At 51.5% G+C, this 70,781-nt stretch overlaps 1 protein-coding gene and 1 long non-coding RNA gene across 3 annotated transcripts; one reads left to right on the forward strand and one right to left on the reverse strand.

The window, feature by feature from the left end:
• Positions 1-8,829: 8,829 nt before the first annotated feature.
• Positions 8,830-17,299, reverse strand: LOC117308157 (uncharacterized). 2 transcript variants are annotated; one of them, XR_004522106.2, is made up of 3 exons: positions 16,452-17,299; positions 14,476-14,665; positions 8,830-14,366 (listed from the first exon to the last, which is right to left on the reverse strand). It is a non-coding gene; the product is annotated as an uncharacterized lncRNA (long non-coding RNA). The 2 variants fall into 2 exon arrangements; XR_012326258.1 differs by lacking the exon at positions 16,452-17,299 and having other exon boundaries at positions 14,476-15,765.
• Positions 9,918-57,222, forward strand: ANGPT4 (angiopoietin 4). Its single transcript, XM_004317680.4, has 9 exons — positions 9,918-10,399; positions 29,745-29,900; positions 31,354-31,475; positions 34,221-34,453; positions 38,107-38,222; positions 41,064-41,165; positions 42,608-42,774; positions 47,831-47,961; positions 48,929-57,222. The coding sequence occupies exons 1-9, from the start codon at positions 10,091-10,093 to the stop codon at positions 49,087-49,089; spliced, it is 1,497 nt and encodes a 498-aa protein (XP_004317728.1). The 5' UTR covers positions 9,918-10,090; the 3' UTR covers positions 49,090-57,222.
• The last annotated feature ends 13,559 nt before the right edge of the window (positions 57,223-70,781 follow it).

Below are 70,781 nucleotides of genomic sequence, written 5' to 3' on the forward strand. Positions count from 1 at the left end.
CAACATATATTTTGAGGGACACAGGTCAGCCTAAAATAGTTGTTATGCTGTCATAACAAACAGCACAATACAACAAAGGTTTTTCCTGTCTTTCTCCTCCTTCTTGTCCCCAATGGGGATCATCAGGTAAGCTCATGGAAACCTCACTGGGACCACGAATTTTGACCATTTGATGTTGCTGCTGTCTTAACACAAGGCTTCAGTTTCTCTGCAATAAGGAAAGGAAGCAGAGAATCCCACAGTGGTTCTTAAAAGTGTCCAGTCACATTCTGTGGTCAAAGCAAGTCACGTGGCCATGCGTAACTTCAAGAAGGAGTGTCCTGGAAGGAGAAGAGACCTGGAAATCTAGCACTAGGGATGTTTACTTAAGTGATCATCAAATACTTAAATTATCACGTTTGCCTTTACGTTTAGATAGCCATACCCTCCAGAAAACCTGCAAGGATGAGGAAGTTTTGGGTAAAGAGGGGCAGCAGGGAGAACAAAGGGGACCTAAGAAAAGTCACAAGTCTAAGACCACCAGGACACGAAAGAGGACCTGTCAGGTACCAAGTCCTCACTGGGTGATCCTGACATGCACCATCTCATTCAATCCTCACAGCGACTTTGAGGGATAGATATTAGCCCCCATTTTACTGAAGAGGAATTGAGACTCAGCAACCTGCTTAACATACACAGCCTTAATGAGCTGAGCAAAGGGGAAACCTGACTGGATCTGCATCAGCTTTTAGTATCTTACAAATCATTCCCAAATTCAGTGGCTTAACACAACAAATATTTACTAGCCCCACCTCTCTGTGAGTCAACTGGACAATTCTTCTGGTCTGAGATGTGTGGTCTAGGATGTCTTCAGCTGGCCTGGTGGTCAAGGATGGCCTCACTCATCTGGAGGTTGGTTCAATGTCAGCTGAGGTGATAGGATAACTTGACCACATGTCCATCATCATCCAGCAGGCTAGCTGGGGCTCACTCACACTGTGGTCCCAGGATTCCAGGTGAGTGAGAGAGCAAGCCCCAGGGCATAGTCTCTTTCAAGCTTTGGAGCCTCACACTTGAAGGGGTCCCATTGGCCAAAGCAAGTCCCATGACCAAAGCCAGCTTCGAGGAGTGGTAACATAGACTCCACCTTTTAAAGGGAGGAGCTGGGAAGTCACATTGCAAAGAAGCGTGCTTACGGGGACCGGAATCTGTGGCCAGTTTTGCAATCTACCCCAAAACAAAGCCCAGTGTCCAACAACGGAGAATGAATTAAGAAAACCTTGGCTACACCAGTGGAGGCTCACGCCACCATTAAACATGTGCTTATAGAAGAACCTTCTGCTGTAGAGAGTACTTCATAATACATAGAGTGTTAAGTAGGAAACACAGGCTATAAAATTACGTGTACATAATTTCACGTTGATTTCACAGGCATCAGATTGCCACAAAAGTAAAGCCTGACGATGCCAAGGGATGGCAGGAGTGCTGAGCAGCAGAGACTCTCCTGCCTGCTGGTGGGTGGTACCTCAGTGCAGCCTCTTGGAAGCACAGACTGGAAATCTACTCAGGCTGGCAATGCACATACCCCACATCCCAGGAGGAGCACCCCTCCATTAATACCCTAGAGAAACGCATACTCATGGTACAGGGCTAGTGTATAAGAAAGCCACAGAACTCGTTAGGAACTACAGAAGAATTGAGTCAGCCCAAATGTCCATCCACAGAGGCTGAATAAATAAAGAGTAGTGTGATTATTGATGCAATGCTGCACAGCAGTGAAAAGAAGATGACCCCAGTCACGGGATCTATCTGTGAAATTTGTAGAGATCTGGAAAACATGGTGTGTGCGCAGGACATTGCTTACAGCTTAATAGCATATGTTTGAGTTTTGGAAACACAGAAATAGTATCATTATGTATGGTTACATACATATGGACCTGTGGGCAGGGAGAAGAGAAAATGAGACTGGGGAGGAGGATGTAAGGGATGCCAACTTAACCTGTAACAATATTTCATTTCTTTAAAAAAATCTGGGAAAATTTGCAAAATGTGGACAGGTGCCCATTACGAGTGATGGGTATATGGGGTTGTATTATATTACCCTGTGCATTTTTTATACTTTGTTTTTCAAAAAGTAACACCAATGTAAGTAAAACAAATTTTTAAATGGCTTAGAAATGTTCCTTTGAGGTTCTGGAAGATATTTTGTTTTGGGGGATTGCTAGAAAACCACCCCAAAATATACGTGTCTGTATGTAGAGAGAAATGATTGGGGGAAAAATACTCCAAAATGTTAGCTGTGGTTTTGCCTTTGGCTGGTGAGAGCAGAGGCAACATGTATTTTTTTTCCTTCTTGCTAAGTATGTATTTTCTGACTTTTCTATGAGGGACATACTGTGCTCGTTTAATAAAAACAAACAAAATACAGAGGGGCCTGTTGGTTCTCTGGGTCACAGGCTCCCCTGGGCCTCCGGGGGGTGCCAGGTTCCAAAATAGATCTGCCCTTCGACCTGGCAGCCTCACTCTTCACGTCCTGCAGCGAGTGCCAGGCGTGGGCTCAGAGGCAGTGGGGCTCCCCAGGCCTGAGAAAGGATGGATACGGATAGTGGCCCAGGCTGAGTGGCACAGCTAAGAGGTGCGTGTCCTCCACCCTGGTCCCCTCAAACTCTGGGGTAGCAGAGTCAGGCCTGCCATTGTTCAAAGGGGAAGCTGAGGCCAGAGGGGATACCCCAGGGAGAGGCAAGTGTCGCTAAGAGCAGAGAGAGCTCTGTCCAAGGCCCGTCTGGCTGGGACTGGACTGGGTGCTGATACGCTGGGTGGCTTTGGACAAATCCCAGATTTGTCCAATTTTTCTGGCGGCCCCGATGGAAATAATCCCACTTCCTGCTGCACCTTTAGCCATTAGAAGGGCTGAAGGACATTTTCACGCAAAGAGATGCTGGATCTTTCCCATAATGGCAGGGATAATAATAACAGCTACCAACTATTAAGCACTTTTGCGCTTAACACTTAAATGGCGTTTTCTCATCCTGCCCTTCTGTGGCAGATTATATTTTCCAAAAATGGCCACATCTCCCGCCCCACGTGCTCTTCCAAAGCTTTGCCACTCTCCATTAAGAGGTAGTCTATTCCCTTGCTTCTTGAACTTGGATGGGACTTTGAGAGCTGGCCTTGCATGATTCATGAGGCTAGGTCGTAAAGGTCATATGCCTTCTGCCTGATTCTCTTGAGATGCTCCCCCTGGACAGCCAGCCACCACGTCGTGAGGACCACCCCGCCCCCCGACATGCGGAGGCCGTACGTAGTCTTTAGGGCTGACAGCCCCAGCTGAGGTCTCAGCTACACGAATGGATGAGCTGTCAGGTGATTCCAGGCTCTAGCCTTCAAGCTGACCCAGCTGATGTCGAATGGAGTCATGTCAAGCTGTCCCTGCTAAATCTGGCCCAAACTGCACGTGTATGAGTAAAATAGGTGTTGCCATTGCTTTTAACCACTAAGTGTTGGGTGTTTTATTACACAACCCTGGGAACCGGAAGCCACGCCCCCCCCAAATCACCTTGCTAATGAGGGACGGCTCGCTCATTATATAGATGAAGAAACCAAGTCTCACCTACTAAAATGGAATCAAGATTCAGTACCATGAGTGGGGAGCTCTTAATTGATAGGTGTGGGTCACAGGAGTGACCTCAATACCTAGCCTGGGCCCTCCCGATCCATCAGCTGTGCTGTGGCTCTAGGTTTGGGGTGGCGGAAAGCAGAGGCAGGGAACAGTTGACAGACTTGTCTTGAGTGGAAGGTCTCACGGGGGGCACCATGATTCCTGCTCCAAAGCTCTCCCCCTTGGCTTCCTGGGGACACTGACAGACCATCCCCCTGGTGGTCAGCAACCCCAGAGCTTCCTGCCAAGACTCGCCCCGTTGCAATCAGCAGCCCTAGCAGATGCCAGGCCAAGTTCTCAGGGATGTGGAGAGTAGAGAACAAGAGGCTTGGGTCACGTCAGGCTGCCCACTTGCAACCCTCAATTATCACCCTGGGTGTTGAAATGTAGGAAGCTGAAAAGGGAGGCGGGCGGGGAAGTGCTGGATTGTGGAGATGAAGCCAGGAGTAGCAGACTCAGACTTGTGACTAAATCCTCTTCTTTGGATCCAAAATCAGTAAGTGACTCTCCAAGAATGATCCTGTTTTCCCCACCTTTGTTCCCCGGAGCAGAAAGAGCCATACTTCCAGGAGAATCGACCCCAGTGTGTGACTTGGGGCAAGTCGCCTCATGAGCTAAATACGAGGTGAGAACCCGTGGTATCCCTGGTTATGCCAAGGCTCCCCTGGCTGGGGGTGGGGGGCAGGAAGCCAGCTCACGTGGTGAGTGACTAAGATGGGGAAGCAGTGGGCAGGTGGTCTGTGCCCATCAACATCCATCTCCCTTCTGGTCTCTCTACCCGGGGTTTCCTTGAGAGCCACCCTACCCTTCCCTCAATCCCTTTGGGTCCCATGAGGTTGACCCATGAGACACATGGCCCAGCCTGACCTACCAGAGTACCTCAACCCTCTGGCTACAGTACTTGGTTCAGGAAGGCCCATGTGGCCCAAGCCAGAACTTTCCCAAGAGTTGTCAGGAAAGGGGTACTCCATTTCTCGGGGGGTGTCTAAGTTGATAGATTAGAGCTACCCTCATCAATGGTAGAGGTGATGGTGGTGAGAACTGTCTGGCGATAAACTAACAGAGGAAAACAAGAGCTTAGAGCTAGAGAAAAAGGGGAAAAAAAGAATTCCTAATATCAACTGAGCACCTGGATCCAGGCTATGCCTGACGCCAGGTACCCCTACACTTTTCAGTTACATCGGCCAATAAGTTCTCTTTTTGCACAAGACATTTGAGCAAAAGCTAAAGTCTCTAGAAGGATATGAATATCTTCTCCATGTTCTGGCTCCACGGCAACAGCAGGCCAGCAAAGGGAAAATAAACTAGGGGTAGAGGGGTTGTTTTAAGTATTTGGAGGCAAGATACTTGAAATACCCCAAACAGAAACTTCCTGCTTCCCTTGCCCTGGAAAGGGTGATTTCCTTAGTCTCCACCTTGGGGCTGCAGCTCCAGTCCCCACACCAAAGTGGAGACTATTCATTCAACACTCTTGAGAACTTACTATGAAGTTGACCTTAGGAGAGGCAGCAGACAGAGAAATGGAAAGTGCGACTGATACCCTGAAAGAGTTTTCAAACCAGAGGGGGATAAAGGCATACAAACAAGGCTTTATAATACAGGGTGAGAGCTTTGATGGGGAAGCACAGGCAGGGGGCCCCGGGGTCCCAGAGGAAGAGGGCCTATTTCCACCAAAGGAGGGAGGCTGACGGGGAAGGCTTCCCAGAGAAGGTGATGCCTGAGATAAGACCCAGAAGACAGGTAGAAGGAAGCCAGTGAATAAATGCGAGGAGGATTGTCCAAGCAGAGTGACTACAAAAACCAAGGAACTGAGGCTGAAGATGGCAGACAGAGTGTTGGAAATTAAAACCAATTCTTCATCACAAGGTAGCAAGTCCTAGGATAAGAGCGGTGAGGCTGGAGGCCAGATCCTGCAGAGATTTATAAACCATGTAAAGAATTTGGAGTTTAAAACTGAAGGGTCTTAAGCAAAGGAGTCAAGAGCTGGATTTGTGTCTTAGAAAAATCGCTGACTGCAGCATCAAACGTGGATTAACAGGAGTTCAGTTCTGAGGCTGTTTGGCAAGGGATGAAGACACTGGGCTAAGAGAGTGACAGTGGGGGGAATGATGACATCATCGCACTGCCATTTATTGAGCCAGACTGTATGTGCCAGACTCTGTGTTAAGCCTTTACAGGGATAAGCTTTTTAATCCTTTTAACAGCCCTACCAGGTAATTGCCAGTATCAACCCCATTTGACAGAAGAGAAAACTGAGGTACAAACAGGTTAAGCAAATTGGCCTAGACCATACATTTGGGAGATGGGAAAGCCAGAATTCCAACCCAGACAGGCTGGCCCCAGTATGCCCAGAACAGTGAAGAGGGGCAGAAGGGAGAAATATTTAAAGGATCATGTTGGCAGAACAGGTCTGATTGGATGGCAGGTGGGGTTAGGGGGGTGGTGGGGCCTTGTGTCTCCCTGGCAGGACCGGCTACATAATTTGAGGGGCCCAGTGCAGAATGAAAGGGCTGGACCCTTTGTTCAGAACTTATTAAGAATCTAAAGATGGTGACAGCAGGGCATTAAACCAAGTGTGGGACCCTTCTAAGCGTGGGGCCCTGTATGACTACAGAGGTCACACACCCATGAAGCTGGCCGGCCCTGCTTCCAGGTTTCTGGTCCAGGTGCCTGGTCAAGGTGGGGCAATTCCCAGGGATGGAATAATCCAGAAGAAGTTCATTTGGAGTGGAGTAGGGGAGGAGAAAATGAGGAGTTCCGTTTGAGACCTACGAGGTCACGTCCAGAAGGCGAATGGGATATACAGTATGGGTCTGGTGCTCAGAAGGGAATTCGGGGCCAGGAGTCCACAGCACAGAGCACGCTGGTTACCAAAGACCCTTCAGGTCCAAAGTTCAGTGTTGCCTCTAGGCTCCCTGAGCTCGCTAACCGACCCCAGATGGCATCTTTCCCGTTTCCTCTCTGGGTCTAGGCACCAGCTCCCCCTGCCTGCTGCCCCCTGGGCACTTGCTGCTTCTCGTGGGACTGGCTGGTTCCCATTTCCCAGAATGCCAAGAGGCCACTTTGTAAAACCTCCGTCTCCTGGCTAGACCTATGCCCAGACTACCTCCGACACTGGTCCTGAGGCCCTGTGTTCAAAGATTCTCAGCGGCCTGACAGTTTGTAAACTTTCCCTAGAGCTCTCCTCTGAGAGATCTCAGGAGACCTGGTGGAGCCTGTTTACGCCCTCCGCCCTCCGACTGAGGAGGAGGTAGCTTCGGCCCCAAATGGTGATCTGCCCGAGGCCTCCCAGCGTTGTGCCAGCTGGGACTTGCCCTGGTGCCACAGCCCCATGGCAGCTCCACGGCATCCCACCTCCTGCCCCTCATCAGTCCGACAGAGAGAACCTGGCTCAAGCATTCATTCACTCACTCATTCATTCATTCATCTGACAGATATTTATTTACTGAAAACATACTGTATATCAAATGCTGGGAACAGAGGGAGATAACTAATTACACAAGTAATTAACCTCTGAGCACCTTGAGGAGGGTTAAGATAAAGGGGTAGGGCTCCAAGAGGGGCGGGTCTGGTTTGAACAGGGCTGAGGGGGCCGTGTAATCATGTGTCAGTTCTCCGGCCTGTAGCATTTCCCAAAGGCGGCTACACTAACGCACTTCCCATCCTGCAAGCTCCTCTTGTGACGATGACACTCCTCCATCAAGGGATGGTGTCTACATTCCTGCCTTGAACCTGGGCAGACCCCATCCAATAGCAGAAGGCAGAGCTTCCTCTGAATGCCTTGCGCGGCTAGGTCATAAAAGGCGATGTAACTTCCACCTGGCTCTCTGAGGACATGTGCCTTTGTAGCCACCATCTGATTTCAACTTCATGAGAGAATGGAACAGACTGTCCAGCTGAGCTGCTCCTGAATTCCTGACTCACAGAAACCCTGAGAGATACTACATGGTTATTTTTGTTTTAAACCACTAAGTGTTGGGGTCATTTTCTGGCAGCCACAGTAACTGGAACACTGATGAAAGGTGGGGGTGAGGGCATGTGGACAGCAGTGTTCTGGACAGAGAAAGCAGCATATGCAAAGGTCCTGAGGTGAGAAGGAGGTGCTACAATGAAGGTGCAGAGGTTGGCAGGGCCATCTCCCAGGCTTTCCAGAGCTGTTCTTTTGATTCTACCTGCATTTCTGCTGTGAACAGACAATCCTATTTGCTCTTCTGTGCAGAGAGGCGTTCTGTGTTAGTGCAATTATGGGGCCCATGTCTATTTAATTAAGCCCTAGGGGGTGGTAGAAATTAACATTCATTCTTTCTTTCAATCAATAGGATTAAATGCATTGCCTGTGCCAGGAGCTTCCCTTGTCATATTGGTGCCCACGAGGAGGTGTTAATGCTCCCTCCAGTGCACAGATGAAGAGGCTGAGGCCGAGGGGCAGGCGTCCTCACACACTGCCTTGACAGGTACGTGGGAGGAAGTGGGATGGGCTCTGGGGCCAGCATGGCTGTTGAGCCTGCCCACCTTTGCCACTTCCGGGTCAAGCCCCTCCAGGCTATGTGACTTTGGACAATTCACTTTCCTTCTCTGGGTTTCAGTTTTCTCCTCTGTAAAATGGGGACGATAATAATGCTGGCCTTACTGAGATTATCTCGAGGCTCAACCTACACAGTCTTAACGCTAGCTGCCCTTACTCTGGGCTCATCTGCGCCCAGCACTGTGATAAACTCGTGACTTAACATTAACATTCTTCTTTCTTGCAAGGGCAGAGGTGGTGTGACTCCCTTTACAGTGGAGACAATGGAGGCAGAGGTGGGCAAGCAGGGCTCCGTGAATGCTGGTGGCTGATGACCAGCTGCCTTTCCTTTTCCTGCCAAAGCCTCACACACCTGGTTTCATGTTCTCAGTCCCCCGGATGAGCCCCTACTTTGCTGCTGTCCCAAGCAGCCTGCCCACTTCAAAACGCCGTCAGGATTTGGGAAGACAAAGGGAAAAAAACAATACCAAACAGCCGGATAAGCCCCCACTCTGGGAAAACAAGCAGAGAAAGCCAGAAGGCAGCCCACACAGGAAGGGCCCAACCAACTCCTGGGCACCTTCTGTCCAGCAACCAGGTCCCCCAAGGACAAATCCTTGCTCCTGTGGTGTTTACATTCCAGCAGGGTGGGGGAGGGGAGGTACATAATAACTGTGACACTGATGACAACAACAACCAAAAACATTTATTTAGCGCTCACCTTGTGCCAGCATTGCTGTAACTCAATTTTCACACCCTGTGAAGTGCATGGTATTATTTCTCTCTGTTCACCAAGAGGAAATGGAAGCACAGAGAGGTCAAGCGACTTGCCTGAAGTCACACAGCAGATAGGTGGTGGAGCCAGGATTTGAATCAGTAAACAAGTTAACAAGTAAATCAAAAATTCCTCAGTCCCCACGGGCAGAACTCATATACATTCCTCATGCAAGAGATGGGGTTTACCCAGCTTACACACCAGGGTATGGAAGCCGAGAGAGGTGAAGTTGCCCACCCAAGGTCTCAGGGCCAGTAGTTGGGGCAAGAGGATTTAGAGCCAGCTGCCGCTAACTCGGGCACTGCTGCACCCCAAGCTCTTCTCCCCAAAATCTACTGCCCCAAGACAGGACAATCTCTCATTACTGTCACAGCAACGGAGCCAGGGCCACCTGAAGGCCCAATGTCCCTCCAGGCCCTGAGGGAGAAAGGAGGATGGGAGCCGCTCCGGCTGGGGCACCCACTTCCCTGGCTTTGCAAGGATGTTCTCTGTCTCTAGAAACAGATTGAACTGGCTGCCTCCTCCCCAGCCTCACCCATCTGCCCCCCTCCCCTTTGCTCCCTGTAAGGTCACTTCACTGTGTTCGGAGGCTAACTGGGAATCAAAGGGGGGAAGGTGGAGCAGGGAGAGAAGGGGAAGGCGTTGGGGGCTGAAATTTGAGATCCCAGCCTCCCTGTGGGGGGAGGTTGGAGAGAGAGACACAGAGAGACAGAGACAGGAAGAGAGAATTCAGTTGCCTTTGGTTTTCCAAAGCGGGCAGCTTGGGGGTTTGTGTGTGCGTTGTTTTCTTTCCTCCGCTCAGGCAGGGAGGCCAGGCCTCCCCTGGATAATCCAAGGACTCAGGGGCGAGGCAGGCAAGCCAGTGCAGGGACACGGCAGTGTGCGGACAAGAGTGAGGAGGCAGGAAGGGAAAGGGGGAAGAAGAGAGGTGAGGGGGTGTCTGGGGCGGGAGCCTGAGGCGGTGGGAGGAAGCAGAGCAGCTGTGGTATTTGGAGCAAGTATAAATAGCCGCCTGGACGGAGCTTGGCCAAACAGGGCTTTGCAGCTGCAGCGGCTGTGCAGGCGGGACTGGCCACTGTTGGCCACGGTGGGTGCAAACTGGGCAGGGAGACAGGCGGTGGACAGGCACGGCCCCTGGGCTCTGACCTGACACCCCTCGCCATCACATCTCTGGATGCCTTCTCGGCCAGCCATGCTGCTGAGTGGCCTCCTCCTCATTGTGGCCACCACGACTGTGGCCCAGCGGAGGGGGCAGGAGGCCGGCGGGCGCCGCCGGGCACACCGAGTCCAGCATGGCCAGTGCAGCTACACCTTCGTGCTGCCCGAGCCTGAGCCCTGCCCGCCGGAGCCCGAGGCCTTCGGGGGCTCCAACAGCCTCCAGAGGGACTCCCCGGCAGCCGCACTGAACCTAGGGGACTGGCCGACCCAGCGGGTACGACAGCTGGAAAAAATGCTAGAGAACAACACACAGTGGCTGCAGAAGGTAAGGGTTGGGCCTGCAGGAGGGTGGTGCGCAGCGAGCAGCAGGTGAAACATCTACCCCAGAGGCCTGCCCTGGACACAGATGGCCAGGCTGATAGGTCCTTTGTCTCCGAATTGTACGGGTTGGGATGATGAGGCCCAGAAAGAGAGGAGCCTGAGGCCACACAGCAAGACTGGGCGGAGTCAGAGCTGGGAAACCTGACTCCCTAACTGCCGTTCATTCATTCATCCGATTAAGGGCCAGGTCCATCCTAGGCGCTGGGGATACAACAGTAAACAGAACCGTACATCCCTGTCTGGACTAGTGGAAGAAAGAGGCAATAAAGAGATGAACGATAAATATCTATTCTGTCAGATGGTGAAGCAAAATGAAAAAGGGAAAAAGGCGAGGAATGACCAGAGGTGACTATTTGAGGTCAGATAATCTGAGAGGACTTCTCGGAGGAGGTGACGTTTGAGCCCAGAGAACAAGCAAAGTGATGAGGCAACCCAGGAAGGTATCTGGTGGGAGGGCATTCCTGGCAAAGGGATCAGTAAGTACAAAGGCTGTGTGGTGGGAATGTAGCTGGGTTACCTGGGGAACAGCAGGGTGGCCAGTGTGGCTGGAGCAGAAAGGAGGAGGACAGAGGGGTGAGGGACAAAATCTGAGAGCTGAGGGGAGGGCAGACCATGTTGGGCCTTGGAGTCCACTGGGAAGGATTTTGACTCTTTCTCTGAGCATCACGGGAGCCATTGCAGGGTTTTGAGCAGGTGAGAAACACCTGATTTAGTTTTAACAGAATAGACTGTAGGAGAAGATTCAATGCTGGGAGCCCAAAGAAGAGACCACTGCAGCCACCAGGCAAGAAGTGATGGAGGTGTGGAGCAGAACAGAGCTGGGGGAGGGGGTGTGGCCGTCAGGTTCTAGTATATTCTGAAGAGGGTGCGAATGGGCTCTGCTGATGAATTGAATATGGCGTGGCAGAGATCAAGGAGTTGAGAACTCCACTGCCATTTTGGCCCAAGGCCAGGGCCACTCTAGGGTCTCCTGTCCTCATACTTTCAGCAGACACTCTGAGCACCTGCCATGTGCCAGGCCCTAGGCAAGACACTGAAGTACAGAGGTGAACGAGGCAGGTTTGGCCCTGGGTGGGGTGGGGGCAGAAAAGGCATCCTGTGGTGTCCAAGATGGGGAGCAGTCCCTCCTTACCCATGGTTTCCAAATTTTTCAGATCATTTGCCCGATCAGCAAACAACGCTTCGCTCCCCCAGTACACGCATATTTATTTAGAATTTATGCACGTGCACCCATATTAATATAATATGTACAGGGTATGAGACAAATGAAAATGGAACTTTAAGAAGATAAGATATGGGGCTTCCCTGGTAGCGCAGTGGTTGAGAGTCCACCTGCCGATGCAGGGGACGCGGGTTCGTGCCCCGGTCCGGGAGGATCCCACATGCCGCAGAGCGGCTGGGCCCGTGGGCCATGGCCGCTGAGCCTGCGCGTCCGGAGCCTGTGCTCCGCAACGGGAGAGGCCACAACAGTGAGAGGCCCGCGTACCGCAAAAAAAAAAAAAAAAAAGAGAAGAAGATAAGATATGACATCATGTAAACTGAAGTTCTGGTGGTTTCCTCCTGTCTTCCAAAGGATTGCCTTCTGCATACCCTGGGTTGGTCCATCCCCCAGGTGGAGAGGTTGCTCTATATGTATCTAGTCAAGCTGATTTGTGCACACACTCGAATACACACTTAACCTCTTGTTTCATTCCTGCCCTGGCCATCTATCTCCCTCGCCCCCCACTCACCATCTTCCCATAGTCCCTGCCTTTTTGCCCTCCACCCCTCCTGCCCTGCAGCACTTCCAGCTGCCACCATCCCACCCCTGGACTCCCCTTCAAGGGAGCTCTTGGCCTCATACACCAGAGCCCAACCCAGGGGGCTCCATGCTGCCTTGAAATCTGTGTGTGTCTCTTCAGGCAGCTGTTTCCAGTCCCATAAGGGTCGTGCCAAACCTCACCTCCTCCTCAGGCCTCCATCTTCACCCTCTGTCCATCATCTCACCAGACCATGGACCTCCTACTTCAAAGAGAAATGGGGCCTGCCCCACACTTGCAGATTCACCCATGCACCCACCAGTCCCCAGGGCCTTTCTCTGGCTCAGAGGGAAGTGTTCCTCCATGAGCCAAGGCAACTCTTCCCTACCTGCGGGTTCCATCCCTTGCAGCCCCTTAACCTCCTCAAACCAACCATGCCCTCCTGTGTCTCTAACAACACCTCCCTCTCTGCTGTTCCTTCCCCTCAGTCTTTAATTGCATCCAAGTATCTCCTATGTTAAAAAAGAAAGAGAAAGCAGAGAATGAGGAGGAAGGAGAACAAACCCCTTCTCCAACCCCCACACCCTCTGACGTCTGGCCTGTCTCTCAGAAATCCACAAGCTCTGCCTCCACTTCCTCCTCCACTCTCTCCTTTCCCTAAGCAGCCTCCCACTTCCCACTTCCCACTTCCCACTTCCAATGGCCACAGCTCAGTCTTCATCTTACTTGACTTCTTGGCAAATTTAATATTGCTGACCAATATCATCCTTCTAGAAACAGTCTCCATCAACCAGTCCTCAGCTGCTACTCCGACTACTTTCCCTACCTGCACCCAGGACCAGCCACCTCCATCTCCTACCTGTATGGTCGTCATGGCCGCTGCCCTGGGCTCCATTTCCACCCTGACCCCCATAGTTCATTCTGCACTCAGCAGACAGAGGGGTCCCGTTAAAACCTAAGCTAGATCCTCTCCTCAAAACCCTCCTGGGACTCCCATTCTCTTTAGTTATTCTCTTATTGAACAAAAATCCTTACAGCCTGGAACACCCCTCACCCAGACACTTCTGTGGCTCACTCCTGACCCACCTCAGGTCTAGTGCTTAAATGTCACCTCCTCAGAAAGGCCCTGCCTGTCCACCCCATTTAAAATAGCCACAATCCTTCTGCCACTCTCTATCCCTTTACTCAGCTTTGGTTTTCTCCCTTAACACCTACCACCACCTGTTCTTAAAAGCATTCCTTTTGGTCTGTGAGCCCCAAGAAGGGAGGAGCCATGTCTGTTTTGTTCACTACTGGGTTCCCAGGGCCTAGAACAGTGCCTGGCACATAGTAGGTGCTCAATTCATGTCTGTTGAATGGATGAATGCGTGGACGCACAAGCATCCTCCAATCTCTCCGGCCACTCCTGCTCCTTTCCCCACCCTGAGATGTTGGTGTTTCCTAGGACACAGTCTCCATTCTTTGTTTCCTCTCACACTTCGTGGCACAACCCACAGGGCTGCCCCTGTCACTTCCAGCAGCACCGTCTCCAACCTGCCCCCCAGTGACACCAAACCAACATCTGATGGGCTCCTGATCTCCTCTCCGAGGGCTCACAGTATCTCAACTCCAAAGCTGCCTGAAACTCAGCTCTTCCCTCCCCTGCCCACCTGTCCTGTTGAAGACATTACCACCCAGCCAGTAGGTCATCTATGGCCCTGGGGAGTCCTTCACCCCCAACTCACCCCCAGGCAGCAGGTCCCAACCATCCTGTTGCCTCAGTTTCTCAGGCCATCCTCCTGTCTTCCTGGCCACTGCCCTGGCTCAGGCCTTGTCACCTCTCCTGTGAACACTTCTCTCACCTCCCACCTGCTTTTTCTCCCCCAGGTCTCACCTTCTCATCCATCTTTGACTCCCCTGGGTGTCTAGTGCTTGGATAACATTGGCTGAGCCAAATGATGGATTTAAACCAATGGTTTTCAGGTTAGGAGGTCCCTCGCCTCTTTATCTGGCAGTGGAGTGTCCTCTCCAGGTATCTGTCCACGTAGCCTGATAATCCCAGGCAGGGGTCCCCATGGAGCACCATGGGGCTAAAGAGTACAGACGTGGGAATCAGGTGGACCTGAGTTCCCATCCCGGCCCCAGCACTTACTTGCCACGTGGCGGTTGATAAGCAAGGCTCAGTTTTCCCTTCTGCAAAGTGGAGAGAAGAGCAGTATGTTAAGGGGTGGCTGGGAGGACCAGTGAGACCACTCACAGCCTGCTGCCCGGCTACAACATATGAAGACGTGGGGTAGCTCACCTGGGCAGGGATACAGCAGCGCAGTAGGCTTTTACTCCACTCAACATCATCTCTGTTTGGAGCTCTGCACCACTGGGTGGGGGAAGCTCAATCCTTGTCAAGTCAGTCCAAGGGTGGCAGGTAACCTTGGGGCAGGGAGTGTCACTTGTCCATGCTGGTATTCTCGGGGGTCCCCAATCCTGCCTGGTCTCTGTTGGGGTCCAAGCAGAGGTTTGTTGTGCCATCTCCTGGGTACCCTTGGGTTGAGTGCCCCCTTCATGCCCTTTGGTCTTTGGGTTACTGCCAGGTCACCCTGTGCCGGTGGAGCCTGCCACAAGGTCAGACCCATTGGCAGTCGCTTTCCTCTGGATCCTGCCACCTCCTGGGCAGCAGCATAGCCTGGAATGTGAGAGCCCCAGATCTGGAGCCCAGCTTCTGGGATTCGAGACCCATTCTGCCCCTTTCTGACTGTGTGACTTGAGGCAAGTTGCTTCACCTCTCTGAGCCTGTTTCTTCACCTATAAAATGTGGTGACAACACTATCTACCTTTATGAATATTTGATGAGATGATGCGTATGAAGTCCTTTGCCCGGCACCAGGCGCACAGTAAATTCTCAATCAGTGTTGGCTGTTTCTATTAGGAGTTCTCCCTGGAGAGAAACACAAATCCTGCAATTCTCGAGTTCTTCCTCTCCCAGATGAGACATGTGGCCCCCGGCTCAGAGACACAAGGCCCCTGAACAGTCATCTCTCTCCCTCTGGTCACGGGTGCTTGCTACCTTCTGTGACCATGACCTGCCTCTGGCTCTTCTCTTGTGTATTCTCTTGGTCTGGGCTTATCTCACAGTATTTGAAATTTGAGGGCCTCTTTTTGGCTCCTGCTGTAATCTCCCAGAAGAGAAAAAAAATGAGTTTCAAAATATTCTCATCACCATCGCCATCAGGGATGACCAGGGATGACTGGGGAGGACTGGCCTCCCAGACTGAGCTCTCAGCAAGATTCGTTCAGCTGGGACGGCACAGGGAAGAGCCTCCCTGTTGCAAGCTCGCCATAGCCAATACCTGCTCAGCCCATGCCCCCAACCCCTCTCCCTGTTCCCAGTATACAGGCGAGCAAACTGAGGCCAGAGAGGGGAAGGAGCTTGCCAGAATGGCACAGCAGCGAGACCCAAAGTCCAGCTTCCTTCTCCAGCTCTGCAGGGTGTCAACGAGGTGGGGGAAGCCCGACCTGAGACAATGGGGTGCTCCCTTCTGCCTCAGAATTCCCCAATCCCCAATACCTACTCTCTTCTTTCAGCACTCTGCTGTGGTGTCCTCCTGCCTATGCTCAAGGTGCATGGGGGTGCCCCACCCCCGCTCCCTCTCCCCCATCCTCACTCCCCTCCAGGCACCCCTCCCCTCCCCTTCCTTCTCTTAGTCTCCTCTTCCTCTTCCCTCCTCCTGGAACCGCTGCCCAATGACTCACGTCTGGAGCCGGCTATCAGCTCAGCGGGATGCACGTTGGCTCTGCTCCACCACTTCATCTGGGTGAAGAGCTGCAGCAGGAATGCTGGGGGGACGGGGTGGGTGGGACAGAGCCAGCTGGAGAGCAGGCTTCCCTCGCTGGGCCGTGCGCATACCAGTGGTTAGCGCCTGGCTCCTGGGTCCACCTCAGATTAGCTCTGGGAGCCTCAGCCGCAAGATGGAGAGTGAAAGGTCCTACTCCTGACATTTGATGTAGGGTCGAGAGAGGCAGCGTCCAGAAAGCATCTACCCATAGCAGGTGCTCGATAAAGCCCCACTCTTGTCCTGTCATGGCCTCAGCGCCCCAGGCCTCCCAGCCAGGAAGTCCCTCTCCCGTGCCCCCCAAGGAGATCCTTTCCTTCACATGAGGAGCGTGAGGAAACGCAAGTCCCCAGGCTCCCGTCCTACCCCCAGCACCTGAGGGTAGCAAAGCTTCTGCTGAGAGCGGGGCAGACTCTGAACCCGGAAACCGTGGAGCCCTCCACTTTCTTACCTGTACCGAGAACCGCTGGCCCTCTCTGCCGATCTCTCTGTGTCTCTCTGCCGATCTCTCTGTGTGTCTCTGCCTCTCTCTGTCTCTGTGTCTGTCTGCCTCTTGTCCTAGGGCTCTCACGGTGGCCTGACTCGCTTTCTCTAACTCCGTGGGTGCCTCTGTCACTCTTATTCTCTCTCCTGTCTGGCTGGCGTCTACCTGAGTCTCTCCCAGTCTCTTGCTCTGGTCTCCCCTCACCCCTAGGCCATCCATCCCTCCTGCCTCTACCTCCCCGGTGTCCACATGCTCTGTCCACACTGGAGGACCCAGGACACACCGGCCCGATGGCTAGCACCCCACCCCTCAGCCAGGCTCAGCTGGGGCCTCTTTCTCTTCTCCTTCTGCACCCAAAGCCAAGCAGGGAAGGGTCAGAGGCTGGGCAGGAGCCCCCCAGCCTCTGCTGTTCGCTCCAGGTCCCTGACGTCAAACCTCAGAATAACTCGGTCCCTCGGCCCAGCGGTCGCGAGGCCTTGCCTGGCTGAACGAGGATCGAAAGTGCATCCAGCGGGAGCTCAGCGTGGGGTCCTGGCCCAGCCCAAGATCCTCCCAAACTGGCCGGGGCTCCCGGCTGCCCTGGCCTCCCCAGGCTGCCCGTAAATTCTTGGCATTTTCAGCCTTCGGTTATCCAAACAAGAAATGAATCTTGGTTGCCGAACAAAATGTCTTGAGGTTTGATTTCCTAACCTCACCGCTGGCTCCTCTAAAGTGTTGGGGGCTGGGAAGGGGGTGGGGAGAACAGCATCTACTTCTTGGAAGAATGGGGTTATTGTTCCAAGGAGGGAACCTAGAAATGGATTGCACAGATGCCCTGGGCGTAGGGATGAGCAGGGAGCAGAGGCAGTGTAGCCCCTCATGCAGGATTCCCCAGAGGAGCAGGCCATCCCATACGGGCAGCTCCTGGCTCTCTCCTCCCGGGCCCCAGAGCTTGGCCTGGCTGGGATACACACAGACCCCTTCCCCTTCACTCCTTGGGCAGGAAATGTGAGAAAACAGGCCCCAGGTCTGCCCCTCAGCCTGAAGCTCTGCCCACACTCTGGCCTCTGAGCATTTGCTTAACCCCAGAGTCAGCTCTGAAATGTCTGGAATGGAGCCTGAGTCAGGGGTCATGTCCCAGGGGGGCCACCGACCAGCTGTGGGCCCTGGGGAAGCCACCTGCATCAAGTAGTTCCTCTGCAAAGTGGAATTTAAAATCCTGCCTCCCAGCGAGAGGGTAAGATAAGGAAATAGAACAGGAGTTATGGCCAGCATTTACGGAACACTTCCTGTGCGCCAGACACTGTCCTATGTGTCTTGTGGGAATTATTGCACTGAATTCTCACAATGAGCCTAAGATTGTTTGCCCATTAACAGATGAGGAAACTGAGGCACCAGGAGGTGAGGTGACTTGCCCAAGGTCACAAGACCAGGAAGGGTGAGGTCAGGTTCACACTCAGGCTGTCTGATGCCAGAAACCACGCTCTCAACACAATAAACAAGACATGTCCATTGTGACCTGGTCCCTGGGTACCCAACTGGGGCCTGGGGAACAGAGAGGCCCTTGGCCATCAGAGGGAAAACTCACAGGTGCTAGATTTTCCCCTTCTCCCGGGAGGCCCTCAGCCAAAGAGAACTTCTCTAGGGCTCTTTTGCCAGAGTAAATTCAGCGAGCACCTCAGTCATCAGGGGCAGCCCTTGAAAGCTGAGGGAACCCTGAACTTCCGTCTAGGCCTCGTCACTGTCACAACCTCCATCCTTGGCCCAGGGCCCGGGGTAAATCCCACAGAGACTGAGCGTGGGCCCTGGGGCTCCACTGACTCCATTTGAATCACATCTCTACTGTTTGCTGGGCGTGTGTTCTCAATCACTTTGCCAGTCTGTGCCTCAGCTTTCTTGTCTGTGAAACAAGGACACTAGTAGAAGCCACTTTGCGGGTTGTCGTGGAGATTAAATGAATTAATATACGTGCAGGGCTGAAGACAGCGCCCGGCATAGAGTCAGAGCCCAGGGAAGCCAGCTGTGGAAAACAAGCTTGGGATGCTCGGCACAGGAGGGCAATCCTTCTTGGCGTCAGCACAGGAGCCCAACCAACTTCCCTGTGTCCCGCCTCGTGTGACCTTGGGAAAGTCCCTTTTTCTCCTCCCTGGGCCTCAGTTTCCTCGTCTGCCAAGTGGGGAGCATGAAAACAAGTACCTCAGGTGAGGACAAAATGAAGTAAAGCATGCAGAGGTCTGGTGGTGTCTGCAAGTGAGGAGATGACTGAAAGCAAAACGGCTTCCTTTGGACAGAGGAACAGAGCCTCAGAAGCTCATGCTGGCGGAGGCTTGTGGCCCTTTACTCCCGACTCCGGTCCAACACTCGTTGGTCTACCAAGTAGGGCTGAAGGATGGAAGGTGACTCCCAAGCAGCTGAGGGGAACCCCCATATGAAAGTTCTGCAGAGACTGTAAATGGGTCCCCCAGGCGCAGAGATGAGCTAGGGAGAGGCTGTAAATACAGCGGCCGGGGTCACGCTGACCTAGGGTCCAGCTCCAGCTCTACCTCTTGCCAGCAGCCTAGTTGTTTTTCTCAGCTTTTGACGAATTTTCAGTGTGCAAAAATTGGGAAATATGGAAGTGTGCGAAGACGCAGAGGGAAAAAAATCCCCCAATCCCCTGACCACCTCCTGGTTAGTTTCCTTGCTGTTCATTCTATGCATTTGAAATTTTTACTGAAATGCTTTAGATGTATGAAAAGGTAGAGAGAAAAATCAGATGAAATTTCTTGTCCCCACAACCCAGCTTAAGAAACAAAACCTTACCAACCTAGCTAAGCCCCTCGCCCTCTCCTGCCTCCTCCCCCCACCAGAGATGGCTACTGCGAATTCTGTGTTGATGACCTCCTACTCCAGGTCCCTCCCTAACCGATGTATATTTGTTTCCCGTATAAGTGGTCACACTGTCTATCTCTTTCTACAATTTGCTTTTGTTCACTCGACCTTGTATCTGTGAGATTTATAGCTCTGCAAGTGTGGGAAAAGCCTGAGTCACAGTTTTTCCATCTGTAAACTGGGGACAATGGTGAGCACATGCCTGAGTTTGCTGTGAGGCCCAAATAACTAGTGCATGCGGAGGTGTGGGAGCATGCCTGGCGCTGCATCTGCCTGCAGGGAAGAGGGAGATGCTGTTATTGCTTCTTCTCTCTTCCGGGGTGAATGTGTTGCTGTGGCGACTCCACAAACAGGACTGTCTCTGTGCCAGGCACTATTATACGTGTTTTACAAACATTGGCTCATTGAACCTCATGATACCCTAAAAGGTGAGGACTGTTATGATCCCCATTTATCGTGGGGAAACTGAGGCCCAGAGAGTTCATACATCTAGGAAGTGAGGGAGGTAGGCTTGAACCCAGGCAAGCTGGCTCCAGACCTCACACTCTTAATCACTACACTGACTGCCTCTCCATGCCACCCAGTTTACAGATGAGTACACTGACCCTGGGTGGAGGAATGACTCAACTACATTCACCCCAGGGTCATTGGCAGGGACAATCTTGTGGTGACAGGACACACAGCATGTCAGAAACCTTATGAAAAATCCATGCGTCCTTACAGTTATGAAGCTCTGAGATTATGTGCAGAAATACAGGCCTGCACACGTGCACACATGCACCGTTCTGAACTCAGTTTGCCAGGTAGAGTGTTCATTCCTCCATGCACTTCATCTTCCCCTCCATTGATGCTTACTGCAAGCTTACACGCTAGGCACTGTGCAGGTGATGAGGATTCAGCAGTAAGCAAGGAAGACTTGGTCTTTCCCCTCTGGGAGCAGAGGAAGAGACACTAACCTAGTAATTTCTCATGTGTAATGATAAACCATGATACATGCTGTGAGGGACGGGCTCACCTGTTCTAGGAGTGGATAATAGGGGGCCCAACCTTGATGGAGGGATGGCTCCAGGAGGAAGGACAGAGCTGAGATCTAAAGAGTGGATGAGCAGTTCCTAGGCAAGGAAGAGAAGGGAAAAACATTCCAAGCACAGGGAATGGCAAGTGCAAAGCCCCTGCGGTGGAATGGAGCAAAAGGATTTTGAAGGAGTGAAAAATGTTTGGTGTGGCTGTAACCCAGAGAGTCAGCAGAGTGTGGCCAAGATGAGACCAGCGTGTTCATCAGGGCCCAGACCCAACCTCCCTGGGCCTGACCCTGCTCTCGAGGCTTTCGGGTGCTGGGAACTGATGTGGCCACTTTCTGTCCTGCCCCCAGTGATGGGCAGTGGCAATGGACATCTGGACCTGCTCCTCCCCTCTTTGCCTGACCCTGGTCCTATCCCTGTCACCCTGTCTTCAATATCAGCCTTGCCCACCAGAGATGGGGGATGGGGGGATGGGTGAGGGAAAGAGCTTAGCCATTGGATTCAAATCCTCACTTACCAGCTGTGGGTAATGCTTGGCCTCTCTGGGCCTCAGTTTACTCATTTGTCAAGGGTGGAGCAATCTCTCCTTTCCTCCAGGCTGCTGGGGATCAGAGTTATACACCAGAGTTGCGCAGGCAGGAAACCCTGTTGCTGCATGGGGAGAGACCCCAGCAAGGCCTCCTTCCATCTAGAACACACCTGACTCCATTCCCCCAGATGGAGCTGGGGCTGGGAGGGGAGCTGGGGTTACTGTCACATGATCACTTCAGTCAAGCCAGCTTTGAAGCGCAGCCTGGGAGAGTTACTCCCAGACAGCCTGGATTTGCCCTTGATGAGCTGTCTGTCCTTGGACAAGTTGCTTAACTTCTATGTGCCTCATCTGTAAAATGGGTTGATAGTATCTCCTACCACAGAGGGTGGGATTTAATATACATAGAGGTTAGAACAGTGTCCAGCACATAACAAGCACTAAGTAGACACTTGCCAAGCAAAATGGACACACCACCCCACTCTGTGTAAGGGCTGCTGCACAGGTGGCAGGGAGGTGAGTGACTGCAAGAAATGTGCCTCTTCACTTCCTCTTGATCAAACTCCCAATTCCTACACTTGGGAGAATAAGGAAGCCTCATCCACTGGGCCTCATTGTAGACAATCCTTCCAAGATCAAGGTTTAGATACAGACAACCACAAAGGGATAGCTGAACCTGAGGCCAGAGCCCTGGCAGCTCCTTCCCAGCTTATGAGAGGCACCCACATCCAGGTGGCAGAGGCACCCACACCAGCCCCTCTGCAAGGAGGAATCAATGAGCCCCATTTTCTGATGAGGCCACTGAGGCTCAGAGAAGCTCCCTCACTGGCTCAGAAAGCGAACACCAAAGCTGTGACTGGACCAGCGCCTGACTCTCAGCGCCATGCACCAGGCCCACACTGGACTCAGCGCTCCAGCTGGAAGGTTGACGGAGCCGGGCCTGTGCCGGGAATCGCAGCTTGAGCTGAGAGTTGAAAAGCGCATTCCTCCTCAACAGCCCGCTGGTCCCTGACACTCTCCACTCCTGGCTCCCTGCCCACTAACTCTGCTTACTCTGAGCCCTGACCCAGAAGAAAAGCAACAGAATCTCCTGCAGGGAGGAAAAGAGCCTAGGAAGTCTGGGCCTGGCGACTCAGGAAAAACAAGACAACCCCCTCTGCCTTGAGCCAAGGGGTCAGGGCCTGTGTGGGCCCCGAGGGGACGGGAGGGGCTGGAGCCAGGCAGAGGAGGAGTGGCCAACCTTGGCCGTCAGGCTCACAGCCACAAAGTTACTTCCATTGGGAAAATGAGGAAACTGAAGCCTGGGGATGGCAGGGCAGGATGTGATGGGCCAGGCAAAGGGGGCAGGGCCGGCGAGAAAGAGGGGCTAACATCTGTGACCTCTGCGAAAGCAGTGCAGTAGTTCCGGTCATCTATTGTGGCATAATGCATCACCCTAAGATGTTCAGCAAGTTAGAGTAACCACAAACACTTATTATCTCTCACAGTTTCTGAGAGTCAGGAATCGGGAGCCCCTTACCAAGGTAGTTCCGACGCGGGTTTTTTTCCATGTAGTTACACTCGGATGTCAGCCGGGGCTGTGGTCATCTGAAGGCTTGACTAAGGCTGGAGGATCAGCCCCTAAGGTGGCCCCAGCACAGGGCCGGGAGGGTGGTACTAGCTGCTGGTGGGAGCCCTCTGTTCCTCTCCAGATGGGTCCCTCCTCAGGGCCGCTTGAGGGTCCTCAGGACATGGGGGCCAGCTTCCCCCCGAGCAAGAGATTCAAGAGGGGGCAAAGCAGAAGCCACAATGTGACGATGTCACCACGGGCTCACCATCAACATCTCTCCAGGGTCCTGTTGGTCACACTGGCCAGTCTGACTACACTGGGGCATGAGTACTGGGAGGGTGATTGGGGCTGCCATGAAGTCTGGCTGCTACAAGCAGCCCACTGGAGTGGTGAAGGCTGTGGTCTCAGGAGCCCGAAGGCCTGGGTCCCAAGCCAGCCTCTGCCACTCCCAAGCTGTGAGACTTGGGGGACGGGCTCATCTTCTCTGTGCTTCTTTTCCTCATCTGTGAAATGGGAGCGATGAGACCAAGGACTAAACGGGCTAAGTAAAGCCCTTGGGGCCACACCTGGAACCCCTCCTCAAGCAGGAACCAGCCTGCCCTGGTTACCGCTCTCTCCCCAGTGCCCCGCAAGAGTCCTGGCACTTCTGAATGAGTGTGTTGAACAGACGAATGGGCCCCGAGACTGTGTCAGGATTCTGGAACATTTCCCCTGCAGATACCACAAGCTGGCTCCCTCCCTTGCCGTGGGCCTCCCTCAGCTCCTGCCCCCCTGCCCTCCAGTCTCTGTGCGGCATTTCTTCCCCTTTTCTTCCTGTCCTTGAACCAGTGGTCTCCCCACACTCTGGCCCTCTGGCCATACCTCTCACGGGGCTCCATGGGCAGCTGGGGCTGGGTTAGGACGTCCAAACTTATTTCTAGCAGCCAAACGATGATTCAGTGGAAATCCGGTGCTCCTTACATAGAATGGACCTATTTGTTCTTTTTAGCAAATAGTTTCTGAGCACCTCTTATGTGCCTGGCACTGTTAGAGGCACAGAGGGCGTGGCCATGAACAGGGCAACCCTGCGCTCCTGGGGCCGATATTCCTGTGGGGGGAAGAGACAAATAGGAGATGACTGCAGTGATTTCAGATGCGTGACATGCTGTGAAGAAACCACAGTCATGGCAGGTGGAGTAGGGCTGGGGTGCAGTTACCTTTGATGGGGTGGCCAGGGAACGCTGCTCAGAGGAGGTGACACTTATGGGCAGACCTGAAAGTCAGAAGGGAGCTGACAGGAGAAGCTCTGGGAGCTCCTGAGATAGGGGCGTGTGGATGTGTGTTGGAGGATTGGAGTAGGTAACACCCTGGCTCAGGGCCCCTCCTCCAGACGCAGTGTGGGAACCACAGACACAGCCTCTGCCCAGGGCAGTTTGTCCACATCACTAGTGTACACACCCTTAAACTCGGCAGTTCTGGTTTAAGGGATTTATCCCCAAGCAGCCTTGCAAGAGAGTTAATGACAAGTGGACAGGATGTTCCCAGCAGCCCTGGTGTGATGGCAAAAGCCTGGAAATAACCTACAGCCCAGCTGTAAGCAAACAGTGGGAGGCTGTTAAAACAGCAAGGCGAGTCTCCCTGGATGAATCTAGAACAATCTCCAAATTATATTAAGAAAAAAGACGCAGGGTGCAGCATGGTGAGCTGACATTTTTATAGACTAAAAGCAGGGGGATATAAGCATACTTACTGCTGGTACATGCTTAGAGTTTCTCTGAGAGGAAACCTGGAAGCCCCTTCAGTGGCCTGTGAGTAGGGGAAACAGGGCAGGGCTTATATTACCCATTAGAAAATTTTAAATTAAAATTACAAAAATTTGCGTTTAAATTGAAACACATACACAAAACCGTCAAAGCTCTGACCTTCCAGATGTCCATATGTCTGGCTAGACAGGGCAGTAGCTCCTGTGTGTAACTTCCTGCAAGTTCCTTTCCTGATTGGGGCCTCAGTTTCCCTGTATGTGAAATGGGGCTGGGCTGACTGGGCCCTGCATGTCCTCCAGGCTTGCCAGGTCTCTGCTCCTGTATCCCTCCCTGCCTGGGGCCCAGTGCCTGAGGGACCCCTGCTGAAGCCCTTTCTCCTTCCTTAGGCTCTAATCTCTGCCCTTCCTCCCCTGGGGCCAAGGTTCAGCCTGTCCTGCTTCACCCTAATTCCCATCCCAAGATGGGATGCTCAAGAAATAATTTCCGAGTGAATACATGAATGAAACTCAGAGGGCGAGGGATCAGCTTGAGGAAACATTTATTATTATAACACATTTTTATGTGGGACATTTTATAGAACCTTGTGTGGCTAGGTGTGTTTTATATTGAGATATAGTCTCATATGTGGATACGGTGAAATTCACTCTTTTAATGTACAGTTCTATGAATTTTGACACATGTATATAGTCGTGTAACCACCATCACATGCTATAGAATATTGCCAGCACCCCAAAAATTTCCCCTGTGTCCCTTTGCTGTGAATCCCTACCCCCGGGCCCCAGCCCCTGACAACAACTAATTCTGACTTTTCCAGAAAGTCATATAACTAGAATCCTACAGCATGTAGCCTTTTGAGTCTGGCTTTTCTCGTGCAGCATAATTGGAGATGCCTCCGTGCTGTCGCATGCGTCAGTAATTCATTCCTTTTTATTGCTGAGCAGAGTTCATTGCATGAATGGAGCACAGCTGTTTACGCATTGACTAGCTGAAGTCTTGTTCATTTAGATAATGCAGGAGCAAAGCTGGCTTGAGCAGATCCCCTTGGCCACTGAGGCTGCTCGTGCCTACATGCTCGTCCCTAGTGTGTCCGAGGTAGCCTCCTTCCTCCCCCAGCCCCTGCCTGTCAAAACTCCTCTCCTTTCCTTCAAGGCCCTTTTCAAATGCCCCCTCCCCAACGAGGAGCAGGGTTTACTGTCCCCGTGTCAGAGGTTGGTAAAGTGAGGCTCAGAGAAAGGTAGCCCTCACCTGCTAGAGGCCCACAGCTAGAGCGTAGCAGAGCCAGAAGTCAAACCCAGGGCCAAGGGGAGAGGGAGTAGCTCAAGGGCCAAAGATCAGCCTCTCTGCAGGCCAGAGGGGTGGTGGGAGTTCAGAGCCCCATTCCCCCATCTCAGCCCTGAGAGTTTACCAGCATGAGGGTGGCAGAGAATGGGGAGGTCCAGTCCTGCGTGGGGGGGGGGGGCGGCGGCGTGGCAGATCCCACCAGGGCCTGTTTCTCCATGGGGGTCCTTCCTCCACCCTTCCAGCTGGTGCCTGAGCCCAGGCTGGGCCCAGCGCCCACCACACAAGCTGACATCAGTCACCAGAGCTGCGGGCTGGCTGAACGGTGCCCAGATCACCCATCCTAGGGCCCATGAGCATGCGTGGCAAATTGGGTGATGGGCCCCAGCTGTGGGTGGCCTTCGCCCCACCCAGCCATTGGCAGCCACAGGACAAGTGGGGGACTAATAAGAGTGCTTAAGGAGATCCCATCGCTTGAGAGGATCCCAAGCTACCCTGCTCTGCAGACCTGAGGAGTCTTGGAACACAGCCCACCAGCTGGTGACCTTCGGCAATTCTTCTGGGTCTCAGTTTGACCATCTGCAAATGAGACTCTTGGGGGAGAGGCTTGAGAAGGTCTCATGGAAGGAATAAACTTGCTGTTTGTGTGGAGCAGGAGCTCAGGGCCTGGGAGTCTATATTTTAAACCAGGCTTGTGACACATGGGATAGTCTGAGAGCAGCCTCAGTATAGCTCTGCTTACCCTTGTGCACATGAATGCACGCTGGGCCACAGGTTAGAATCCCCAGAGTATTGATAGAGGCACGGCGGGGAGGCTGACCTGTGGGTATGCTGGCAGCCTGGCCCAAGGTGCAGGGAAGCGAACAGATTGGCAACTCACATTAGGATCATAGTGACCAGAACTTGCTAGTGGATTGAGTGCAGTGGGTGACAGAAAGAGTCAAGGATGGAGTCTGGGTTTGGGGCTTAAGTACTGAGTGAGGCCATTTACTGTGATGGGAAAGAGGGAGGAGAATGGGGTGGACAGGCAGGGACGGGGTGCTGTGGGAGCTGGGGAATCAAGGGCTATATGTTGGATGCTTCTGCCTGAGATGCCTTTGGAAGCCCGGGTGGTGATGGCAAGCTGGTGGGACATTCAGGGGAGAAATCCGGGTGGGATGCAGACCGCGCAGTCAGCACGTAGGGGGATGTGGAAATCCTAGGACTCACTGGAGTGGCGGGACCCTGATGCCTCTGGGGTCTTGGGCACTTTGCCATCTGGTCCTGGGGGGAGTTTATGGACCCTTTTTCAGACTACTACTCTTTTGTTTTGTTTTGTTTTTTGCGGCACGCGGGCCTCTCACCGCTGGGGTCTCTCTCGCCGTGGAGCACAGGCTCCGGACGCGCAGGCTCAGCGGCCATGGCTCACGGGCCCAGCCGCTCCGCGGCATGTGGGATCTTCCCGGACCGGGGCACGAACCCGTGTCCCCTGCATCGGCAGGCGGACTCCCAACCACTGCGCCACCAGGGAAGCCCCAGAATATTACTTTTAAACGCATAAAATAAAAGCCTAAGAACACCCAGTGATAATGCGATTATAATCAAAACATTAAAAATTAAATCTGTGCCATAGTTGTCACATTATCCAGTGGTGGGTTTGAGAATGTCTGTCCTTCTGAAGTGATGATCAATATCATATTTTAAGATAATGTAACATCGGTGCTGTGATGTGAAAATATTTGTGATTTCTATTGGTAATGAAGTTGTACAATCAACTAACAGTGCTATGATTTGGGGCCTATGCTCATAATTGAAGGAAATACCAAATTTTAATTACAGGTTAGTGAACAGAAATGTAATTTTTCTCTCATCCAAGTTCATGGACCCCCTAAATTCTCTTCACAGGCCCTGTGGTCCCCCATTAAGCACCCTTGATGTAGGGAGAGAACGTAAACACCCTTGACGAGGGCCCAGGATGGGGCTCATGAGAGCTCCCTAAGAAGCCTGAAAAAGGAGGACTCAGAGAGGGGGTGATGGGAGGGGAGGGCAAAGGACGGAGGAGGGGAGAAGGAAAACTCAAGGAGCGTACATCTGGGAAATACTTCCAGAAAAAGGGAGCGGCCATATGGGTTGACTGCTGCTGAGGTGGAGAGTAAGCTGAGGGCACAGAAGTGTCCCCTGACCCTCGCTTGTCAAGGAGGGTTATAACAAGGTGCGTTAAAGAGTGAAGGGGCTCCTGGGACTGGGGATAGGTCGGCGGGTGCACAGGATTCAACAATACGGATTGTATTTTTTTCTTGAGTGTGGTAAATACACACATTTTAATGTACTATTCTTTACGCTTTTGTGTGTGTGCGTGAAGTACACCATAATAATATTATTAATTTTTTTTAAAGGTGGGGACTTCCTGGTGGTCCAGTGGTTAAGACTCCATGCTTCCACTGCAGGGGGCAAGGGTGATCCCTGGTTGGGGAACAAAGATCCCGCATGCCACAGCCCCAAAATTAATTTAGTTATTTATTTATTAAAAATAAAAAAATGAAAAGGTGAGCGTGGGAATGGAGGTGAAAATGGAGACAAGTTGTTCAAGAAGTGTTGTTGTTTGGGGGAGCAGAGAAACTGGAGACACAGATAGAGGGGGCTGTGGAGGCAAGGATTTTTTTTTCTTTAATTTTTAGCTGGGAGCCCTTGGAGCACATGTGTGTGCTGGGGGAGGTGGGGCGCTCATGGTGCAGAGGAGGAAAGAAGGGGCCAAAGGGACAAAGGCTTGAGAAGCTCGGATGTACTTGTCTCCCTGGTCCTCAAGTCCCCTCGGTGACCTCTGCACCACGGGTTCTCACACTTAAGCGAGCATCAGCTGGCTGGACCTCTCCACAGAGTTTCTGATTCAGTAGGTCTGGTTCAGTAGGTCTAGGTCTAGGGGCCTAGAAACTTGCATTTCTCACAAGCTCACTGGCGACGCTGCCACAAGGACTACAAGTTTAGAACCACTGCTCTAATCAACACCACTTGCGCCCCCTTCAGGATTTAACATTGCACTACAATGGACCATGCCCCTTCTAAAGCACTCAAGGGAGGAAGGTGTGGGAGCAGACACTTGAGATGGAAGAGACTAAGGAAGAAGCAGCTGGAACCTGACCCCCAGCCAAGGTCACTGCCTCTCTCTTGGAAGCACCAGTCTTCCCAGGGACCCTGGGAGCTGCCCTTTTGGACCTCCTGGAAGACTGACAGGAGAAGGGAAGGAGCCAGGGCTGAGGGATAGAGACTGTGGCAAGAGGCCAGCCAGTGTGCCAAATGGAGAGGGAGTGGAGGAGGGGCACTCTGCCTTCAGGCACTGAGCCCTGAGAACATGCTGTTCACCTTTGCAATTTGATCCTGGTCTCACACCACACCAGTTTTCTCCTGCTCTTGGGAAAGAGAGCTGCCCTGTCAAAGAAATGAACATTAGCTTGTCAGATCCCAAAACATCTGAGCTGGGAGAACCCTTGGAGACTGGCCAGTTCAGCTCCATTTCACAGATGGAGGGGGCCAGAAAATAGAAAGTCCGGCTTGGTTGATGGACCTGCAAACTCTTGTACGGGGAAAGATGCATCCCCACTTCCTGCTACTGACTCAGCCCTAGGAAGCTGGGTAACGGGCATGACACTGGGCGCTATGCTCTGACCCTTGCTGCTTCCCCTTTTCATCGACTCATTGAACACATTTTTTTTGAGCACCCACTGTAAGCTAAGCATTGTGCTAGATATGGAGATAAAGCAAGTCAAAGCCCCTTGCTTCATGGCACTGACATTCCAAGGGTAAATTTTAAAAGGCAATAAACAGATAAATATGTAATACGAAGTCAGGGAGTGATAAGTGGTAGGAAGAGACCTGAAATGACATGAGGGAGTGAGCCTTGTAGATGGTGTGTGAGTGGGGAGGATCCACACAGAGGGAACAGCATGTGCAAAGGCCCTGAGGTGGTTGTGTGCTTGCTCTGTTGGAAGGGTGTTACAGAGGCCAGTGTGTCTGGAGCTGAGTGAGGGAGAGAAGGCAAGGAGAGGAAATCAGAGTGGTAGCAGGAGGCCAGGTCATGAAAGAACCTGCAGTCAGAGAGGATTTTGGCTTTCCCTCTGAGTGAGACAGGAACCCTGGGAGGGTTTTGAGCAGAGGAGAAATGTGATTTGACTTAGGTTTAACAGGATCCCTCTGGCTGCTGAGTGGAGGATGCCCCTGGTTGCTCTATGTCCTTCCATGGGGATATAGGGAAGGGACAGGAGCCTTCCCCCAGGTCCTACCCATGACCCCAGCCCACCGTCTGTCTCCCCACAGCTAGAAAGGTACATCCAGATGAACCTGAGGCTGGAGCTGGCGCAGGCCCAGCAGCACATGGTCCAGAACCAGACAGCCACCATGCTGGAGCTGGGCACCAGCCTCCTGAACCAGACCACCGCCCAGACCCGCAAGCTGACCGACGTGGAGGCTCAGGTACCGGAGGGTGAGGGGGCAGCACTGGGGGGCCTGTGGCAGGCCAGGCTGGCTCACAGCCCCAGTCATCTTGCCCTGACCCCTGTCCCTGGGTGAGGTCAGGGCCTCCTCTGACCCTGTAGCCTCCTGGGCTCCTCCCTGATGACCCCGTTACAAAATGTTCTCCCACCAGGCCATGAGCCCAGGGTAGGGAGAGGGGGGAGGGTAGACACTGGGTTGGGCTCTTCTGCCTCTGTGACTCCAGTGTCCGGGTCCGTGCTGGGCACTGGGATGAGGGGATGCCGCAGCACACACCCCCCAGAGGACTCACAGTGCTCCAGGGGAAGGTGGATAATAAACAGTTCATTAGAACTCAGGGGGCCAGTGACTCTGAAAGAGGAGGCCACAGGGAGCAGCGGAGAGGGAAGGAGAGGACAGGAGTATAAATGAGAGGGTAAGTGAATGGCTGAAAAGACACTGACAAATGGGCACATGTTTGTTAAACCCTACTATGTACCAGGCACTGTTGGATGGGCCTGGTTCTAGTTTACAGCAGTAAACAAAACAGGCGTGGAGCCTTACCCCCATGAAGCTTCCTTTCTAATGAGCACCAAGAAAACAAACAGGATAAATAACATACGTGTGTGAGACGGTGGTAGCACTAGGGAGAAAGTAGCATGGACGAGATCAGTGGGGAGTGTGTGCCGGGAGTGGCGGGAGGGGTGAGTTGCAAGTTTAGACAGTACGGCCAGGAAGGCACCACTGGGAGGGTAGGATTGGAGCCAGGCTTACTGGGAGAACCTTCCCGACCGGGAGAATGGTATCTGCAAAGGCCCAGGGGTGGAACGGTGCTGGCAAGCTCCAGGAGCATCAGGGAGGCCGGTATGGCTGGAGTGACCCAGGGAGACTAGTGGGCTCAGACAGGTGATGGGGGCAGATGGCATCACAGGGCTTCGCAGGCCACTGCCGTGTGAGGTGGGAGCCGCAGGGAGAGCATAGGGGCTGCTTTTTAAGTCTACCTCAGACTACCAAGCAGCCAAGGGCTGCAGGAAGCAAGGGCAGGAGCGGAGAGCCCTGTGAGTAGGCTGGCCCGGGTACGGCGGGAGATGGAGGCCGGGGCCTGAGTTGGGGCGGGGAAGCACAGGGAAGTGGTCAGGTACCCATTTGGAAGGCGGAGCTGATGGGACCTGCTGATGGATTAGATATGGGGGGGTGGGTCAAAGCTGACCCCTGCTGGGGTCCGAGCAGCAGGAGGAATGGAACTGCCATGCAGTGACGGGAAAGAGTAAATTTAAGAACCAGATCATAAGCTCAGTTAGGGTCTGTGAGCGATGAGAAAATACTGCGAAGGTGGAAATAGGTCAGCAAGTTTCTGGAATGGCAGGGCCCAAGGTCAGGTGTTTGGCTGCTGGCAGGGCTCCTGCAGGCCTTACATGGGCCCCCACCTCCCCCCACCCCTCACTCACCGGGGCAGGTCCTGAACCAGACATCGAGAATGGAGATCCAGCTTCTGGAGACGTCACTGTCCACCAACAAGCTGGAGAGGCAGCTGCTGCTGCAGGGCCACGAGCTCCACCGGCTGCAGGGCCACAACAGGTGGGCACTGGCACCCTGGCACTGGACAGGGACAAGGGCTGGGAGCAGGGCTGAGGGCCAGGGCCAGCTGGGACCCAAGTGGGCTTGAGACCAAGGGTGAGCACCAGAGCCAGCCAGGGTTGGGCTCGGGCCGGGGCCGAGGTCGGAAGTTGGACTTGGGCTCGTGCCTGGGCTGGGGGGTGGGGCCAGAGCTAGGGGCCCGGATTAAGACTGGAGTGAGGGGACACTTGGGGGACTAGGCCTGGAGCCCTAGTGACCAGGGCTGGGGGAAAGACTGAAACCAGGGCTGGGGATCAGACTGAAGCCGAGAGTGAATGTGGACCCTGGGGCTGGCGGCCAGGCAGGCATGGGGCCTGGCTATCCCGTCCTGGGTGGGACAGGGGACAGGCATTTTCCTGGGGCTCAGGACACGCTGATTCTTTCTCTGTTCTTTCTATCTTTCCCTCTCTCTCTCCCTCTCTCTTTCTTCCCTTCTTTTCTTTCTTCCTTTATTTATTTCATAAATTTTTAACAGCTTTATTGAACTACCATTTACATACCATACAATTCACCCTGTACATTTTAATTTGATTTACTTATTTGCAAACAAATAAATCTGATCTCATCTACCAACTCTCCTTCCCAGAAGCAACCACAGTGACCAGTTTCTTTTCTGCATTAGCAGACAGTCTCTGCATTTATAAGCAAAGACACACAAGGGGAACACCCTTTAAATTACAAAGAAAGAAAGAGTCCTGGGGTACAGATAAGGCAGAGAGACATGGACCTCTGAAGCTGATTTCGTCTTGGTTTCGAGCTGAGTAGAGAAAACACTGCCAAGGTCTGGCTGCTGGAGGAGGCACTGAAGCAGCCACAAGCCTGTGTACAGGGCGAGATGTTACTGTTGCTCACATGCTGGGTCAAGATAAGGCATAAGGGGCTTCCCTGGTGGCGCAGTGGTTGAGGGTCCGCCTGCCGATGCAGGGGACACGGGTTCGTTCCCCGGTCCGGGAAGATCCCACATGCCGCAGAGCGGCTGGGCCCGTGAGCCATGGCCGCTGAGCTTGCGCGTCCGGAGCCCGTGCTCCACAACGGGAGAGACCACAACAGTGAGAGGCCCTCGTACCGCAAAAAAAAAAAAAAAAGAAAAGAAAAGGCATAAAGGTCTTCCAGCTCCCTGTGACCTGAGGACCGTTAATGATAGTTTGTGTAATTTCTTATTCTTACCCTCCACCCTGCGGGGGGAAGGACTGGGACGCTATCAATCACTCTGAATTGAATTACCAAGTGCCTAGAGACCAGTGAAGATGGAGGATATGATCCATAAGCTCTTGGCCCATGGAGACAGCTAAAATTCTAGAATCCAGTGTGCCCAAATTCTCTCTTTTCCTGCGGCATAATTTGGGGTCCAGGGAAAATTCCTCCTGCCCTGGCTGGACTCATTTTCTTAGTCTGGAGAATGGGTTGGCATAGACTCACGTATAGGAAAACATCTCCCTCCTACCCCTATCCCTCAGCCACCCACCCACCCACAGCAGAGGCAAATATGTATGCACAGTCCCTTTTTAAACCCAAGTGAAGCAGACTACTCCTCGGCACGTTGGTTTTTTGTCTCGTTTTTTCAGTTATCCTAGAGATGGTTCCGTAACTGCATGACACACTTGCCCGTTCTTTCCTCCAGCTGCATAATGCTTCGCTGTATGGCTGTCCCCGCATTTATTTCCCAGTCCCCAATGAATGGGTATTGAGGTTGTTCCAGTCTTTTACGATTCCAACCAGTGATGCTATGAATAACATTCCCATATCTTATTGCACACACATGTGAGCAAAACTGTAGGATAAAATGCCAAAAGTGCAAGAGCTGAGTCAAAAGCCTCTTTCTTTTTTAAGACTCTTTTTTTTTAAACTCATTACAAAAATGCCTCATGCTCATTAGACAGTCTTACTTATCAGACAATAGAGACCTGTGCAGAATGAAAGGGAAGGTCAGTCCCCTCCACCCCCCCCCCTCCACCCCCATCTGCTCAAACCTGCTCTGCAGAAGTAACAGCACTTAGTGGATTTTCTTTCACATTCGCTAGAAACACAGGCGCCACTATGTCCTTCCACGTGTCCATCCACGCCTTTTCCTATAAGCTCCCCAGTATCCCTCTACATTTACATTAATACCTTTTTCTTTCTCTTTTAATTTCCCACACGTGGGGTTAGACTAGAGGTACTGATGCGCCAGGGCACCCACTCCAAGTCCCCGGCATCTTTCCAATTCTGCGCAAATGCTCTCAGCCTCCTTCCCCTTCACCACTCCAGAACATTTCCAGGGACACCAGAACAGAACAGACTCAGCCAGTCCTGGCCGTTGGCATTTTGGCTGTTTTGTTTTTCCCTATTACAACCCATCCTCCAAAGGGCATTCACGCCCATGCTCCCTGGAGGTTATCTCTGGTAAGTGGACTGCTAGGTCAAAGGGCACGCATATTTGGGATTTGATAATGGCTACCAGGTTGCTGCTGTGTCCCTCCCACCCCACCTCTTTCCTCTACTGGACTCCAATCCATTTTACTCCAATGCCAGGTCTCTCTTTTCTCCCCTCCTCACTCTGTGCTATCTGTGGGCACGGACCTCCGGGCTGTGTAACCCTGGGCGGGCCGCTACCGCTCTGAGCCTCAGTGCGGGTCTGAGTCTCACCCCCGGGCCCAGGGGAAAGCCCGCGAGTGTGACTGCAAGGTGGGGACGGCGGGTTCACGCCTGTGCGCCCCCGCCCCGCAGCGCGCTGGAGACGCGGGTGCAGGCCCTGGAGACGCAGCAGCAGGCGGAGCTGGCCAGCCTCCGCGGCGAGAAGGAGCGGCTGCGGCGCCTGCTGGGCCGCCAGAGCGGCGCCCTCGCCGGCCTTGAGCGCAGCCTGCGCGCCGCCAGCAGCAACTCCAGCCTCCTGCAGCGCCAGCAGAGCCAGCTGCTGGAGTCGGTGCAGCGCCTGGTGCGCGTCGTGGCCCAGGGCCCGGGTGAGCAAAGGGGGCCCGCCAGGTGCGGGAGGAGGGGAGGAGAGGGGTGGGAGACCCCGCTTACCCTCCCGGTTCACGCCAGTCCTGGAAGCTACCTCGGGAAAGACCACCCCCCGCCCCCACCTATGAAACAGGAATAACACCAAACAGTAGTAATAATGGTGACGACAACAGTCCTAAGAGGAACCAATCCAGACTCTTGTCCCGACTCCACGTGTGACCTTGACCGGCGTTCGTTTCCCCATGCGTTTAACGGAGGTGATGATAATAAGAAGGATACCACCAGCCCAGACTGAGGAGTCCGGGGTCCAGGATCCACCCTCCCTCCTCACTTGCTTGGGCTTGCCACCCTCCCCAGGCCTCAGTTTCCCTATCTGCAGAATGGAGAGGTTGGACTCAATGCCTCCCAAGGACTTCTCTCACCCTAATGCCCCCTGCCCCTAAGCCCTAGAGGGCCAAACAGAAGTGGGGAGGCACCTGTGGCCCAGGCTTCTGAGAAAGGAGGACAATGGCCGGCCCCGCTCCCCAGCCCTCACTTCTAATGGGACTGACTTCAGTCAATCACTCAGTCAACAGCACTTCCTGCGCCAGACCCGGTGCTGGTGCTGCGGATACAGCTGTGAACAGCAGAGCTCCACAACTGTCTCTTGCAAAAGATGCCCAACCCCCGTCTGTGGGTCTCTGAGGGAAGGAGGAGGAAATACATATTTGTTAAGTGTCTACTATGTGCGATGCCCTGCTAGCAGCGTTCCTGAAGTTTCCAGTGGTTAAGAATCCGCCTGCCAATGCAGGGGACATGGGTTCGATCCCTGGTCCTCCAGGAAGATCCCACATGCCGTGCGGCAACTAAGCCCGTGCTGCAACCACTGAAGCCCACGTGCCTAGAGCCCGTGCTCCACAGTAAGAGAAGCCACCGCAATGAGAAGCCCACGCCCTACAAGGAAGAGTAGCCCCCGCTCGCCACAACTAGAGAAAGCCCGCGCGCAGCGACGAAGACCCAATGCAGCCAAAAAAAACCAAAAAGCAATAGTGATGGATTCCAGACACTATGGGTGGCAGCAATTTAGAGACAGAGGATGGCACCATGGCTCCATCTAAGTTGGGCAGGTCCCACCAGATAGGGGTGTGAGGCCTGAGGTGGCCACAGGCAAGAGAGGTGAACACCTTCCAAACCATGAGATTAGGAGTGACCCGAACCCATCACTGGCTTGTGCATAGAGCCGTAGCAATGAGGCTGCCTAAATTAATCCTGTAGCAAAGGCACGGGGCCTGGGCCCAACACTTCTCCCCACAGGCTCACCTCTAACTCAGTCTCCAGCTGTGGCCCAATGTCTGCTCACCAGTCTGGGTGAGAGGTTGTATAGGGGAGGTTGCCTCAGGCCCCCTTTGACCAAACGCCTGTCCTGCCCCACTGTCACCAGGGAGAGGCACTACGGGCTGTTTCTCCCTACTGTCTAGATGGAGAAACTGGAGGAAGATTAGTCACCAGGTGTAGAACAGAAGATTGGATGGAGACGGGCACAGGAACCAGGCATCCATGAAGGCCAGCAGGAAGCCTGCACCCCCTCTCTGCACAGCTTTGTCCTAGGCAGGTGGAGGCTGGCAAGGGGTGGAGAACTCAGGGCATTCAGAAGGTTAGAAGGACGGGGGCACAGGTAGAAAAGACCTAACCCATGCATGGCATCAGAAGCAGCATTCGTTAACGAGGTCTGTTTGTCCAACCTTGTATGGGCTCAGTGGTGGAGACCCAAGGGGAGGTGGGTAGTAGGAAAGGTACTGGCTCTCCAGTCAAATGGACCAGAGTTCGAGCTCTGGCTCCTTCACTTACTAGCACTGGCACTTTGCACAGGTCATTTAACATCTCAGAGCCTTGACTTTCCTCACCTATAAAATGGGAATAATAATAGCTCCTATCTCTCAGAGTTCTGGCACAGAGCGTCAGATGAGTTCATACACATGAAGGGGCTGAGCGTGGTGCCTAGGGCCAAAGGGGGTGAAGCTGGTGCAAAGATTAAGTGGGGTCCAGGCTGAGGCCAGACTATGTTGCATGTCACTACTGGTCCATCCTTGCTCTTATGCTCCCTGAAAGTACTTTTCCTGGCCCAGACTGCCCCTGACAGTACCTGGCTAAGAAACACTACAATGCATGGTGGCTATTTCACTTTTATTGCTATGATTGTCGTTAAGGCTATTGTTGTTGACTAAGGAAAACAATAGTGGACAGACCCTGAGAAGAGTGGCTGGAAATCTGAGGCCAGCTCCTAGCTCTGCCCTTGCCTAGCTGGGAAAGTTGGGCCTGTCCCAGCTCGCCTCTAGGCCAGCAGCCTACCAGGCTTGGCTAGACTCCAGTTCCCCAGGGACCAGGGGGCTGGCAGACGGGGCCGTGGAGACTCTGCCCAGGGAATGTTTGTGCACAGACTGGGATGGATTTGGGGCCTTTGTCCCTTCATTTGTGATCTGGGAATAACAGCCTCATTTCAACAGGGCCTCAGCTCCAGGACCCAGGATCCAGGTTCAAGAATGAGGCCAAAACAGGAAGTCCCACCCCTTGGTAGCTTCCTGGTTCCTCACTGGTCAGGATACCTATCCATCTGGAACTTTAGCCCTACCCTTGGATACCCACCTACCCACAGATTGGTTTCTGGTGGAATCATAGCCCAAACCTCTAATTGGATCCCAAAAAAGGAGCCAGAGAGGGTGTTTGAAACCTCTGTAGTTTATTTACCAACAGTCACTTTTTTCAGGTTAAGCCTGAAGGCCTCCAGGGCCCTGGTGGGATTTGGCCATTAAATTAATATTCTCTCTTAAGGCCAGAGGTCAGCTCCCAGGGAGGGCACAATGAGGGGGACCCACCTAAGAGCTGCAGGGATATCCAGCTGGTAGAGTGGGCTGTGGAGGGGACCCTGGGTCTCCTACCCGAGACAGCTCCAAGGACAAATCCCCCCCTAAGACCTGGAGAGAGGGAAAGCCCTGCCCAACCCCTCCCACCCGACCCAGCTGGGTCGCCTTGAGCCAGTTACCTCACTTTTGGGCCTCAGTTTCCTAGTCTGTGAAATGCGGAAGTACCTCAGTGGAGTTCAAGCCCCAATTACCTGTCCTGGAAGACTCTAGCAGCCTCATCTCTGCCCTTCCTGCTTTGAGTCTCATCCCCTCCAATCTCTGTTCTATCCTCTGGCCAGAGGGCTCTTCTTCTGCACAGTCTGGGCTCCTCAGCCTGGCATTCAAGGCTGAAATCTCAGCCTCATCTCTCCTTCCTTAATGTTGCTCTCTGGTCCATCAAACAGCCAGAGCTCCCTCTGGCCTTAGCTCTGGATTTGGGTGGGAGTCATCTCCTCTTTGTGGCCTCAGCCAGATTCCCCTCACCTCACCCCGATCCCTGCACACACAGGACTCTTCCCGCCTTGGAGCCCGTGCATATGCTGTTCCCTCTGCCTGAGACACTCGCCCCTTCTCCACCTGGGTGGCCTCTGCTCCTCATCCAGGCCCCAGCTCACTGTCAGCTCCTCTACGAAACCTTCCAGGGTCCACTACCTCTCCCTATCCCCAACGCCTCCCAGCCCAGAACCTGGCACAGAGCAGACGGGAGTGCCCACCTGACCCCTTCCCTCTCTCCTGAGCTCACTTCCAATTGTTTTTGCCTTGTCGCATTGCAGCCTCCATGAGGGCAGCCGAGCAGGTGTTCCAGGACTGTGCAGAGATCCAGCGCTCCGGAGCCAATGCCAGTGGCATCTACACCATCCATGTGGCCAATGTGACAGAGCCCAGAAAGGTTAGGGGGCTCCCGGAGGGCTGAGGCTATCAGAGGGTGCTGAGCCAGAAGACTCGCAGACAACCCTCCACCCCACCCCGCCCTGCCCCCACCAACGTCACCTCCAGGCCTTGTCCAACAGCTGAGATTCCAGAGAAGGTGGGGGTGACCCTACCCTCTGGAGCCCCCACTCGTTCAGGGGTCAGATCATGCGGTTAAAGCAGAAGTTCCCAAAGCTGGCAATGCATCCTTCTCCAGCGTGTTTTCCTGGGATGCTTTTAAGTTGGAATAGCAATAAATGGTTCTGTGTTGGTTCAGATAATGCTGGCTGATACAGCAAACAAACCGGCAAGAATTTCAGTTCCAGGGGCTTAACACAAAGAAGTTTATTTCTAATCTACCTACAGTCCAGCTGAAGGTAGGTGTGGGAGCTTGCTTTATGTGGGAAATTAGAGACTGGGGCCGATGGAAGCTCCACCGTCTTCACTGAGTGGCTCCCAAGCTTACCCAGAACTTTGAGGCCCAGTTATCAGATGTGTGGGGGGAGGGCAGTCAAGGGAAAATGTGGATGTCAGGAGGGAGGGTTTGGGGGCCAGGCCCAGAAGTGGAAGAGTTTGGAGAACAACTAGCCAGTCTTCCCACTTCATATTCCCTTTTCAGTTTTCTTTCAACCCAGCTGAATATATCAAGGAGGATGGCTCAGATTATCTTCAACAGTTCTCACACACCTGCTAAATCCCCCTTTTAACAAAGAGAGATCAGGCCCTCAATCTCTAGCTAGAATTTTCTAGCACTATTTTGTTTTCATTATATATATTTTTACAATTATCTGAATAAAAGCAAGTGTTACTAATTTTCCCTCTATGGTACTAATAAGATTTCCTTTTAAGATGCATTTAGTCTGAGTATTTATTTAAGTAAAAAAAAAAAAGACACCATTTTTTTTAACATCTTTATTGGAGTATAATTGCTTTACAATGGTGTGTTAGTTTCTGCTGTATAACACAGTGAATCAGCTATACATATACATACATCCCCATATCTCCTCCCTCTTGCGTCTCCCTCCCACCCTCCCTATCTCACCCCTCTAGGTGGTCACAAAGCACTGAGCTGATCTCCCTGTGCTATGTAGCTGCTTCCCACTAGCTATCTATTTTACATTTGGTAGTGTATATATGTCCATGCCACTCTCTCACTTCGTCCCAGCTTACCCTTCCCACTCCCCGTATCCTCAAGTCCATTCTCTATGAAAGATACCAGGTTTTTTTTGTTGTTTTTTGTTTTTGTTTTTGTTTTTGTTTTTGTTTTGCGGTACGCGGGCCTCTCACTGTTGTGGCCTCTCCCATTGTGGAGCACAGGCTCCGGACGTGCAGGCTCAGCGGCCATGGTTCACGGGCCCAGCCGCTCCGCGGCATGTGGGATCTTCCCGGATCGGGGCACGAACCCATGTCCCCTGCATCAGCAGGCAGACTCTCAACCACTGTGCCACCAGAGAAGCCCGAAAGATACCAGTTTTAAAGTAAATATTTTATATGAAATTAGTTCAGCTATGGTGGAATTTGGGAAGGCGTGAATAACTAAAATTTGGGAACACTGATAGAGAGGGAAGAGCTGGCCTGGGAGGCAAGAGATCTGGGCTCAAACCTCAGCTTTACTTTTGACTCATTTGCCTTGAGCAAGTCCCTTCCCTTCTCTGGGCCTCAGTTTCCCTTCCTGCAACTTCTGCTACCCTCACAACAGATGCCACTGTCTTCTCTCCCTGAGCAGACCTTCACCATCTCAGAGCCTTTACTCCTGCTCCCTCCACTGGAAACACTATTCCCACTGATCTCTGTCTGGCAGGCATATCATCATCCAAAGCCTTGTTCCAATGCCACCTCCCCTGGGAAGCTTTCCAGGATTGCCCCATGACTCCTTCTTGGGAACTCTCTTTGTAGCTGCCCAAATGTTCCTATTCAATAGTCTGCTAGCCCTATCAGACCTAGCCCTATCAGTGTGCTAGCCTCCTCCAGACCAAGCCAGCCCTGGGGGTTAATTTATCTCTGATTTGTCTCTGATTCACCTAGTACAGGGGCAGGCACCAAGTGTTTCCTCATCAAACATTGAAATGTACTGAGCTGGCTGGAAAAAATAATATGTGATCAAAAGTTAAACTGAAAGATGTGATTGTGGTGGATGGTAAGCTGTTTGAAAGAAAGAATCATTCTGTCTTATCCATATGGGCATTCCCCATGCCTTGAATGGAACCTGGCACCTAATAAATGCTCAGAAAACATTTATCTGCTGAATGTGATAACATTTCCTTTTTTTTTTTTTGTATTTTGGCTATGCCGCCCGGCATGCAGGATGGTTTCCCAACCAGGGATCGAACCTGGGCTTCCACAATGAAAGCACAGAATCCTAACCATTAGGCCACCAGGGAACCCCTGTAATAACATTTCCTGAGTCTACACCATGTGCCAAGCACTTTACATCTCTTGGCATTTAATTCTTACAGCAACCCTGCAATAATAGCGAGTGAAAGGCTCTGTTCTTTTGGTGGATGACTCATCTCATTTAATTTTCACAACAATCCCAGTGTGCAGATGAGACACTGAGGCACAAAAAGGTTAAGGTATTAACATCCCCATTTTACAACTGAGGAAAAGAAGGCTCCGGGAGGACATCACTTGCCCACCGTTTCAGACAAATGAAGACAACGGGTGGGGGATTCGGACCTGGATCCTTGGGAGGCCCTGGACCACCAAGCTCACCTGTTGCTCTGTGAGGTTCTGTCAGCCAAATCACCCTCGGGCTGGCCCAGACCTGGCTTCTGGCTGCCTCCTGGGGCTTCCAACTTCCCACCTCCCCAATTTCCTCCAGGTATTCTGTGACATGGAGGCCAGTGGAGGTGGGTGGACCCTCATCCAGCGCCGTGAGAATGGCAGCATGAATTTCCAACGGAACTGGAAGGATTACAAACAGGTAACATTTCTGCCCTGGGGAGGAGCTTGTCAGCCCTGAAACCTGGGGCAGGAAGTGGGTTGTGGGCAGGGGTCTGGTTTGCCCCCAACCCTTCTCAGAAAATAACTCAGCCCACCTAAACCAACTGCCTTCAAAGAGATTTGGCCAGTGCAAGTATGCTATCGGGGACTCCATCACCCGAAATTGAACCCTCTTTTTGCAAGTCCTGACATATATCCTAAGAATGAAAGTGTAAGTTTTATTTTGTTTTAATTTTTGGAAAAGATAATACATATACCTTGCTAAAAATTTTTAAAGAATACAAAAAAGAGAAGAGAAAAAAGTGATCTCCGCTGCTCACCCCTGGCTGCATCGCTTAAATGAATGTCTTTGTCTTAGCACACATACATGACTACATCTGCAGGAGAGATGTTTTAAATTCAGAATTGCTGGCTTAAAGACCCCATGCATTTTACAAGACGAGGAATAGTGCCTGATCGTCTTTCAATTTTTTAATTAAATTTTGGATAAAGGATTTTTGGCAAGCTAACTTAAAAGCTCTTAAAGTTTTTAAGAGCAAAAGAAATAGAAAAAGATACTCAGAAATACAATACTATTTTTTGTGTGTCTGCTTGCTGTTCATTTGATAAATACTTTTTTAAAAGTACCAAATTAATCTATGACTGTTCTTGAACCAATTGGGTTTTAAAGTATCACTCAAATGGCAAAGAGAAATAGGGTGCTCAGAAGCAGAAATACGCAAAAGACTGCTGAACATTAACCATTAGGCTAATGAGGGGTACAGCATGACTAAAATGGGGAGTGGGGCTTTGGCGTGCCCTGTCCTCGGTGCTGAATTATTGTTCTGCCCAAGGGCATTGGTCACGTGTCACTCTGGGACACTGGTGACTCCCAATGCTCTTAGCTTTACATTCCTATGTCACTGAAATTTTTCAGTGGCTGCCATGTCACTGAACAATGTTTGCTCTACCACTTATGCAGCTGATTTAATTTTTTAATTGAGATGTAATATTCATGTAGCTAAGTGCACAAATCTGAAGTGTAAGACTCAGTGAATTTTCACATATGTATTCACCCATATGACCACCATTCAAAGCTAGATATACAACACTTCCAGCACCCCAGAAACCCTCCTTGTGTCCCCTCCAAGTCAAGACTCCCCTAAAGGTAGTAGCTATTCTGACTCCTACCACCACAGACTTCTGTTTTTTTGCCTGTTCTTGAACTTCATAGATTTCAATTATGATTCATGTGATTTCAATTATTTTTAACAGGCTTTTACATTCACAAAAGTCTTAGTCTTTTTGCTCTAGGAGTTGGGGAGCTCCTAGCAAAGTGGTTTTGGGTAAGTGTCCCCAGAGCCCGGCCCAGCCCAGCTCCTTAACCAGAGGTGTAGCCTTCCTCCTCGGCATGCAGCCTACCCCCATTCTCCTCTTCCCCAGGGCTTTGGCAACCCAGCCGGGGAGCACTGGTTAGGTAACGAGGTGGTGCACCAGCTCACCAGCAGGGCAGCGTACTCTCTGCGCGTGGAGCTGCAAGATTGGGAAGGCAACGAGGCCTACGCCCAGTATGAGCATTTCCAGCTGGGCAGCGAGGGGCAGCTGTACAGGTGGGCTTGGGGCCCAGGCTCATGGGTGGGCTGGGAGCCCTGGGCTAGTGGCCACAGAGTATGCACCAGCGGTCAGTCCCTGGGCGTCTCCAGTTCCTGCCATCTGTCCCCCGTTTGGGCGCACGTCATGGGATCTGGAGACGGCTGGTTAGCACTCAGCACATCCTGGCCACTGGGTGGGGTGGAGAGAATGTCGCTGACACTGCCATGCCAGGAACAGGAAGGGGCCTTCCAAGGTCAGTCACCCCGAGGCAATCATTTTACAGAGGCCCAGAAGTGGGGAGGTGACTTTCCCAGCCTGTCCTATGCTGTGGGGTGAGGTGGAAATTTCAGGCTGGGAATCAGGGGAACTGGGCTCATTCTGGCTCTGCTCCAGCTCAGTGTGTGAACTCAGGCAAGTCAAGTGGGCTTCTCTGTACCTCTGCTTCTTAACCACAGGATGGGCTTAAATATGAGCCCATTAGAAAATCATCAAGGTCTCTCACCCCTCCCTCAGCCTGGTTCTTGGCTCTGTTCAGGAAAAGGAATGAACATTTCTTGAGCACCTATTATGTTCCAGGCAAATGACTCCATTTAATCCTCCCCACAACCTTCTGAGGTAAGCATTGCTGTACCTGCTTTAGCGATGTGGGAACTGAGACACAGAGCTTAAGTCCCCTGCCCAAAGTTACAAAACAGGTAGGGCCTGGTTTTGAATTCAGTTTTGCTGCCAAAACTCATGGTGTTTCTCCTACATGATGTTACGTCTCTCAGAAACTCAAGGATCTTAAAGATAAGCTAGCTTGGAACCAGGACAGAATTGAATTCATAGACTCATGCTCTAGGGCCACAAAGGACCTCACATGTCATCTGGTTCTTCACATGATGCTAGAATCTCCTCCACAGCCACATTCATCATCCAGCCATGCTGGAATGCCTTCACTGATGGGAGGTCACTTCCTCCCAAAGAATCTCTGATGACTCTCTGTCCGCCTGCATTGTATGCCTAATTCCACCTCTGAGGGCTTCCCGGTGATGGGTCCCCAACCCCTCTATTAAATGCCCCTGGTTCCTCCAGCTAGCTGGTTCTGACATCCCCTCTGTGGGACCCAACCCAGTCTGATAATGTTCCTCCTTCAAGTGCAATGTCTAGAGCTGAATGAAACATCCCCGGCTCTGGGCTAGGCAGGGCCCAGCTGGATGCCTCTGACTCCTTAAGCGGAACAGTGAGTAGCCACAACGTCCTGCTGACTCCTCTTTAAGCCGCTGACCACCAAAGCCAAGGCTTAAATCCTGACTTTATCCCTCTCTCCCTGAGCGACCCTGAGCAAGTCCCTTCACCTTCTCATCTGCAAAATGGGAGCCATAGGTGTGCCTACCTCATCTGAAGTGTTGTGAAGCTTGAATGAGATACCACACGTACAGCATTAGTGCTGGCACTTAGTATATGTTCAGCAAATTATATTATAACGTTATAATTACTGTCCCCAAGCCAGCCCTTCACACACTTGGCTGGACTGCTCTGGGCAAGCTCACTGCTGTTCCCATCTCCAGTGCCTGGGACATGGTAAGTGCATAACAGGAAGCTGGGGGAGCCTCCCTTTCCTACACAAGTAACAGTTAAACCTCAACTCCATGACCCAATTCTTGGGCAGCAGCTTCTGTGGCCCTAAGTCCAGGATCTGCCATTTTTCTTGCGCAAGAAACATCGGGAAAAGTATCTCATTGTGCTAAAGAACGTGGCCCTGGAGCCGGCTTGCCTGGGTGTGAACCCTGACTCTATCACTCGTTGGATTCATGGCCTTAGACAAGTTACTTACCTCTCTGTGCCTCAGTCTCCTCATCTGTAAAATATAGTATCTGTGTCATAATTGAGATAATCTGCAGAAAACGCACAGCATGTGGTAAGTGTTACATAAACGTTAGAGATATACAAACGATATATTCAAAGACAGAAATATAATATTTCTGCATCTATGTATATCTCAATTATTTATGTCCATTTATACAAGCATATACATGTATGTTACATTTGGAACCCCTTGCTGTGCTCCCCTCTGTGAATTTGATGAGCTCCCTCTGGCTTTTTATCTGAGTCATGGAGAGCTCCCTGCCCATGGTTCCAGACTGTTATGCTCAGGTTCCAAAGGGCCCACATCTATGTGACCCTTTGCAGAGCCCTAAATAATAATAATGATATATTGAACACTTGCTCTGTGCCAGGCATGGGCTGGTTCTGATCATTTGTGGAAGAATCAGACCTGCGCTCTACCCCTCAAAGTTGTTCACAGTCCAGTGTGTCGTGTGTGTCTGAGGGTGAGTGTGTCCACAAGCAAACCCACACCCCCAAGAAGACAGGAGCTGCCTAAGGGGAAAGCACAAGGGCATAGAGATGCTTGCGCTATCGGGGAGGGCTCCCTGGAGGAGGTGGTGCCTATGAAGAGTAGGCATTCTGCAGACAGAGAGAGGATAGAAAGGGCTCCTCAGGCAGCAGGGAGATTCTGAAAAGAAGGCAGAAAGAAGAGTTGACATGCAGCTGGCCACAGAAACCCCAAACCTGAGCAAGGCTCTTTCAAGGGCTCCGGGGATCGTAAGGAATAGGCCCTGCTCATGCAGGAAAAGCCTGGAAGATCCTGGAAAACACATAGAAACTGCCAGAGAAGGGCTAAGGGGAGAGTGACAGAAACAGGTGCCGTCCCTGGGTCCCCACCGTACAGAGTCAGCTGCCTGGTGAGGTGGGGTGGATCCCCATAGGGAAGCCTAGAGGTGGCGAAACCTGGGCAGGCAGAAGCTGGAGCGTGGGCATCGGGGTGGGAGGGGCACCCTTATTTGTCAGACACAATAATGGGAACCCTCTGGAGCCCAGCTGGGGTGCAGGCATAAGACTGCAGAGAAGTGGCCCACGGAGCGGGATGGGGGAGGCACAGACAAGACACAGGCACAGGCCTTCCAGAGGTGCCCACACACCCAGACCCGGCAACAAGCACCAGATACACACAGAGATATACAGGGACACGCACAGACGCACATGCACATGTACCCCTGGGGTACACACTTGAACCTTCAGGGCACAGACTCACACAAGTGCCACAGCCACACAAACAAGCACAGACACACACCCAGGCACGTGTGCAAACATGCCTCAGAGAAGCCCTCTCAGGTAAACACGCACACAATCTCGGGCACAAAGACATATTCCAGAGCGCACACTCAGACCCACCATAGAGATTGCCGCACAAACTTAAACGCACACATGAACATGCAGGCACAGAGACTTGCATCCGGATGCTCACGGCCTCAGGCACAGACTCACGCACCTCGTGTGTCTCAATTGGGGGTGTCCAAGGACTCGTGTGTATGTTTGTGTTCCTCAGACCTGAGCCATGATTATGTCCAAAGTGCATCTGAGCAATGGGTCAACTGCGGCTTCCCGGCTCATGACTTGAGGGTCCCTTAGAGATCACAGATCCCCCTTCTGGCTCCCAGAGACGAGGGGAAGGGAGGCTGAGGACTTGGGGCCAGTGCTGCCGCAGTGACCCCATGAGATCATTCGGCTTTGTCCAGCACTGATTCCACACAGCCCCAGACTAAAGGTGACCCCAAACTTTAGCCTGAGTCCCGAGCCTGGCCTTGAACTGACATGACTGAGCCCTCAAATGGAGCCCTCAATGGCCACAAGGAGAAGCTGGGACCATATAAGCGGGTGGGCCGGCCAGCCTGTCCCCACCCCAGGGAGCCCCTGGCCAGGTGGGCCTCTTGGCGGGTGATTTGCAATGCCACTCATGCAAGCCCAGGGTGGCACATTTAAGGGCACAGTTAAGGCTTCACGGCTGGCCACGCTGAGCCAGCCCTGCCCTCACCACAGACAGAGAACACAGGGGGTAGATGCAGGGACTGAGGTGGCCTCATGCCCAGGCCCCACATTTCCTCTGGATCCCAATGGGGGCATCTCGCAGGCCCTGCCCTGGGGAGCCAGGGCTTCCCCGAGCTGCCCCGGCTGCATCTGGTGTCCACTTGCCTCCACCCGTAGGACCTTCTGTTGCTCCCAAACTGGCTCCCGCCTCAGCTGCCAGTGCAGCCCCTGCCCTGCTACAAGCCCCCAACACTCTCTCCTGCCAGGCTCAGTGGAAGCCTGTGCCAGCCATGCACACGGGCTGGGAACACGGGGACAGGATGGGACGAGTCCACAAGCACCGAACGTGCCAGGCACTTACTGTGTGCCAGTGCTGCCCTGCACCTGTCACACGCCGAGGTCACCCCATCACCATGACGGTTAATATACTATCGTTACCGTTTTAACAGATGAAGAAACTGAAGCCGAGAGGCGAAGCAATCTGCCCAAGGCCACACAGCTGACGAGCGGCACAGCTGGGATTTGAATCCAGGCGTTTTACCCCCAGAACTTGTGGTCGTAATCACCACAAAGGCCTGGATGTGCCCGCCAGGGCCTCATAGCCTGACCGAGAAATAGAAACCCTCCCCAGCTGGCTGCAGGGGTGGAGGTCACAGGGCTGGGGATGCCTCAGGGCCCTGATCCATGTGGGCTGCTGTGGTCAAGGAAGGCTTCCCGGAGGGCGTGGGTGGGCGTGAGGTGTGATAGGGCTGGGGTTGCCGGATTGTCAGCTGGGAAGGTGATGCACACAGCTCCCGAGTCAGGCCAGATGGGGCTGGGATCTGTCTCTCACCCTCATTTGTTCTGAGATCTCAGGCAGGCTCCTGGGGCTCTTGGGAGCTCTGTTTCCTCGTCTGTAAAATGGGGATACTAAGGTATTTTGAGGATTAAATGAGAATGAATTAACCCATGTAAAGTGCTTTAAACAATGCCTGGCACATAGTAGATGTTCAAAAAAATGTTAGCCGTGGTCCTCATTATTATTGTCACGATCATTCTCACAACTGGCCAAGACTCAGGTTCAGCCAGCTGAGGGAGGCCTGGCACGGGGTGGGCACTCTGTCCCTGCAGGCAGCAGACAGGGAGGGAAGATGCCTCAGCACAACTGGAGGGGAACCCCTTCCGCAACCACCCCCAACCTGACTCTGGGCCCCTCTCCCATCACCACCTCCGGGTGGCCTCCAGGCTTTCCCTGAGTGGGTACAGCGGCTCGGCGGGGCGCCAGAGCAGCCTGGTCCTGCAGGGCACCAACTTCAGCACCCGCGACGCAGACAACGACAACTGCCTCTGCAAGTGCGCCCAGATGCTGTCCGGAGGTGGGTGCAGGGCGGGGTGAAGCCCCACCTCCCCACAGGCACGCCTGGCTGAATACGCCCATCCCCTCCCCACTCGGGTCCTTGTGCAGCCAGGTGCCGTCAAGAAGTGGGTGCAGGTCAGGGTCTCGCTCACCCACGGGCTGGCCTGGCCGTCCCTCATCCATACGTTCCCCCCGACAGGCTCCTTGAGGTCCCCTCCAAGGTCTCACCTCCTCCTAAAGCTGGCATCACCAGTTCTCCTCTGAGACCGCTGAGAAGCACTGAGAGCAGGGCCCAGGGTGCACCCTAGGGGGGTACAATGCCTAATCTGCCCCAACCCCAGGCCTGAGACTTCCTCCCCAACCCTCCTCCCGGGCCAAGCAGGATCCGGAGGCGGGAGACCTGGGTGGAGGGCAGAGGGGCAGCTGCCCACCAACTCTGGCTTAGGCAGTGTTTTCTGTGGGGAGAGACATCAGAGAGTGGGAGATGAGGAGTGAGAGACAGAATGGGAAGGACAGAGATCAGAGGAGACCTCCAGAGACACAGAGACAGGGACAGATGGAGACGAGAGAGACATCAGGATGGACAGACAGAGTGCTGGGCACAGAGCTACACGGGGACAGAGGGAAGTACAGAGGGAGAGATGGAGAGAGAAACGCAGACCACAGAAAGACAGATGGACAAAGTGTGTGAAAGACAGAGAGACCCAGAAAGGTAGGGTAAGGGAGAGCAAAGAGAGACAGAGAGATCAGAGAGAGACACAGAGAGACAGACATGAGTGCACTGCCTCTGGAGGCCCCATACTGAGCGGCGGGTCTGGGAGCCTCCCTCCCCCACCAGCCAATGCCCGTTCCCACCCAGCCCCGTCTCCAGCAAGCTGGCTTCCCAGAGGAGCCACCAGCCCTGATTCATCTTCGGGGTAGGGGGCTGCCCTCCCCCACTGGCTGGGCTCCCACATCCCCAGAGCCTCTAACTCCCCCTCCACCAGGATGGTGGTTTGATGCCTGCGGCCTCTCAAACCTCAATGGCATCTACTACCCGGCCCGCCACCACGTGCGCAAGCTCAACGGCATCCGCTGGCACTACTTCCAAGGCCCCAGCTACTCGCTGCGTTCTACTCGCATGATGGTGCGTCCCACAGACATCTAAGGAGCAGCCCACCTGGAGGCTGGTCCCGCAGGAGGACCTGGATGTGGTATCCTCTGAACAAGCTGGACCCAAACACAGGACACAACGCCAGGACCTCGTCCTGGACACCCTGGGTCCCCTGAGCCAGCCCTCCTTACCCCAGGAGTCCAGAAGAGTCACCTCCCTCCCTTTTTCCCTCAAGTTGTGAAATGGTGGGTGTTTGGGGGTTCCTGCCTCTTCATTGTCCCTATTTCCTCTTCTCTCCTGCCTCCTGCAGGGCCCTCCGGCCAGCTTGAGGGTCGCAGTGCCCTGGATGAGCTGAGAACAGATTTAACTGGGCTCCTCAAAGGAATACACGACTAGTGGTGGGATGTGAGGCAGGCGGAAAGGTATTTACAGGCGGGAAACTGCCCAGATGGAGGTCCAGAGTCTGTCCCTGGGTTGTTGGGAAGGCCATCTCTTGTTCCAAGCTTTCTCAGCCTTGAGATGTCCTTGAACTTTCTGTTCAGGACTGAAGGAGCTGCATCCACCCTATAACGGGAGTTATTTCTGCCCACATTGTCCACCACTCCTAGGCCCCAGCATCTAAAGCTCAGATGTGGTTTCTCAGGGGCTCCAGGAGATCTAAGAGGGATTCCTTTACCCCTTAAATGTCCTAGAATATATTCCAGAGAGAATAACTAGGACTCCCCTCTAAAAGTACCTGTGGTCAAGTGAGGGAGGGAAACACCAGGTTAAATCAACGTGAACCGGCATTCTTAGCTGCAGGCCTTGTCAGGGCCATTAGTGTGGTCATGTGCTTAGTGACTGCCCATGAAAGGGCTAGAGTAGGCAGCTTTCCCCAAATTTATTTATTTGAAAATGGGCCCTGACTATCCCAGAGCATCTCTCAGGGCTGTGGATACCCTTGGAAAAAGCTGGTCCTCATATGTCATGAGCTGAAACCCCAGGTCACTATCCCCAGCCCCAGCTGCTTTCACCATTTCTAGCTACGAGGGCCACAGTGACATTCTCAGCCTCTAAAAACAACTGGAAGGAACCTTTGGGTTAAAACAGATACACCGTCGCTGAAGAAGGGTCTAGAACTAAGTTTCCTGTCTGTGCTCCAAGGCTTCTCTGTCCGTAGGAAGCCAGATCTCTGTCCGGGGGCTGCCCTCAGCACTCCATGTGACCCCAGCTCATACCAGCTCAAGTTCAGGGGCTCTTGGGGCCCACTCTGCCTCGAACAGGACACCAAGAGCTGGGTCCAGATCCCTCCCGCCTCCAAGGCAGAGCCCCTAGCCTCCTCTTGCCTTGTCCAACAGCGATGCTGCAGCTAGGGCTCCATGGAGACTGGGCCTTTGCTGAGTCTGGGAGACCACGGGCTTCTCATGAACTTTTTTCAGAGAGGGGCCACAGCCACTCTGCCACCCAGTCCCATTACTGTGTCACCCTCCTCAGACCTGATGAGGCCACCAAAGTCCTGTCGTCCTCAGCCAACACCCGGACTCAGCCCACAGCCGACCTGCCCTACCGCCAGGTTGCACCTCTGTCTTCAGAAGGTTTTCTCCTGGATGGGGCTGCACGGTGGAAATGGGGCACCTTCATCCCACTGGGCTCTGCCCCCGCCCCTGGGTCCCACCTCGGCCAATCCACTGATTAAACCCAGCACAGATTAATGCTGATCTCCTTCAGGGAATCCAAAGGATGTGGTTGCTAATGGTGACTTCAGGCAGGAGGGAAAAGTACTTAGGGGCAGGTGGCTGCCCAGGAGGCTGACACCGCCCTGCCCAGCATTTGCTCGGCCAGCCTTTATTTAGTGTCTACGGTGTACAGTGTGGTGCTGTCGGCAGGACTTAGGAGTCAGACAGCCCTGCTGCAGCTCTTGAACTTGAAGCCAGTGGCTCAGCCTCTCAAGGCCTCAATCCTCTGGTCTGTGAAATGGAGATGGTGATATTCCCTCCTTGCTGTGATGGGGCAGGAGGAAATGAGACCTTGTATTGCAACTTCTTAACAGAGCCTGGCATGAAACAGGTGCCTAATAAATGTTAGTTCCCAAAGAGGTGCATGGGGTGGAGAAATCGGCCCCCTAGCGCATGCCACCCCTTCTTCTGACCCAGGGAAGGTAAGCATTTTATTTTTGTATCTACAGCATTTATTTTTGTGCTACAAGTGTGTAGGCAATGCTGTGTGCCCCGGGAACAGAGCTCCTCTGGGTGGGGTGAAGTCCCAAATCCCTGTCTGCACTCCAGTTGTCTGAGAAGACCAAGAAGCCGATTTGGGTAACGCTCACACACCTGTTCTTTAAAATATTCGTCCTTCCTTCTTACTTTCCTTCCTTCTCTGTGCCAGGACTCTCAAGTGCAAGGGATAGAAACCTTATCCTGAGGAATGGATTGACTCACATACAGGGAGTCTAGGGATGGATTCAGATGTGGTTAGATCCAGGTGCTCAAGTGATGTCCCTCCCCACCTCTCAGGCTTGCCCTCCACCATGCTGACCTCATTCTCAGTCACGTTCTCTCCTGAAAGATGGCTCCAGCAGCCCCAGGGTTGTGGCCTGCCTGCTCAGCATCCTTCAGATAGAAAGCTCCCCTGTCCCAGGGATTCCAGCAAAGGCAGGATTCCTTCCAGCCAGGACTGGTTCTGTGTCCATCCCTGTGCTTATCACTGTGATTCTGGTTGACGAGACCTGGGTCACACTATCATGCCTGGAACCAGGGGGTGGAGTTAGTTCCCTCCAAGTCGTGTGGACTGGCCTTGGGGAAACTAAGGAGCCACTTTAGGAAGCAGGGATGCTGGGCAGGCAAGAACAGAGGTTCACTTTTTCTCTTTCCATCTCTCAGACTCCCATCTCTCTTATCTCCATCTCTGCCTCTTCTCCTAGCCTCCCTGCCCCCAAGGCCTGCCCCTCAGGCTCCAGCTAATCCCTGGTTTGCCCCAGACTATCAAGGACACTGCTGTGTTCTGCCCAGAGGTGTCAGACCTTGGTTCGCAGTACAGGCTCTGTCACAGGAGCAGAGCCCCTGCCCTCTCTAAGCCTCCAGTTCTCATCTGTGCTATAAAGATGGAGCACCCACAAACATCTAAAAGAGAGCAACGCTGACTCACCGTGGCTGCAGACATGAACAGCTAAAGGATTCTGGGTGCACAAGGCCCTAGGGGGCCTGGCTGGTGAGGTCTTGGCCTTGGGTGGGTCTCCTGGAGGCCACCGCTTGCAGGAGCCGGCTTCTGAGATACCTACATCTGCAGGTTCCTATGTAGAATCCTTGTCCCCTCTCCCTGAATCAGACCAGCGTTCCCCCATTTTAGTAATGAAGAAATTAGAGCTCAGAGAGGGAAAGTTTCATCCGAGAGGCACAGCCAGTCACCACCTCCAGTGCACTTGCACCTATCAGCTGCCTCCCTCGTCCAGAGCTCTCTGGAGGCACCTTGGCACCGACCACAAAAATGCTGGAGTGGTGTCCCCTCCACCTATATCAAGGGCTGAAGGAACTTTCTGGAAAGTTTTCCAAGACTAATCTGTCTTTCCCACTGGCACCTGGTAGGTCCCGATGGAGCGAGGCAGGCAGAATGCATTCTTCCCACGATCTCTGCACGTTCGCAGCAAAGGCAGTTGCCACACTGGGGGAGAGAGTTCACTGAGCACAGCCTAGAGACAACAATCATGGATGGGGTAGGAGGTGGCCCTTTGCAGGGGGCAGGGGATAAGTCAGCATCAGGATGGTTTGTCCTGCTGGCTGGGTGATTTGATCCCTTTTTCCAGACTTCCTCCCCCCGCCCCCCCCCAGTGTCCATCTGGGCCTTCACCTCTCTCACTGAAGATGCTTCGGAAAGCTAACAGTGTTGCCTTGGCAACAGCAGCATCAGCATCTTTTGATGGAGCAGCCCTTCTGTGAATGGAATCTGGTCCAGGCCACATCCAGCAAAAATGTGTTACTTTCTTGTGTTAGATTAACGTGTAATGTGGCCTGTGAGCTGCTGTTGCCTGTGTCCTGAGGGCAGGGAAGTCCAATGGCCTTTAACATCCAACACATTCCCACCCTCCCCTGTGGGACCTCTCTGAGCCTCACTTTCCACATCTGCACAATGCAGAGACTGTGCTCTAGTCATGGGGAAGTCGTGCAAATTCAGTGCAGTGGTGGACATCCAGGCCTGGCACATTCACTCATGTATTTATTCATTCATCCACGTATTCATTCTTTCACATGGCAGGGACGTACTGAGGACCTGCCTGGGCCAAGGCCTGCCTCGGTGATGGGGAGGGAGCAGCAAACGAGAGAGACAGATGGCCACAGTCCCGAAATCATAGAGCTTAACAGGCTAGAGGGAGAGACCCGCCAAAATAAAATTTAAAAAAAATTTTTTTATTTAACTAAATTAACTAATTAATATATGGTAAGTGAAGAAAATAAACAGGAGTTACAGATAAAAGATTTCAGAGGCAGGGTGATCAGGGAAGGACTCTCTGAAGAGGGACACTTAAATTGAGGACTAAAGGTGAGAAAGAGGCAGCCAGGTGAGGAGCTGGGGGAAGAGTAGGCCCACTGGAGGGAACAGCATGTGCAAAGGCCCTGAGGTAGTTGTGAGGAACCATAAGGAGGCTAGTGTGGGAGAGTGATGCCACTGAGCCAGTGAGCCAAGGGAGAGTGGTGGGAAGAGGTGCCCCCGACACCTATTTCGGAAATCAACTCCCCACCCCGGTGCCCACGAGGGACTGGATCCAGCACCACTCTGCCCGAGTTGCTGTGGAGCTGGGGCAAATTCCTGCCCCTCTCTAGACCTCAGTTTCCTAATCTGTAAAATTCAGGAGAGGGATCGCCTCTGTCTGAAAGTCATCCAGACCCTGGGTCTGACGTCTGTTGTGTCCACTGCCCTGAGCCTGTGCCACCACGGGAGTCAGAAGGAGGAAGAGAAAATAAAAGTCTTGCCACTGGGCTAGACGGGAGTTAGGGGCCAGCCAGGGGCTTGTGTGGGGATAAGGGGCATCCACTGCATGGCTCCTCCGTGTTAGCTCTACACACACCACTTCGGAATCCTAGTGGGTTCTGTTATTGCCCCTGTTTTACAAATGTGGAAACTGAGGCTCAGAGAAGTAAAGTCCTTTGCCTGAGGTCACACAGTGAGTTCTGGTACAGGCCAAGCTGCTGTAGCAGAAAGACCCCAAAACTCAGTAAGTTAAATATTTCTCTTTTGTGTATGTCTGGAGTTGAGCCGTCTATGTCTGGTGGGTGGCTCTGCCATCCTCCACCTCAGCTTCCTTCTCTGGGAGCAGGGCAAGCTGTACCCAAAGGTGACTTTTCCCAGCTGGCAGGAAGGGAAGCAGGACATCCGGCACCGCTCCCCCTCCAGCGCCTGCCCTCTCACCCCAGCCTCATGTTTTGCCTGGAAGATCCCAGCAGCCTCCCAATAGAGCCCCATCTCCAGGTTTGCTCCCTCCTGGCCTACAGTCATGTCACTTCCCCTGCCTAGAGCCTTCAGCGGCTCCCAAGTACCCTGAGCTCAGCCTACAAGGAGGACTCTTCACCGCCTAGCTCAGCCCCTCTCCAGCTCCCCTCCTGCTGCAGGGGTTCTTAAACTGGAGTGCAGCTTTGGGCCTGAAGTATTCCTCCTGAAGAGAGGGTCCCAGATGGCCATCAGTTGTCCTGGAAGAACTGTCCATTTCCACTTGACCTTTATTGCCCTATGGAACAGAATGCAGGGCCCGGCATGCAGCAGCTGCTCTGTCTAAGTAACATGGTTCTTTGGTTCAGCCCTCTGGTTCTGTAGAGAGCTAGGTCCAAGTCCCACTTCTGCCCCTTTCGAGGATCATGCTGGAGCCTCCAAATTCCACATGAAGGCTTAGTAAACTGTAAGGGCCCTCGTACTGGGCCTGTACATAGTAAGTTCTCTGTGATGTTATCTCTAATTATTTCTCTATGCCAGGCACCCCACGAAGAACTTCCCTTAGAATATCTGGGGAAGCCCTATAATGGCCGTATGGGATAGGTACTATTATCATCTCCCCCTTTTACAGATGGGGAAATGGAGGTCCAGAGAAGCCAAGATACTTGGCCAAAGTCACACAGTGAGGGGTTTCAGAGGTGGTTTTGGACCCAAATCACCTGCTCCAGAGTCTTATGTTCCCTGTGACCAAGATTAAAGGAAAATAAATACATAAGCAATTGCTGAGTCCAAGCTGACCAGTGCTTGGAACACACAGGAAGATAAAGGCCATTGAGCCCTCTGGATCCTCCTGGGGCAGGGACGGGAGCTTCCTTCCTGCTTCTGACTTCCTGACTCCCCTGCCCTGGCTTCAGAACGTGACCACAGCTCCGCCACCCCACAACTCTTCTGCAAGTAGGACTTAGCTTTCTTGTCTACCTCCTCGGCCTTCTCGCCGCTCTGATCCCACCTCCGGCTGCACCCACGCACCCCTCCCACCCCGCCCACCAGGTCCTGGGCAGGAGAGGGTTACACTTGTCACTTCCAATCTGGGAAACAAGGGAGGGCTACGGGAGCCCTGGAAGCCCCCCTGGCTGGCTGAGGCCCCACCCCTCGGTCTGGGAGAGGTGTCAGGACCACAGTCACCCAGGCCTGGTTGTGTCCACAAGTCACAGGGGACTGGACCCTTCCCTCTCTGGGCTTCACTATCCTCATCTGTAAAATGGGAGTGAGCAGCCCAGCCCTGCTTGCTTCACAGGGTTGCCATGGGACTCAAGTAAGATGGTCCCTTCCCTCAGCAAATGTTATTGAGTGCCTACTATGTGCCAGCAACTGTGCTAGGCTCTGTGGACACAGCCATGAACAAGACAGACAGACACCTGCTCTAAGGTGCCTACAGTCTGGGGTGGATGGGAGGAGACAGAAATTCAATAACCAAACAACGAAAAGCACAGTGACAGTGACAGGGGAACTATACAGTGCTATTGGAGCAAGGATACCAACTTAGGGAAGGCGTCCTTGAAGGACGAGGAGGAGTTAGGTAAAGAGGAAAAAGAGGGTTCCAGGCAGAGGGAGCAGCATGTGCAAAGGCCCAGGGGCTGGCTCAGGGAGAAGCTTGAGAATATTCAGGAAGGGGAAGGAAGAGGCCAGTGCTCTGAAAGAGGCAGAGGAGGCAGAGCCTTGGGTGCCAGACTGAGAAGAGGACACAAAGATGTGGTCTAAACCGAAGGAAGCCAGGGCCGTTGGGGAGCCCAGAGCCTATAGGCTTTGCCATTCTCCAATGTGAGCAATGAACCTTGAGCAAGTTACTTCCCCTCTCAGAGCCTGGGTTTTCACTCCCAGTGAAAGAGGGGTCCCAATACCTATTTCGCCAAGGCTTTTGAAGATTAGAGAAGATCTATCTACTGTACGTAAAAGACCCTATCCCAATGCAAAAGACTTCTCCGTAGATGATGACCACTGTTATTATATCTCAGTAGCAGCCCATGGTATTTCTGAGTCTTCCTATTATTTCCTGTTTCTTGCACATCTGTCATCGCTAAAACTTGGTAGCCGACAAGTGGGAACGAACCCCAAAGGTTTTAGGAAAATTTTTGCACTGAGAAGAGCCAATCCATGCATTTGTTCTTTTTCCTGTCATTTGAGAAAGAACCCCAGGGTTCCACAGGAACCTACTTTGAGAACAATAACCCAACAGAACGGCAGAACCATAGAGGAGGATCTAACAAACGTGACATCTGTGCAACAGGTTCTGATGACTATAATAAAAGCCAAGGAGCATAGAATGTATTAGCCCCTAATGGGAAATACCAAAAGGAAATTGGATAAATAGTGGTAAATTCATACCATGGAAGGGTGTACTCACTGGGAAGGGGGACAAGGGCAGCTTTTAGGCTGCTAGGAATGTTTGTTTCTTGACCTGGGTGAGGGTTACACATGTGTTTAGTTTCATCAAGAATTCATCAAGCTGTACCTCTATGCATTTTTCTCTATGTATGTTTCTCTGTAGGTATGTTGGGGAGGGGAATTATACATGTACAAATATACTGTAAACACAAAGAAGGCTGTTTAGAGAGGAATTTGGCAAGAGCTAACAAAATTGTGTATGCATTTTACCCTTTGACACAGTAATCCTCGTTTCTAGGAATCTGCCCTAAGTGTACATAGACTATGCACAGTTATTCATTGCAGCTTCATTTGTATTAACAAAAGATTGGAATCAACGCGAGTGAATAAACTATGATACATTTATTACTGCATATCAAACTACCCTAATCTCTGGTGAAACATAACAACCATGTGTTTTATTTTGTTCATGGATTCTGTAGATCAGGAACTCAGACAGGGTACTGCAGGGATGGCTTGTCTCTACTCCATGAAGGCTGGGTCTCAGCTGGAAGACCCAGGTGGATGGAGGTGTCTGGAAGTTGAGGTGGGGCTGGGGGAGGGCTAGGAGAGGTAGGAGTGGAATCATCTGAAGGCTGTATTTCTGTCACCTGTGCTGGGATGCCCCAAAGGCTGGGCTTGGGCAGGACTGTTGACTGGAGCACCTACACGTGCCCTTTCCATATGGCTTGGGCTTGCTCCCAGCACGGCAGCTGCATTCTGAGAGGAAGCGTCCTGACAGCAAGCTTTCCAAACCGGGCCAACAACATAATTTGCAGGGCCCAATGCAAAATGAAAATGCGGGCCCCCTTGTTCAAAAAGTAGGAGAAACGTGCCAGTAGGAGTATTGAAGTATAAAGCTGTTTCCTCTCTTCTAGTCTCTCCCAACTTGTCATGGTGTTTTTTATTTACTACTAAATGCTGTTCTAAGAAAAATTAATTTTAAATTATTAGCATGAATTTTACCATTCATGTTTATATTGTGCAATGACAGTTTTAAATGCAATCTAAGAGCATTTAACTCATATGTGGAATCACTGAAACTACACCGTTGGTATTGCATAGCTCATACATTCTTACCAGGACAGTGGAAATGTTGCACCAAACCAACTGAATTGCTTTTATTTCACTTCTTGATATTCACACATTTTACCGACACTCCCTACTTCCTACTTACTAATGAATGAGGAAGGCTGAAAGGAAAGGGAAGTATGAGGTGTCCTATGTTTCCCCTTCCTTCTATGTTATCATTTTCAGTGTAAGTGATTGGCTAAAACAGGGAAGTATCATGACTAAGAAAGGATATGTTAAGTTTCCTTGATTGTCCTTGTTTCTTGGAAGGCCATTACCTTTTTTCTGGGACCTAAGAAACTTCTAGTTTGAACAGAAAGCGTGGCCTCTTTGGTGCCCCTCCTTACCATAGATATAACACGCTTCCCTTGTACTCATTTTGAGTCTCGCTGAATGTCCATGCGTTGTGGGTTCACCAGAATTCTATGCTCATGGGGCACTGTGAACACTGTATGTGAATGGTGAACACCCATATCGCATGTTTCTCTTCTGCTCACACACAAGATCCATTGCCCATTGGACTTCACTTCCAATACACAGGTTCAAAGATAAAATGAAAAATTTCAAGATGACAATTATTAAGAATTTTAAGATGTGACAGCAGAGCATTAAAACAAGAGAGGAGCCCTTCTGAGCGTGTGGCCCTACATACAAAATAAGCTTGTTACAGAAGCCACGTAGCAGGCATCACAAACGCATATACTAATAAGGTAGCAAGGAATGAATGCACACATATCTCCTGCCACATGAGCCACCATCCCATCAAACTTCACTTACAAAACACAAGTTCAAATATACCATCGTCAAGAAGGTTAAGACTACAGCAGAGCATTGAAACAAGAGAATGATCCTTCTGAAAATCACAGACAAATGGGAGTTCCCAGAGCCCCTGCTCTAAATTACACATGTGGAAACGTTTATAGGTGATGATATGGTTCATTATCTTGACTACGGTGGTTTCACGGGTGTATACGTATGTTAAAACTTACCAAATGCTTTGCTTTAAATACGTGTAATTCATCATGTCAGTTTTACTTCAGTAAAGCTGTTCTTTTTTTGTTATTAGATAAGATACAAGTTGTTATTTTCTCTTCCTGCCCAAATTTCCTCAGACATGGCATTGGGTAAACATAGAGGCTACCATACAGAACTGAGGAAATACAGATATTTCTTTTAATCCTCACAAATACTTCAAGTAACTGTCTCTGTTCTTTAAATGAGAAAATGAGATGAGGTGACTTGCTGTGATTTTTTTTTCCATTCTGCCCCGACTCCTTAGAAAGCACATCACAGAGCTATAATCATTGACCCGGTGCGGCACGAGTATGAGGATTAGCAAATGATGACCACAAATAAGCCATGCGATATATGTATTATTGTTATTGATATGATTTAACATTGGGGATGAAAACAATTAACTAGACTTGGCATTTTTGGAAAGATATATTGAGAGGTACAGCTGAGGAGCAGGGAGAGATATTCAGGGAGAATATTAAAGGGCCCCTTCTGGGGGACTCCTATCCCATGGACCATGGGGTGGGAAGAGCCTTTAGCTCTGTGGCTCAGATGGCTCACATCCAAAGACCCCTCTGGGGATTCAGTCTCCTCAGGCTATGAACCCCAGGACCCCTGTGTGGGTAGGGGGCAGGCTTTACTAGACTACTGTGATATTGTGATTTATAATAAGAAATATATAGATTTGGTCTTCATTCTGTTTCTGGCACTCACTTCTAAATCCTTGGAGTGAACACAGGCTGGAGGTTTTCACCAACAACCAATGAGTTAATCAACTGTGCCTGTGCAATGAGGCTGCCATAAAACCCCAAAAGGATGGGGTTCATAGAGCTTCCGGGCTGGAGAACACATGGAGGTGCAGGGAGAGTGGGGACCCAGGCAGGGCATGGAAGCTCCGCCCCCCCGTCCACATGCCTTGCCCTCCGCATCTCTTCCATCTGGCTGTTCCTAAGTTTTATCCTTTTACAATGAACTTGTGATCTAGTAGGTAAACTGGTTCCCTGAGTTCTGTGAGTTGCTCTGGCAAATTAATGAAACCTGGGGAGGGGGTCTTGGGAAACTCCGATTGATAGCTGGTCTGTCAGAAGCACAGGTGACAACCTGAACTTGAGACTCGTGTCTGAAGTGGAGGGAGGGCACTCTTGTAGGATCTGACACTAATTCCAGGTAGTGTCAGAACTGAGTTAAATTGTAGAACACACCCAGCTGGTGTCACAGAACTGCTTGATGTGTGGAAAACCCAGTCTGGCGTCAGCAGTGAAGTAGTGTTATAGTGGGGTATTGAGGGCCAAGAAGCCCTCCAAGAGTGTGGTTTTCCTTTACAGTTCCCAACAGCACTGCCACTCCCCACAGGCAGCCTGGCACAGGGACTCTGGTCCCAGATAGCCTTCAGTCACAGGTGCCCAAGAGAAGGGCTCACTATGGGAACTGCCTCCGCTTTCCTCCAAATTCCCCTCCCCCCAGGCTGTGCCCAGGTTACATGTCTAGACCCAGGCCAGAGGCTGAGCCCTGGGGTTAGGCTTGCCCTCCTACCCCACCTTCACCTGCTGCCCCTTCCCCCGGGCCTGGCCGCACTGTCCTTCCCCAACCCAGCCCTTCGGTTTCCAGGGCCCAAGGGATGTGGAGATGCAATTAATCCAAGTGATCCCAGAAGTCAGACAGAACCCCCCGAGTGGACAGGTGTTTGTGGTTCCCTTTTCTATATGCATTACACACACCCACGTACAGAAATGGAGATCCATACAACCACACGCATGACACCTGCCTAGGGACATTCACATGCATAAGCACAACACAGAGAACAAGCCCACAGCAGACCATAGGCTGTAAACACAGCTCTCAGATTAGATAAGGCACTACAACTTGATACCTGCGTGACCTTAAGCAAACTGTACAACCTCTCTGTGCCTCACATCCCCCTCTGTAACATGCTGGTAATAATACCTGCTCGTGGGGGTCACTGGAGGATTTAATCAATGCCCAGGGCTCCTCACATCTGTCTTGTCATGGATACCTTTGGATCTAGCCATGGAGCACTTCTCAGAATGGTGTTTTCAAATGCTTGAAATAAAATGCATCAGATTTAGAAGGAAACAAATTTATTAAAATTGTGGTTATCAAAATATTTTTAAAGAACACAATTGTGACATAGTATTATATATGATTCTCTATTAACACTTATGGGGGAGTGATAAATTAGGAGTTTGAGATTAACATATATACACTACTATATATAAAATAGGTTATCAACAAGGACCTACTGTATAGCACAGGGAACTCTTCTCAGTATTCTGTAATAACCTATATAGGACAAGAATCTAAAAAAGAATGGATGTATGTATTTGTATAAATGAATCACTTTGCTGTACACCTGAAGTTAACACAACATTGTAAATCAACTATACTCCAATATAAAATTTAAAAATTTTTTAATTAAAACACTTATTGCACGATCTAGTGGTGGATGTCATTAATACTGCAATTTCAAAGTAATGGTGGTTGTGAACAACATTCTGAGCTATCTGAAACCACTGATAGGATATGAAAGTAGCCATGGTTTCTAATGGTGACAAAGTTCCAGGCCCTAATACCACTGTGGCTTGTCTCCATGTTCATAACTGAAGAAAGTGCTGAATTTTTTTTTTTTTTTTTAATTTTTGGCTGTGTTGGGTCTTCGTTTCTGTGCGAGGGCTTTCTCTAGTTGCGGCAAGCGGGGGCCACTCTTCATCGCGGTGCGCGGGCCTCTCACTGTCGCGGCCTCCCTTGCTGAGGAGCACAGGCTCCAGACGCGCAGGCTCAGTAGCTGTGGCGCACGGGCCCAGTTGCTCCACGGCATGTGGGATCCTCCCAGACCAGGGCTCGAACCCATGTCCCCTTCATTGGCAGGCAGATCCTCAACCACTGCGCCACCAGGGAAGCCCGAAAGTGCTGAATTTAATTAAACATGAATGAAGATAAATTCCATCCATGGACTGTGGTAAGACCCCAGTTAAGAATCCTTAAACGAATAGATATAAAATGCTTGGAACAGTACCTGGCACATAGCAAGTGCATGATAAATATTATTATTACTATTATCTTATTAGTTATATAATTCATTTATGTGCAATAAATACTATAACTATATGGTTAAGGTAGTGTTGATATAATATGTAAGTGGGAGAGGAAAACTTCTGGGAGAAGAAAAGTGCCTTAAAAATAGCTGTCCGGTTTGAGCAGGAGTGAACTTTTGCTTCAACTTGAGATCTTTAAAAGGGGGAAGGAATCCTCCCAGATTCACCAGTGTTGACTTAAGTTGAGAAGGAGAAAAGCAGCCCTGCCATCCAGGAGCTGGCACGGATGGTGATCACGTTGCTGCAAACTGGCCTGACACTCACAGGGGACAGCTGATGTCTCACCAAACATAAACAATTTCACAGAACACCAGCGACAGACAAGGTGCTCTGTGGCTGATGACTCAAGACAAAACCAAGACCGCTTGTAATCACGTCTCAGGCAGAATGACGAAACATTTTGCTGAGACACTGTCCCCCTACCCCACCTGACACAGTGACTGCTGCTTCTTCACCACTTACCAGAGTTAGCCTGGCTCTAGCCCACCTTCTCTTTAGAGAAGATTATCAAGGTCCCAAGCCTGTAATGACTCCCACTTCCTGACAGCATCCAATCGAGAGAAAAACCCCACTTCCCTAAACTCTCCTCAAAATCACTTCACAGGAGCCCAAATCCTATGATAAGCCTTCTCTGACACCCTCTTACTGAGACACCTGGGTTCCCCATGGCATGCATTCCCTCCCTGCAGTGGGTGATAAAGCCCCCGTGTGTAACCACCACTGGTGTGCTCCTGGTGGTCCTGGGCTGGAGGCATGGACAGAACATTACTGATTCGTGTCGCTCACAAAATGAGGTCTCAGGTCTTGAAGCTTATAGTCTTCAAACAGCTATAATCTGAAACAAAGTTACAAATTAAATACTAACACACTACAAAACTAATAATAATAACCATAATGGTTATATTGTATATCTTATATATCTTATAGAAATAGAATATAATTACATAATTATTATTATTACTCTTAATCTACTGGGGTACTATTACATGTACTGTCCCTGCCTCACTCATTCAAGTCCCACAACCTCCCTATGAAGTAAATACTGAGTCCTTTTAGAATTAGGCTTGACTTCATGTAACAGAAAACTCAACAGATTGGCAAAAGAAAGGGGCTTGTGTAGCAGTTAGTTTTTGCCTCATAACAAACTACCCCACAAGCTAGTGGCTTAGACTGACCACTGATGTGCTCATTACCCTGTGGGTGGGCAGTGTGGCCCGGGCTCAGTGGGGATGGCTCGCCTCTGGGTCTGTCATCCATCTGAAGTCAGCTATGGTCGAAGGTCTCCCGCACGTGCCTGCTGCCTGGCTGTAGGCAAGGGTAGCGGAGGTGACCAGGCCACACGGCCTCTTTTCCTCCACAGGCTAGTGCTGCTTGCTCACATGGTGGTCTTAGGGTCCTGGGCGCAGCAGCCCCAATGCACAAGCCACTTTCATGCTTTGGCCTCTTCCCATTGGCTAAAGCAAGTCACTTGGCCCAGCCCAGACTCCAGGGATGGAGAGAGGGTCAGGTCTTGATGCCAGAAGCTATAAAGTCACATTGCAAAGGCATGAGCATGGAGGAATGGGAGGAATTTGAGACCATTGTTGTTGAAAATCTACCTCAGTTTGTTTTACTCTCATGTCGAGAAGTCTGGGGAACCAACAGAACGGGATCCCAAGGTCCAAAGGTGGAACAATTTGAGTAAAAAAAAATAAAGTTTTACTGGATTACACCCCAAAGAATAAAATAAATATCTATGAGCCCATACTGATATAAATAAGTAAATAAACAAACAAATAGAAGAGATAACTCTCCTAAGAATTCCGAATAATTAACGTAGATACTCCACCCTTAAGGAGGGAAACTAACTCCCCACTTCTTGAGTGTGGGCTGTGCAAAGTGACCTTAATCCAAAAAGCACAGCATAGAAAGAGGGGAAAAGGAGTAACTTTACAGAGAGAACCTGACAGTGATCAAAGTTCACCGCCACACTAAGTCATGTTGACAGTATCTACCCTTGACAGAACATGAGGAGGCTGCCACTTCAGGTCTGCGACCTCCCTCCCCAAACACATCACCCAGTCCAACTATAAGAAAATCATCAGACAAATCCCAATTGAGGGACATTTTTCAAAATACCTGACCAGTATTCCTCAAAACTGTCAAGGTCATCAAAAACAAGAAAAGTCTGAGAAATTTTGATAGCCAAGAGGAGCCTAAGGGGACATGATGACTAAATGTAATGTGGTGTCCTAGATGGGATCCTGGAATAGAAGAGGGACATTTGGGGAAAACTGAGGAAATCTGAATGAAGAATGGACTTTTTAGTTAATAATAATGTAACAATATTGGTTCATTAATGGTGACAAATGTACCATACTAATATAAGATGTTAATAATAAGGGAAACTGGGTGTGGGGTATATAGGAAGTCTCTGTATTATGCAATAATCCTGTAAACCTAAAACTGTTCTTTCAAAAAAGAAAAAAGTTTATTTTAAAAAAGAAATCTGGAAAGATCATTCTGGGCCAGGGCTGGTGCAGCCTCCATGGTGTCACCAATGTCTCAGGTTCCTTCCGGCTTCATGTTGTTTCATCCTTAACCATACATGGTTTCATCCTCCAGGTCCTTTTTGATCCAAGATAGTTGCTGGGGCTCCAGCCTTAATGCCTGAGTTCCATGTAGGAAGAGAAAAAAGGGCAAATTGCTTTTCTTCTCAGCTGCATCAGCATCTTCTAAGGATATTTCCAACAAAACTCACTTAACAACTTCCACTCATTAGCTAGCTGCAAGAGAGACTAGGAATGTAGTGTTTTGGCTGGGTACGTTGCTACCAGGAATAAAATCAGGATTTGGTCAACAAAGAAAAGGAAGAGAAGGGAATTGCATAGGGAACCAGCAGTCTTTCGAGTGCTATTATAGTTCCATTTTAGAGATGAGAAAACTGAGGCTCAGAGAGGTTGAGTGACTTGCCCATAGTCTGAGGACTAGGCAAGGAGGAAGATGGATTTGAACTCAGGAATCGTGTCTCTTAAGCCCTAACCACTAAGTTATGCTGTCACAGCATCAATGTAACAATATTAATTTAGTGATATGGACAACGTTGCTTTGCTAAACCTGAATTGTCACTAGCAGTGTGAATGTGGGACACTCGATTGTGCTGCCATTTCTTTTGGGTTCGTCACACACTTCCATCCAACTCTGTGTGCTGCTGACTTTATTCTCCCACCGCTTGTCTCTCATTTACCCATGGCAAAACTTCCTTCCCACCCTCTACCTCTGCATCACATGGCCTTCACTTAGCAGGAATTCATTTTACATATCAAGGCCACGCCTGCCTCTTCTCACCACTCCGAGCTGGTTACAGTGGTAAAGCATTGTGGTCAAGATCACAGGCTCCGGGGCGAGCAACTAAGCCCGTGCGCCACAACTACTGAGCCTGCGCTCTAGAGCCCGTGAGTGCCGACTACTGAGCCCATGTGCCACAACTACTGAAGCCCACGCGCCTAGAGCCCGTGCTCCGCAACAAGAAAAGCCACCACAATGAGAAGCCCGCGCACACCGCAACGAAGAGTAGCCCCCGATCGCCACAACTAGAGAAAGCCCGCGCACAGCAACAAAAACTCAATGCAGCCAAAAATAAAATAAATCAAAAATAAATTTTTTAAAAATAAATAAAGGTAAGCAAAATTACCTTAAAAAAAAAGATCACAGGCTCCGAAGTCAGCCTGGGTTCCAATCTTGGCTGCACCCCATACTCGCTGTTGACCTTGTTGCAAATTACTTAACCCCTCTGTGCCTCAACTTCCTCTGTGAAATGGGGATAATAATAGTACCTATCTTATAGGGTTGTTGTGAGGGTTAAATGAATACTACATGAAAAGTACAAAACACAGTACCCAGCCCATGGTTAGTTCTCAATAAATGTTATTCTTTGATGCCAGTGTGACCCCAAATCCAAACACAATCTCAGATAGGACTCACCTATGGTCATGCAGATGGTTCATGATATATTCGAGTGACTTTTTTAGGGTTACTGTCAAAATGAAAGCAAGCAACTTAAAAAGTCTTATGGGGAGCTCGTTAACCACTACCCCCAGTGCATCCCCAAACACCAGCTTGGGAAACACTGATTTAGAGCAAAAAGCACAGGCTTTTCAGATCTGGCTCAAACTGCCATGAACTTGTGGTGCGACTTTGGACAAGTCTGTCTTGGGGCTCGCTGGGCTCAGTTCGCTCGGCCCCTGAATGTGACATTGATAATATTGCTGGGCCAAATGTGACGACTGGTTGGGAAAGGAATTTGTGATCTGTGAAGCGCTTGGGGCCTGAGGTTCACCTGGGGGAAACAAGCCCTGCCACTAATTAGAGACAAGCTTCCTACTCCAGGGACTGTCCCATCCCCAGGGCTGGCACTTGGGGGACCCAGGAGCTCTCCAGGGTCTGTCCTAAACTTGCTGTGTGGCTTTAAGTAAAACCCCTCCCTCCTCTCCCTGGTCCTCAGTTTCCCCATCTGCTCATTGAGGTCCCCTGTGGTCCCATCCCACTGGACCACACAGAGAGGCTGAGTGATTTGCCTAAGGTCACACAGCCAGAAAGTTGTGGAGAACCAGACTTCGAGTCCAGAACTCTTTCTGGGCAGAAGCAACTGACAGCTTCCTGCATGGACCAGAGGGTTACTGCTCCATCCCACAGTCAGTCCTCAACCCGCCACAATGCTCTGTCCCCCCAGTCACCATGTTGGCCAAGGCGAAGTTGGGTGACAAACACCAGAAAGCGACTAACCGAGGGCCTGGCTGTGGATTTATGGGAGGATTTATGCCTATGTGCCCTCTATTCAAGTTTCAAATTTCTGGGAGAGACTCTGGCCTGCCCAGCCTGCAGTCAGGTGTCTGGAAGCACCTGAGAACTAGCTGTGGTCAGAGGACAGCGCGCATAATTCAAACATGGCCAGCGGGGACCTCGTGGCGATGCCCACCCCAGTTTGTGTCTATGATACACATTCCCTCCTCCAGGTGTTTGCACAAGATACTGGTATTCCTCTAGAGAAAAGCAAGAGGTGGTTCTCAGAACTGGGAAGAGAAATAAATGCATATTTTTGTTTCCCAAAACCTGCCTGTGGGGTTGCCGTTTATAAGCACTGTGATACTGGAGGCTTGGTTCAAGATGGGTGCAGGGCCAGAGGGCTGGGAGAAAAGAACTAGTTTTATTTTCCCAGCAGTTTGTAGGCCCAGCCCACAAACATTTGTGTCCAAGGAAACCAAACTTCCCCCACCCTGGGAGGCTCTGCCCTATTGCCCCTGTGAGCGGGCACCACCTTACTTACATGCTTGGGACGATGATAATGATGACAATAATAAAACTAGCTGACATTTTCTGAGACACTAGCCTAGGTATCTGACCTGCGTCTCTCAGGTAATGGTAGGTATTATTAATAGCCCATTTTACAAGTTAAAAAACTGGGGCTGAGAGAGCTTAAGTGACGTATCCAAGGTCACACAACTGATAAGAAGCAGAGCCAGAATTTGAACCTTAAAATGGTCAACTGTTAGAGCTAAAAGGGCCCCCAAAACACATCTAAGCCATGAGATCAATTAACAGATGGGGAAACTGAGGCCCATAGGAAGGAAGAGGTTGGGGACGTGCATTTGTGCATTTACGGAGCTCCCACTAACAGTTTCATGTACCTGAGCTCACTGGCCATCTGGAGGAAGGCATTCCTGCTCCCATTTCGTGGATCGGACACTGCAGCTCAACAAAGGGGTTTCCCTTGGCCAGAGTCTTACAGCCAGTGAATGGCAGAGCTGGGATTCTAGCCACGGTTCCTCTGACCTGCCTGTGCTTTGTCCCTCTCCCCGGGGCTCTCAGATTCAGGCCTGGCTCTTATGCCCTTGGGCCCTGCTCTGCTGCGGGCGAGGGTGCTCCTCCCTCCCGGTCACTGGGCCTGGCCTGACGGGGAACCTGCCTGAGCTTGCTGGCCCGGGAGCTGAGGGTATTCAGTGGGTGGGCAGAAGCCAGCTCTCTAGGAGGGGTTGGCAGAGGAGCTGGTACCGCAGCCTCTTAGGAGACGAGGGGCTGGTCCTGGCAGGGCCTCTAGCGCTTGGGCAGCTTCTTCCTGACACTTCCTCCCTACGGGGACCAGGGTTCGAGGCCCAGCTACTCTCTGGGTCCCGGTTTCCCCATCTGTAGAAGAGGAGGTTGAACTCAGTGGTTGCCAAGGACCTCTTGAGCTCTGACACTGTAGGATTCTAGGATGCCCGTATTAGTCACCTACTGCTGAGCAAAACATTATCACCAACTTAGTGACTGAAAACAACATCTTACAGTTTCTGTGGGTCAGAGTCCGGGCATGGCACAGCTGGGTTCTCTGCTCAGGGTCCCACCAGGCTGAATCAAGCTGTCAGCTGGGCCGTGTTCCGTTGCAGAGGCGCAGGGTCTTCTTCCAAGTTCATTCAGGTGACCTGCAGAGTCCAGTTCCTTGGGGTTGCTGGCCTGAGTTACAAATTTCCTTGCTGGCTGTTGGCCGGCAGTAACTCTCAGCTCCTAAAGGCCACCTCGGGGCCAAGCCATCCTTCATGTCCTTATTTCCCTCACCTCCCATATCCAATGCTTCCACTGCGGCTCCACCTTCAGAGTAGACCCAGAATCTGACGTCCTCACCCTCTGCCACCTTAACCCCAGTCAGCTCTTGCATATCCCACCAGGACTATTGCAGTAGCCTTCTTGCTGGCCTCCCTGCTCCCTGTCCTACAGCCCATTCTCCACTTGGAGATCTGGGAAGGGGGTTGTTAAAATACAAGCCCAATCCTGTCCCACCTCTGCTCAGAACCCTCCCATGGGTTCTCAGAGTAAAAGCCAATGTCCTCACCATGACCTACAGGGCCAGACACCATCCAGCCCTGTTACACACTGACCTCACCTCCTAGGCCTCTCTGCCTCACTCACCCTGATCCCAACAAATTGGCCTCCACGCTGTTCTTCACACACACCATCCACCAGTTCCCTCTGCCTAGAATACTCTTCCCTGCAGACACCACAAGGCTCCCCTCACCTCCTCTGGCCTCTGCTGAAATGTCACCTGGTGAAGCTTGCCCTCACCACCCTATTTAAAAGCACAATTCTCACTTTTAATAAAGTTACACATACACTTTCTACTAGACCCAGCAATTCCACTCCCAGGTATTTACCCAAGAGAAATGAAAATATACGTGCACACAAACAGTTGTACATGAATATCCGAAGCAGGTTTATTCGTAACAGCCAAAAAGTGGAAACAACCCAGATGACCGTCAATAGGTTGGATGAATAAACAAAACATGGTCATGGGATGCTCAGCGACCAGAAGGAACTAACACACAACAGCATGGATGAATCACAAATGTGTTACACTGAGTGAAAGAAGCCAGATTTCACTTGTGTGAACACCAGAAAAGACAAATCCAATCCACAGTGAAGGAAGACTGACCAGCAAGTTTCTAGATGGGAAGCGGGGTGGGAGTTGGGGATTGACTGCCAAGGTGCATGTGGGAACTTTACAGGATGGATGGAAATGTCTATAACTTGTCTGGAGTGGTGGATACACACATGTATACAACTGTCAGCTCACCAAACTATACACCTAAAATGGGTCAGTTTTATTGTATATAAATTCTACGCCAGTAAAAATGGAAAAACCCTAGAGCCCCGCCTCCTTTCCCTGCTTCTTCTTCCTCCACAGCACTTCCACTCGCTGGTAGGTATTGCCTTTCCCCACACCGGAGGGCACGAGGTTTTATTTGTTTGGTTCTCTGCTGTTTCTGTAGTGGCTAGAAGAGTCGGCACATAGTAGGTGCTTAAAGAGTATTGGGTAGATGGATGAATTCAGTTCCTGAAGACTCAGAGCTAGTTAACGGGGGTGGCTGTTTCAGTGTCCACACGCCCACCTGGAGGTTGCGAGACAAACCCCAGACAGCCAGGCCTGTGGGACTGCGGGAAGTGCCCTCCCTCAACTGGGGGCTGTGTCACCACTCGAGCATTTGGATGACGTCATTCCCAGGGATGTGTCATGCCCACCACCAGGCAGTCCAGCCAGGAACCTGATGCCCATTGGCTGGGGTTTCCTGTGAGTGCCGTGTGTGGGGAAACCAAAATATTACTGTAGAGGGTGGAGCCACAAAACCAAGCCACGCAGAGCCCAGAATGCAGCCGTGGCTGCCCCAGGGGAGATGGGGAGCCGACTGGGCCTGCAGCCTGAGGTTTTCTGTCTGTCTGTTTCAGGTTTCTTGCCGTCTACTTTATGTTACTTTATTTTGAATTTATTTTTATTTTTTCTGCATAGATAATACATTCACATGGTTCAAAATTCAAATGGTACAAAGAGGAAGAAGTGAGTCTCCCTCCCACCCTGGCTCCAGGCAGCCAGTGTATCAGGTTCCCTGTGTAGCTCTCCAGGAGATTGAAGGCCAGTACAAGAGGGTTTGGGCACATATTCTGGTTTCAACAAACGTAGCACGTGGCGCCTGGTCTCACACCTTGCTCTGTTCATGGAACCAAGTACCTTGCCAGTCCACACCAGCGCGTGCAGTGCACCTTCCCAGTGCCGCAATGGGACATTACGTGGCTGGGCTGAGCTGATGTAACCACTTCTCATTGACAGATATATCCAGTTGTTTGCTATTACAAACAATGGCGTAATAAATACCTATAGCCTTTGTATGGGGTACTTTTACACTTAAGTAGTTATTTGCCCACATTTAAACAGCGAGAGAA

The sequence above is a fragment of the Tursiops truncatus genome, chromosome 15 (genome assembly GCF_011762595.2).
Source record: "Tursiops truncatus isolate mTurTru1 chromosome 15, mTurTru1.mat.Y, whole genome shotgun sequence".
NCBI classification, from domain to species: Eukaryota; Metazoa; Chordata; class Mammalia; order Artiodactyla; family Delphinidae; genus Tursiops; species Tursiops truncatus.

What these genes read in the sequence shown, in the direction of transcription:
- ANGPT4 (XM_004317680.4), top strand. Translation starts at nt 10,091, where the DNA reads ATGCCTTCTCGGCCAGCCATGCTGCTGAGTGGCCTCCTCCTCATTGTG. An exon ending in CGTCGTGGCCCAGGGCCCGG is followed by an intron (nt 34,454 to 38,106) that starts GTGAGCAAAGGG and finishes GTCGCATTGCAG; the next exon opens with CCTCCATGAGGGCAGCCGAG. An exon ending in ACTGGAAGGATTACAAACAG is followed by an intron (nt 41,166 to 42,607) that starts GTAACATTTCTG and finishes CCTCTTCCCCAG; the next exon opens with GGCTTTGGCAACCCAGCCGG.